The following is a 72,089-nucleotide window of genomic DNA, read 5'->3' as shown; positions in this document are numbered from 1 at the left end:
GGCATAATGACCATTGTTACGTTTGGAGGAAAAAGGGAGATGCTTGGAAGCCTAAGAGCACCAAGCTCTAGGACCCTGTTGCAATTAAAATCCACAACATGCTGGAGGCCAGAGTGCCAAATGACAAAAGACTGCTATAGCAGCAATACTGCTTCTGGATACTATTCATATTTCATATAATTAATACTGACATACTTTAGCACTACAGAGTGCAACTTTTTTTTGTTTATTGTATATGGCGAGAGAAGGCTTCTCCTAATATGCACCTGTTCACATTAGTTTGGAAGTGATAGTCAGTCTTTTGTCATTTGTATATTAGCTCTCTGACCGTGCACTCCGCCCTCCAGCATGTGGAGGCTTTTAATTCCAACAGGGTCCTACCTAGACATAAAATTCAGGCTTTGAAGAGAGGTATTCACATCTACCAAGAAATTCAGACTTCAGTCTTAAGGGCCTTTTACACTAAGCAATATCGCTAGCAATATCGCTATAACGTCACTGGTTTTTGTGACGTTATAGCGATATTGCTAGCGATATCGCTATGTCTGATACTTACCTCCGACCGGCTCCCCGCTGGTTATCGCTGATCACGCAAGAACGTCCTGGACCGTTTCTCGTTGCCAGCTTCCTGCTGGGCTTCCTGTGGCGCCGACAAGCGACGCACGGACGCGGGCGGGAGGACATCAGGATCGCCTCGTCTGACAGGTAAGTAGCGACCCCCGACCCCTGCTATGTCACTGGTGAGATCTGCCTATGTGGCAGCTCACTAGCGACCACTTAGCGATGCACCAGCGATCCTGACCGCGTCATATCGCTGGTTGGGATCGCTGGTGCATCGCTAAGTGTGACACTACCTTTAGAGAGGTATTCACACTAGACATGTAGAACCTAGCAGATCTGAGACTGCCTTGTCGTTGGCTGCTGGGCATGCATGAATTGGCCAATTTATGTGCTAAGCGTCTCAGTTTTTCCTAGTATGTTGCTATTCATATTTCATATTTTTTCATATTACCACGCTTTACCACTACAGAGGGCAACTTTTTTTTTACTGATTTCACAAGAACCACAAGACGCATTTCTTCACCTCAGGTATCATTTTAATCAGTATAACATAGGCAACATGACAATGTCTGTAGTTTACTTAGCAAAATCCTACTGACAGGTTTGCTTTAAGGAAAAATGCTCGGGAATCCAAACACGAATCCAAATGTGCAATGTACGTGCTGAACTTGAGACTACTCTCATCCAGCTTCTCTCAATAGAAAGAAATTGAGAAAAGTCAAATACGTCCATTTGGCACATGACCAGATGTATGCAAATTGCAAACATGAGGTCATATGACAGGAGAATCATAACAGCGTGCAAAGTTCAGTCACTCTATGTGACAGACTTTGCTCTCAAACCTGAACTACCCCCTCAACAGTATATTGAGGCAGTGTAAACAATCTGTGTTTTCTTAGCCATTAAAATGCAGAAAAAATATTTTTCAGGGCAGTCGTAAGTATTTCATGGCCCTGTGCTTTTCTATAAATAGAAAGAAAAATCAAATTTTAACACAATAAAGAAAAAGAATGTTGATCCACTTTCTTGTGTCAATATCCAATTCTGCTTATAATTTAAAGAGAAGTATGGCGGAGCAGATCCACCAAATGTATTGTGAAAAAGGATAACAATGTGAGGTGTACTGAGTTACCAGACCTGCTGCAATGACTACACATAAAAAAAAAACAGACGTACGTGACATTTGACATTGTCGTCATGTAATGAATGCTTGAAAGTGACATAAAATACATTTTACCTCTGATAAAGAGCCTGAGTTTTTTTACTCTGAGTCAACCAGTGGGCAAGCAAAGAAATCTTAGAAAACAAGAAAGAAATATCTGCAAAATTGTTTGTATAACAATGCAATAGAAAAATGGGAATGGTGACAGTTTTTTTGCGTAGGGTGTCTTGCATTGAAATCTGCTGCAATTACCCGGGTACTGCGTTCACCAGACATCAACACAATTTCAATCGGCTCCTCACGTGTTAACCTCTGAGACATGTCAATGGCTGTAAACAAAGATAAACTTGTAAATAACTCATGAAAGAATAAAGTTATGTTAAACCGAGCACACCATTGTTTTTCTTGCGAAATTCTCAATAAGTTTGATGTGTCACATGACCCCCTTCCCATTGAAAAAAATAATGTTGGATCCAAAATGGCCGACTTCAAAATAGCCGCCATGGTCACCACCCATCTTGAAAAGTTTCCCCCCTCCCACATACTAATGTGCCACAAACAGGAAATTGATATCACCAACCATTCCCATTTTATTTAGGTGTATCCATATAAATGGCTCACCCTGTATGTATGTATATATATATGTATATATATATATATTGTAAGGCAGTGACCCCTGTTACAACTAGGGGGCACTGTATGTGCTCCTCAGAATACACATTGAGGCATATTGAGGCCATAGGACTGGCATAGCAGTCGCAGGCATATCTCTGCTGATGGTGAAACAGTGTCCGTCAGGACTGTAAATGGCCGGTATTTGTCACAGAGGGCCTCTGCGCTGTAAGTCCGAAATAATATTGTTATGCTGGGACTTGTAGTTCCATGAGTTTTTGCTTATTTATAAAAGGCGGGCTACTAGGGTTAGTCAGAGAGCTGGGCAGGGATGACTAACCACACATGCGCCTCCCACCTATGGGGGTGGCTACAGTATATAGTGTGACTGAGGTCTGGTCACATGGTCTGAGTATATGAACCTGAATGGTCTGTGTGTAAGGTCCTGAAGGTCTCTGTGTTGGAAGATCCTGTGTATATGTGGACCTGGATTACTGGAAGCACAGGGGGAGGCCATGGGGCTGCAGAGCATGTGACGGTTACTGCGTTGAGGAAGCTACCGATCTGCTGAGGATCTGGACTGTCGGGTGGCCTGGTGAGCAAGGCACTGTCCGGGATGGTAATCCCAGTCAGGCAGCTTGCTCGGGGACCTGTGACTGACGAGGAGTCAGCATGTGGAGGAGCTCCTGGAAGGTAACCCAGAGTATGGGGGAACTGGGTGCTCTCACAAAGGTCAGTTAGTGAACTGTTCGGCGTGCGGTCTCTCAAGGTAACTGGGCAAAGTAGTCTGGCGTGTTTAGAGACTGCATATTAAATTCAGGTGCTAAGAAGTTTTATGGACTATGTGGTAAGCCTGTGAAGTGTAACATGGACCACAGCGGTTTATGAGGCTTGAATAAACCAAAATAGACTGTTTATGTGCAAAACCGTGCCTGTCTACGTTTATCCTGCTGCCAAGCAATTGTCCCCCAATACACTAAGTAAGCGCTGTCTTACTATATATATATATATATATATATATATATATATATATATATATATATATATATATAATTTTATTTTTTTATGATGTGTGTATATATTTTCTTTCTTTGACATTTTAGTGGTTCTTGCATACAAATTTTTGAAACTTGTTTACCTTGTCTGTGGTTTAGTAATGTTTATATGGTGTAAGGTATTTGCTGATGACCAAGAATGGAGACAAGTCCATTTGCATAATTGGATTATCACCTGTTGTGTCTAGCATTTGATTTGTTAGCCAATAATCACTTCATTGTATATAATGGTTGTAACAATCACACATACTATATGTTTGCCTGAAGAAGGAGCAGGAACTGCTCCAACATACATAGCAAATAAAGTTTTTAAACCCTACTTTTCTGGGTCTGGACTGGACCTTCATGGGTAGCGCTGGAAGATCACCTCAACCTGAAACCTCTCTCTCCTGTAGAGTGTCAGCGGGGTCCTCTCAGTTTCTCTTTTTAGCTCTTCTGCAGTGTGTAAGCGTAAATGATCAACAGGGTCCTATCATTTGTAGTGTGAAAGCTCTTATGATCAGTAGGGTTCTCTATCTCTGTACCGGTGGTGGGTGTGTACCCACTGCACCATGGGCGAGGCTTACCTTGGAGGGGCGTAGATAAGTGACTATCGAATATTCAATAAAGCCTCTGATAGTGAGGAAAGGATTTCAGTTGGTAGTCACCAAATACTGCTCCAAGACAGTCCCCTGGTCTGCAGCAGCTGACCGTAAAGTCAGAGGTACGGGTACATGGTAAAGAGGTGTGAGACAAAGGCAGACGGTCCGAGGTCAGAGCAGGCAGTACAGGATCAGTGGACATTGCTGAGGTCAAGAGCAGAGAGATCAGGCAGGATGGGTAAACAGGCCAGGTTGTTAAGGGGAATCGGAATACCGAAGAATGCATACACGATAGCTACCAAAGCAGGAACCGACATTTGGGAAGGGAATGGTAGACGGAGCTACCTAAAAAAGTCCTTGTTAGCACGAAATAGGGTGGGGAACCTAATCTCTGCAGGACCCAGCAGCATTAAATTCCTGCAAAGACCAGCCATGTCCCCCCCTAAGGCTAAATGAATGCCATATGCAGATGAAGCAGTGCTGCAAGAATCAGAATAGTGGAACGGCCTGACATGGGGAGTAGATGGGCACTGAGGAGGCATGTAAGTTACTCTTCTGTAGAGGGTAAGTTCTTATGGTCGATAGGGTTCTCTTTCTCTCCAATAGTATATAGTCTCTTATGGTAAGCGGGTTTCTCTCTTTCCTTTAGAGTTTAAGCTCTTATGCTCAGCAGTGTTCTCCCTCTCTGGCTCCTATGGAGTGTAAGTTTTTGTGGTCAGCTGAGCTCTCTTTCTCCCTCTCTCCTCTCCCCCACATGTATTTTTCAAGCAATGAAAAGCTTTCTAGCACTGAGATTGACATGAATTTATTCATATTTACTGGGTAGCTGGTGAATTTGAATTGCAATGATTCACCTGTCTCTACCTCTGATTTTAAAAGATTTTTTTTTCCAATCTTGTATTTCAGCATCTTCTTTACATTACTGCCTTATTCTGTATATCTTTTAATTGCCTGTGTCTGATCTGCTCTCTGATTATTACCAGACATTTTCTTTATAACCTCATTAACACCAATAAAACGTCTGTATTCGGTACCTTGTAAAAAATGGTCTTGACCTTGAACTCATAAAATGTCTACAAAATACATTAGGTAACATTGCATTGCTTTCATTACTGCAGCTCCAAATTACTAGATGGAAAGCAAACATTATGTATTCTGAATTCTACTTTTTACCATATAATTGATGTATCTTTCAATAATGTGAGGAAGGACATACGTTGCATACCCTTTATGTGCAGTAGTGTGTTTTGCAATCTTTTCCAGCTTTTCAAATGAGTGGTAGGATATACTCTGCTGGGTATGTTGTATGGGTATCCCAGCAAATTAATAATGGGTTAGAAATCTGCAACAATTCCCTAGCACACTGTTTTATTTAACATACAGTGCCTTGCGAAAGTATTCGGCCCCCTGGAACTTTTCAACCTTTTCCCACATATCATGCTTCAAACATAAAGATACCAAATGAAAATTTTTGGTGAAGAATTAACAAGTGGGACACAATTGTGAAGTTGAACGAAATTTATTAGTTATTTAAAAATTTGTTGGAAATTCAAAAACTGAAAAGTGGGGCGTGCAGTATTATTCGGCCCCTTTACTTTCAGTGCAGCAAACTCGCTCCAGAAGTTCATTGTGGATCTCTGAATGATCCAATGTTGTCCTAAATGACTAATGATGATAAATGTAATCCACCTGTGTGTAATCAAGTCTCTGTATAAATACACCTGCTCTGTGATAGTCTCAGGGTTCTGTTTGAAGCACAAAGAGCAGCATGAAGACCAAGGAACACAATAGGCAGATCTGTGATACTGTTATGGAGAAGTTTAAAGCCGGATTTGGATACAAAATGATTTCCAAAACTTTACATATCCCAAGGAGCACTGTGCAAACGATCATATTGAAATGGAAGGAGTATCATACCACTGCAAATCTATCAAGACTCGACCGTCTCTCTAAACTTTCATATCAAACAAGGAGAAGACTGATCAGAGATGCAGCCAAGAGGCCCATGATCACTCTGGATGAACTGCAGAGATCTACAGCTGAGGTGGGACAGTCTGTCCATAGGACAACAATCAGTCGTACACTGCACAAATCTGGCCTTTATGGAAGAGTGGCAAGAAGAAAGCCATTTCTCAAAGATATCCATAAAAAGTGTCCTTTAAAGGTTGCAACAAGCTACCTGGGAGACACACCAAACATGTGGAAGAAGGTGCTCTAGTCAGAGGAAACCAACATTGAACTTTTTGGCAGCAATGCCAAACTATATGTTTGGCGTAAAGGCAACACAGCTCATCACCCTGAACATACCATCCCCAATGTCAAACATGGTGATGGCAGCATCATGGTTTGGGCCTGCTTTTCTTTAGCAGGGACAGGGAAGATGGTTAAAATTGATGGGAAGATGGATGAGCCAAATACAGGACCATTCTTGAAGAAAACCTGATGGAGTCTGCAAAAGACCCAAGACTGGGACGGAGATTTGTCTTCCAACAAGACAATGAACCCAAACATAAAGCAAAATCTACAATGGAATGGTTCATAAATAAATGTATCCAGGTGTTAGAATGGCCAGTCAAAGTCCAGACCTGAATCCAATCGAGAATCTGTAAAAAGAGCTAAAAACTGCTGTTCACAAACGATCTCCATCAAACCTCACTGAGCTTGAGCTGTTTGCCAAGGTAGAATGGGCAAGAATTTCAGTCTCTCGATGTACAAAACTGATAGAGACATACCCCAAGCTACTTGCAGCTGTAATCGCAGCAAAAGGTTGTGCAACAAAGTATTAAGTTAAAGGGGCCAAATAATATTGCATGCCCCACTTTTCAGTTTTTGAATTTCCACAAAAATGTAAACTAACCAATAAATTTTGTTCTACTTCACAATTGTGTCCCACTTGTTGTTGATTCTTCACCAAAAATTTACATTTGATATCTTTATGTTTGAAGCATGATATGTGGGAAAAGCTTGAAAAGTTACAGGGGGCAGAATACTTTCGCAAGGCACTGTAAGCCTCTCATCCTCCCTAAAAAAAACCAACAAATTCTCAGTTTACCTTTCCCTCATAGACATCTAATGAAGCTTCTATGGACTTTAGGGATATATTCACACTGCATTAGTGTACTCTTGCTGTATGCACAGGGAATACCATCAGATAGAATCATAGCATCATAGAATCGTAGAGTTGGAAGGGACCTCCTGGGCCATCTGGTCCAACCCCCTGCTCAAAGCAGGATTCGCTAAATCATCCCAGTCAGATGTCTGTCCAGCCTCTGTTTGAAGAATTCCATTGAAGGAGAACTCACCACTTCTCGTGGCAGCCTGTTCCACTCATTGATCACTCTAACTGTCAAAAAGTTTTTTCTAATATCTAATCTGTCTCCTCCCATTCAGTTTCATCCCATTGCTTCTAGTCTTTCCTTGCGCAAATGAGAATAAAGTTGATCCTTCTACAATGTGACAGCCCTTGAGATATTTGTAGACAGCTATTAAGTCTCCTCTCAGTCTTCTCTTTTGCAAACTAAACATTCCCAAATCCTGCAACCTTTCCTCATAAGACAGGGTTTGCAGACCGGTCACCATTCTGGTTGCTCTTTTCTGAACTTGCTCCAGTTTGTTGATGTCTTTTTTAAAATGTGGTGCCCAAAACTGGACACAATATTCCAGATGAGGTCTGACCAGAGAGGAGTAGAGGGAAATAATGACTTCACGTGATCTAGACTGTATGCTTCTGTTAATACATCCTAGAATTTCATTTGCCTTTTTTGCTGCTGCATCACACTGTTGACTCATATTCAGTCTGTGATCTATTAGTATACCCAAGTCTTTTTCACATGTGCTGTTGCTTAGCCCTATTCCTCCCATTCTGTATATGCTTTTTTCATTTTTAATGCCCAAATGTAGTACTTTGCATTTTTCCCTGTTAAAAACCATTCTGTTAGTTGCTGTCCACTTCTCCAGTTTATTTATATCTTTTTGAATCCTCTCTCTCTCTCCTCTAGTATTAGCTATCCCTCCTAGCTTTGTGTCATCAGCAAATTTAATCAGTTTACCCTCAATTCTTTCATCTAAATCATTGATAAAGATGTTCAACAATACAGGGCTCAGGACAGAGCCCTGTGGTACCCCACTTGAGACATTCTTCCAACTGGATGTACAGCCATTTACGACCACTCTTTGGGTCCGATCACTAAGCCAGTTATGAATCCACCTAACAGTTGCCTTGTCCATTCCATACCTAGTCATTTTTTCAATAAGGATTGTATGAGATACTTTGTCAAATGCTTTGCTGAAGTCAAGATATACTATATCTACAGCATTTCCTTGATCCACCCAATCAGTGATTCAGTCATAGAAGGAAATTAAGTTAGTCTGACATGACTTATTAGTTACAAACCCATGCTGACTCTGTTTAATCATTTCATTCTTATCCAGGTACTGACATACATGTTGTTTAATAATTTGTTCAAAGATCTTTCCTGGTATAGAAGTCAGACTCACCGGCCTATAGTTGCCTGGGTCCACCTTCTTCCCCTTTTTGAAGATAGGAACAACATTTGCTCTTCTCCAGTCTTCTGGGACTTCTCCTGTTCTCCAAGAATTTTCAAAGATTATGGAGAGGGGTTCAAAAATTTCTTCTGCTATCTCCTTCAGTACTCTGGGTTGTAATTCATCTGGACCTGGAGACTTGAATTCATTTAGGTTAGCTAAGTGTTTCCTCACTATCTTTCTGTTTATAGATATCCTGGATTCTTCTATTCCCTTAATAGGACAGTGAAGAACAGTTGATGTTACATTTCCTTTCTGAGAGAAAAGAGATGCAAAATAGGAATTTAAAAGTTCGGCCTTCTCAACATCCTGTCTTACCATTTCATCATTTTCATCCTGTAAAAATCCTATAGCATCTTTGACTTTTCTTTTACTTTTGACATACCCCCAAAATCCTTTATTATTGCTTTTGACATCTCTTGCAAGCCTCAATTCATTGTCAGCTTTAGATAATTTGATTTGTGCCCTGCAGGTTCTGCAGACAGCATTATATTCTTCTTTAGATATGCCTCCCTCTTTCCATTTTATAAACATTTTTTTCTTCCTTTTTAGCATGTGCTTAAGTTCTGTGTTCATCCATCCAGGTTTCCTTAAATGCTTCCTATTCTTCCCTCTTTTCGGAATTGTTAACATTTGTGCTTTGAGAATTACATTTTTCAAGATTTCCCATCCTTCCTGGACATTTTTGTCTTTAAGGATATCCAGCCATTGGATCGCTCCAATCAATTCTCTTTCTGAATCCCTTATAATCTGCCTTTCTGAAATCTAACCTTGACGTCTGAGTCTTCACAGGTCTTCCTCCTCTAGTTATCCAAAATTCTAAAATAGCATGGTCGCTACCTCCTAGGGTCCCAGACACTTTTACCTCCTCAACCATTTCCTCCCTGTTTATAAGGATTAGATCCAAGGTAGCAGTTCCCCTTGTTTTCTCCCCTACCTTTTGGAAGATAAAGTTGTCAGCAAGAGAATATAAGAATTTCCTTGACCTGTTAGTTTTGCCTGAGAGAGATTCCCAACAAATGTCTAGATTGTTGAAATCTCCCATGACAACTATGTCATATTTTTTGGAGAACTTGACCATTTGATGCATAAAGAGTTCATCCCTATCTTCAGCTTGCACAGGCGGCCTGTAGTAAATGCCTACAATGGTGTCCTTTCCATTGTTCTGTCCTTGTATTCTTACCCAAACAGTTTCCACAGAACTCCCGGCCTTTGAAGCTTCAATCTCTGTGCAGATATACGCGTTTCTAACATATAATGCGACACCTCCTCCTCGTTAATGAAGTCTGTTTCTTGCAAATAAGTTGTATCCTTCTAGCCTAGTATTCCAATCATGTGTATCATCCCACCAAGTTTCAGTGATTCCAATGTTGGCTCCAAATTTATTTTGCAGCAGAACAATGACCCAAAACATATAGTCATTGTCATTAAGAACTATTTTCCTGACAAAAACAAGGACTAATGGAAGTGATGATATGGCCTCCACAAAGCCCTGATCACAACATCATCCAGTCAGTCTGCAATCATAAGATAGGAATTGTGTAAGCCTACGTCCACAGAAGATTTCTGGTTAGTTCTCTAAGATGTTTGGAACATTACTGCTGAGTTCCTTCAAAAATTGCATACAAGTATGCTGTACCTGCAAGAATTTATGCCGTTTTCAAGGCAAAGGGTGGGTCACACCAAATCTTGATTTGATTTAGATTTCTCTTTTGTTATTTCACTTTGCATTTTGCTAATTGATAAAAATAAACTATTAATATTTCTATTTTCATAACGCCGAACTGCTGCCACCAAAGCCACCAAAAGTAATAATGCCATCAATCCCTAACACATCAAAAAAAAGTGATAATCACCTAATCCAAGCGACTGAGTCTTCTTATCTTCTTCCCTGAACACAGAGGAGTCTGACACAGACAGCATAATGCATTATCATTACCGGGCTACCTGCATGGGATGCTGACATCTCGTAGGTCATAGGTCTACAGGAAGGAGACCTCCATGCTTCACCACAGAATCCAACTGTATCAACATCAAGTAGACGGACTGCAGCCAAAAGTATTGACATGGGTAGTGTTTACAAAATTTGGACACTTTTATATCAATTTTTTGTTTAGCCAATATGCTTAAAAAGACTAACTTTTTTTTAACAGTCTCTATTCAAAAAATCAATTGCTATGGGAATACAGGTTTTATGCAGACATATGAGGCCCCAATGGTTAAAAATTGCAAGTAAGGCCTGTTTAATTTGGTCCAGCAGTCCTTTTATTTCTACATTCCACCTCCCACATGGATCTCCACTTATTTCTTTGTTTGTTTGCCTATAATTGTAGAGATACGTAAATCTCTTTGGAGCTGTAGACAAAGCAAAAGGATATTTTTAATTTACACTCTTTAAAAAACTGTCTGTTTGATTTTTCAATCTAAGCATTAATTACATACATGTACCTACCATTCATGTGCGCACGTGATGTATTCCTGCTTCTGTTAACCAATGAAGCTCTCCTTTCTTAATATAGGGAAGGAAGTACATCATCATTCTTATGCTATAATTGTGCTTGACCTATGCAAACTTAAATCCTAATAAAGGCTTATTTCCTTGCTACAGTTTATTTACTTGTTTTCTTAAATTATCTTCCATTGCCATCTAAACAGGCTATCAAGCTTTCCGCATTTCTCCAGTCATGTTTACTCAGTACACAGAAGTGTCATGCAAGGACAGTAAAAGAAATACCTATAAATTACTCCTTAACCAGAAAGAAAATACTTGCCAGTAAACATATGCAAATATATACATTTTATTGATTAAAAAAATATGCAACTACTAAAGAAAAATATTAAATATACCCTATAAAACCCTTCAAAAAGGCAGTGTGACAAATGGTGAGTCCCATTTTGGCGTAATGCCATCACTCAAAGTATAGACCACACCAATTAGGCACTGAATGCACAAAGCAAAAAGTTAATACTAGAAGCAGACATGATATGGCAATAGGACCATGATTAAAATCATTTAACAATAAAACATATTATGCCCATTTATAAATCCATGATTTTAATATAAATAAATACCTTAACCCCTTCAAGACATAGAGATTTTCCATTTTTTTTGTTTTTTTCTCTCCTTCCAAGAGCCATAACCTTTTTATTTTTCCATCAACATAGTCATATGTGGGCTTGATTTTTGCCTGACAAGTTGTACTTTTGAATTTCATCATTGATTTTTGTTGGAATATGTTTGGTGTAACAACTCCATTCCTGTCTGAGTGTTTAATTGCCAGATTTGCATGCTATTTATAAAGTTAGAAAAGAAAAATCTCCCAGAGGCTCACACAGGGAGAGCATGTGACTGTATTTCCTGTTTTACCTGTGTCTGTGCATGAGAGAAGCAGCCTGCTGTAGATGCTGCACAGATAGAGACACACAAGTGATTTATTCCTGATCTATCAAGCTTATCATATATTGTTCCTGTATGTTCCTGAATAAAGAAGTTCTGTAGTCACATGCTTGGAGAGTATCATGAGTAATCTGCTGCCAACAATTTTACTACATATTGTACTGGAAAACAGGAAAAAAATTCCAAGTGTATTGAAATACCAAAAAAAAAATGCAATTCCACAATTGTTTTTTGCATTTTTTTCTTTACCGTTTCTTATACCGTAAAATTGACCTTGCATTATGATTCTCCTGGTCAGTCCGATTACACAGATACCAAACAAGTATAGTTTTTTCTTAATTTAAGTGGTGAAAAAAATGGGAAAAAATTGAAAGGTTGTAAAAAAAATTATTTGCTTTTGTCGTCTTTTCCAAGATCCATAGCGTTTTCATTTTTCAGGATATGGGGCTTTGTGAGGAGTATTATTTGCGCCCTAAGATTGTGTTTTTCATTGATACCTGTGGTGAACTCATTTTCTGTTTTACCTCTGGCTTCTGGTGAGGGTGGTGGAGCTGGCTGTGTTGACAGAGGAGTCGTGAGTTCTCCACCCGGGCTCCCTCTAGTGGTGACAGTAGGTAATGAAGATGATCTAAATGGCAGAGACCTGCCACCTGAGAAGGAGGACTGTGAGTGGACATCAGGAGTCTCTGACTGAATTTAAGTCAGTCGACTCCCTAATTTGTGCTGGTGATTTTTTCCTGCCCTGAGGCTCTGGTTTCCAGTTCTGTTCCTGCCTTCTCAAGCTAAGTGTGCTCTGCTGTTTTTTCACATGAGATTTGGTCTGGTTTACTCAGTTTTTGTGGTCAGCCAGCCCCTGCTGGGGCTGTGCTGAATTTCCATTCTTATGTCTCTGTTTATGCCAGTTTGCTTTTTGTCCCTGATCAGATTGGTCTCTTTTAGCTCTGTCTTCAGAATATACCAGAGGGCTGATATAGGGAATTGAAGTCTAGCGACTTCAGGGTTTTAGTTATCAGAAAATGTTGGACATTTTTTGGCAGGGTTTTGTGCGTGATTGCCGACAGCATCTTTCCTTTCCTGTCCTTTCTAGTTAGTGTGGGCCCCATCATTTGCTCAGCCTATTTTTCTATCTGTGTTTGTGTTTTCATCTTGTCTCACCGACAATACATGTTTGGGGGCTGTCTATTGCTTTGGGGTCTGCTCTGGGGCAGTTTAAATTTCCCCTTTTCTTGCTTTAGGCTTATTTAGTTCTCCGGCTGTGACGAGGCATCTAGGATCATCGTAGGTATGCTCCACGGCTACTGCTAGTTGTGTGGATAGGATCAGGGGTCTGCAATCCGCTTAGTTACCAACCTCTCTGGTTTTCTGTGGCTTAGCTTGTTTTTGTTTTTTCCTCCTCGGTGAATCATTCATAACAGATACCATTTTGGAGAAGTTACAATGTGTTGGTAGCCTCTTATTGAATTTTACTGCAATGTTCCATTGACCAAAAAAATCAGAATTTTGGTGTTTTGATTTATTTTCTAATTATGCTGTTTCCCGAATGGATCAATTTACTTTATATTTGGATAGTTCAAAGTTTTATGAACTCAGCAAATATGTGTATTCTCTTTTTATTGTTTTCATGGAGCAAAAGGGGGTGAACAGAGTATTTTTCTATGCACATCAATTTTGTTTTTTCACAGTTAGGTAGTAGGCCAAGTTAACAGTCTTCTCTGTACTTTGGATTCCATTTTGGCAGTGCTCACCTTCGTGAGATGAGCAAAAGGGTTTAGTCAACTGTAATTGTCAGACAATGGACCTGTCGGGAGGTCCGTTCAAATCTCCTTTTTCAGGGCTTTAGGCTACGTTTACACTTACCGCAAATTTTGCAGTCCGTTTTTGCAGGCCGTATCACCACATTTTTTGTGGTCTGCTGCACTGCAAAAAAGTTTGCAGATCACCATTTTTTTTTCCAATACTATGGAAATAGTATTGGGAATAAAACGGCGTTCCGCAAAACCGGAAGTCATGGTTACAATGGGGGCCATGTCCGTACACCATATATAATATCGAGCAAGCTCGATCTTTTATCACGGCTGCAAAAACGGCCCTCATGGCTGTACGGCCCATGGCGCATCATGGAATTTTTGCTGGCCGATTTTGCGGCCCCATAGAAATCTATTGGGGCTGCAAAATTGGCCCGCAAAAACACGGTAAGTGTAAAAGCAGCCTTAGACGAAAGTTCTTACCATAATGTTTGGTCTGAAAGCAATGGAAAATCCAGCCTAAATGTAATACTTCATTTTTGTAAGAGGGTGAAGAACTCATTTTTAACCCTTTTACACACCTGTTAAACATATTTCACTTATTGCACCACCTCATAGCTGGAATGCATTTATACAAATATGCTGTACCAAAAATGATTTTGAAAAAGTTTGGCCCTTTTTTTAGACAATTTCATAACTGTCAAAAACATGCAATATACAGTACAGACCAAAAGTTTGGACACACATTCTCATTCAAAGAGTTTTCTTTATTTTCATGAAAATGAAAATTGTAGATTCACTTTGAAGGCATCAAAACTATGAATTAACACATGTGGAATTGAATAATTAACAAAGAAGTGTGAAACAACTGAAAATATGTCTTATATTCTAGGTTCTTCAAAGTAGCCACCTTTTGCTTTGATTACTGCTTTGCACTCTCTTGGCATTCTCTTGATGAGCTTCAAGAGGTAGTCACCGGAAATAGTTTTCACTTCCCAGGTGTGCCCTGTCAGGTTTAATAAGTGGGATTTCTTGCCTTATAAATGGGGTTGGGACCATCAGTTGTGTTGTGCAGAAGTCTGGTGGATACACAGCTGATAGTCCTACTGAATAGACTGTTAGAATTTGTATTATGGCAAGAAAAAAGCAGCGAAGTAAAGAAAAACGAGTGGCCATCATTACTTTAAGAAATGAAAGTCAGTTAGTCTGAAAAATTGTGATAACTTTGAAAGTGTCCCCAAGTGCAGTGGCAAAAACCATCAAGTGCTACAAAGAAACTGGCTCACATGAGGACCGCCCCAGGAAAGGAAGACCGAGTCACCTCTGCTGCGGAGGATAAATTCATCCGAGTCACCAGCCTCAGAAATCGCAGGTAACAGCAGTATAGATTAGAGACCAGGTCAATGCCACACAGAGTTCTAGCAGCAGACACATCTCTACAACAACTGTTAAGAGGAGACTTTGTGCAGCAGGCCTTCATAGTAAAATAGTTGCTAGGAAACCACTGCTAAGGACAGGCAACAAGCAGAAGAGACTTGTTTGGGCTAAAGAACACAGGGAATGGACATTAGACCAATGGAAATCTGTGCTTTGGTCTGATGAGTCCAAATTTGAGATCTTTGGTTCCAACCACCGTGTCTTTGTGCGATGCAGAAAAGGTGAACGGATGGACTTTACATGCCTGGTTCCCACCGAGAAGCATGGAGGAGGAGGTGTGATGGTGTGGGGGTGCTTTGCTGGTGACACTGTTTGGGATTTATTCAAAATTGAAGGCATACTGAACCAGCATGGCTACCAGAGCATCTTGCAGCGGCATGCTGTTCCATCCGGTTTGCGTTTAGTTGGACCATCATTTATTTTTCAACAGGACAATGACCCCAAACACACCTCCAGGCTGTGTAAGGGCTATTTGACCAAGAAGGAGAGTGATGGGGTGCTACGCCAGATGACCTGACCTCCACAATCACCAAACCTGAACCCAATCGAGATGGTTTGGGGTGAGCTGGACCGCAGAGTGAAGGCAAAAGGGCCAACAAGTGCTAAGCATATCTGGGAACTCTGTTGTGAGTTCATTTTCCCCTTCATTACTGAGGCCCGAGGAACTCCTTCTTCTGGTAAAGAAAGGTAGTGAGCCTGATTGTCAAACACCTGAGGCTGATGATTGTGACTGGCTGAGTGGAGTTATGGACTGGATATAATGCTGCCGACGCCCTTCTGCCCTGCGGGTGATTTCTCTGTGGGATCCTTGGAGACCAGTCTGAATTCCTGCTCCTCCAAAGCTAAGTTTGCTGCTCGGCCTTTTGCTTTTGTGCTTTGACTTTGTTTTTGCTTTGTTTTTCTGGATTTCTGCCATTCCCTGCTGGGGTGTGCTGAATTCATTTAGCTCTGTCTTCTGAAAATACCTGAGTGCTGATTCAGTTGTTGAAGCCTAGCTGCTTCAGGGCCTTTTTCATATCAGCTGGTTGGCTTATGTCTTTGATAGGGTTTTGGCAGATTGCAGACAGCAGCCTTCCTGTCCTTTCCTATCTAGGTAGTTTTGGGGCCCCGTCTTTGCTCAGTCTATCTTTCTGCCTGTGTTAGTATTTTCATCTTGCTTCACCATCATTATATGTTGGGGGCTGCCTATTGCTTTGGGGCCTGCTCTGGGGCAGTTTAGATTTCCCCTTTCTTTCTTTAGGCCTATGTATTTCTCCGGCTGTGTTCGAGGGGTCTAGGGCATCGTAGGAACCCCCCACGGCTACTGCTAGTTGTTGTTGATAGGTTCAGGGGTCTGCAATCTGATAGTTGCCAACTTCTCTGGTTTTCTGGACTTAGCTTGTATTTCTGCTTTTGCCTCCTACGGTGACTCTTTCATAACAGAATCACCCGCCGTACCGCAGATTCTAGGGTACTCAATAGCAGGAAAGAATTGTAAAAAAAAAAAAAAAAGTGTATATTTTTTCCTCTATATCTCTGAGGCCGTAGGGGGAATTTTTTTTTTCTCTCAATGGAGATAAAGCAATTGTCTGATCGTGTGGAGCAGCTCGCTGCGGAAGTGCGGGGAATTTCCGCCTACCTTGCTCATTCACATGCTGCTGAACCAAAGATTCCTACACCTGATGTATTTTTTGGGGATCGGTCTAAATTTTTGAATTTCAAAAATAATTGTAAATTATTTTTTGCCTTGAAGCCTAACTCGTCAGGGAGCTCCGCGCAGCAGGTTAAAATTGTCATCTCTTTGCTGCGTGGCGATCCCCAGGATTGGGCGTTTTCTTTGAAACCAGATGATCCTATTCTGACTAATGTGAACGCATTCTTTCAAGCTTTGGGGTTGTTGTATGACGAACCTAATGCCATTGATCAGGCTGAAAAGACCCTGCTGGCATTGAGCCAGGGTCGTGATTCTGCAGAATTGTACTGTCAAAAATTCCGAAAGTGGGCAGTACTTACTACCTGGAATGATAATGCCTTGGCTGCTCTCTTTCGGAAGGGGTTGTCAGAAGCCGTAAAAGATACTATGGTGGGATTTCCTGTTCCCTATGGTCTTGACGATTCTATGTCATTAGCCATTCAGGTTGATTGGCGTTTGCGCGAACGCAAAGCTGCACGAGAGGTGTTGCCACCTGTTGAACAAATGTCTGAACCTATGTAATGTGATAGAGTTTTTTCCAGAGAGCAGCGTCAGGAGTTCAGAAGGTGTAATAAGTTGTGTTTTTACTGTGGAGATGCCTCGCATATTATTTCTGTCTGTCCCAAACGAGAGAAACGCTTTGCACACACGTTTTCTGTTGGGGGTGTTCAACCTAAGTTTCTTCTGGCTATTACTCTGATCTGCTCCCTGTCCACATTTTCCGCCAAGGCGTTTGTGGATTCGGGAGCAGCCCTAAACCTAATGGACTTGGATTTTGCTAAACGTTGTGGATTTCCGATGACACCTCTGCAGACGCCTATCCCTTTGAGGGGAATTGATGCTACTCCTTTGGCTAAAAATAAACCCCAGTTTTGGACCCAGGTGGTAATGCGGGTCGCCCCAGACCATCAAGAAAATTGCAGATTTCTGGTGTTGCATAATCTGCATGATACTGTTGTTCTTGGGTTTCCCTGGTTACAGATTCATAATCCAGTTTTGGATTGGAAATTTGTGTCTGTGGTGAGTTGGGGTTGTCGGTGTGCCTTTAGTGAGGCTCCGGTGTTTTCCACCTCTCCTCAGTCGCATGATGTTCCTGATTATTTGGCGGACTTTTATGATGTATTTAGTGAGAATGAGTCTGCGTCTCTGCCTCCTCATAGGAGTTATGACTGTGCAATTGAACTGAGCCCGGGGTGTAAATTTCCCAAGGGTCGGCTCTTCAATTTATCTGTACCCGAGCACGAGGTTATGCGATCCTATATTAAGGAGGCGTTGGAGAAGGGTCATATTAGACCATCCTCGTCACCCTTGGGTGCCGGTTTTTTTTTTATAGCCAAAAAGGATGGATCATTAAGACCTTGCATTGATTATCGTGCCCTCAACAAAATTACTGTTAAATATCAGTATCCGTTACCCCTGATTTCTGATCTATTCTCCAGAGTTAAAGGTGCTTGCTGGTTTACCAAGCTTGACCTCAGGGGGGCGTATAATCTTATTCGCATTAAGCATGGGGATGAATGGAAGATGGCGTTTAATACTCCGGAGGGACATTTTGAGTACCTGGTGATGCCTTTTGGGCTCACTAATGCCCCTTCTGTCTTCCAGTGCTTCATGAACGATATTTTCTGAGATTTTGTCGATAAATTTTTGATTATCTATCTGGATGATATTTTGATCTTCTCCAAGGATTGGGATTCTCATGTGGAACATATTCGGACTGTGTTCCGGATCTTGAGGGAGAATTCACTGTATGTCAAGGGATCTAAATGCCTTTTTGGAGTACAGAGGATTTCTTTTTTGGGATTTATTTTGTCCCCGTCAACTATTGAAATGGACCCGGCCAAGGTACAGGCCATTCACGATTGGGTTCAGCTCACTTCTTTGAAGGCCCTCCAGAAGTTTTTGGGTTTTGCTAATTTTTATCGGAAATATATAGCAAAATTTTCTAGTATTGCCAAGCCATTGACTGATTTGACTAAAAAGGGTGCTGATGTGTTAAATTGGTCTCCGGAGGCTGTTTCTTCCTTTCAGGAGTTGAAGCGAAGATTCACCTCCGCCCCGGTTTTGCGGCAACCTGATGTCTCACTTCCATTCCAGGTAGAGGTGGATGCTTCTGAGATTGGTGCAGGAGCTGTTTTGTCCCAAAAGGATCCTGTAACATCTAAAATGAATCCCTGTGCTTTCTTTTCCCAAAAGTTCTCCCCATCTGAACGTAACTATGATGTGGGGAATAGGGAACTGTTGGCCATGAAATGGGCATTTGAGGAGTGGAGACATTGGTTGGAGGGAGCTAAGCATCAAGTCGTGGTCCTCACTGACCACAAGAATTTGATTTACCTAGAGTCGGCTAAGCGCTTGAACCCTAGACAGGCTAGGTGGGCCTTGTTTTTTACACGTTTTGATTTTGTGGTTTCTTTTCTTCCTGGAACAAAGAATGTCAAGGCAGATGCCCTCTCTAGGAGCTTCCTTGCTGATTCTCCTGTGGTGACCAAGCCTGGTACCATCTTAGGCGAAGGGGTAGTTCTTTCTGCCATCTCGCCCGATTTGAGACGTGCTCTGGAAGAGTTCCAGGAGGACAAACCTGAGCGTTGTCCCAGTGGAAAGTTGTATGTTTTTGACCAGTGGAAGAAGAGAGTGATGTCTGAAGTTCATTGCTCTGCTTTGGCTGGTCATCCAGGTATTTTTGGTACTAGAGATCTGGTGAGTCGTTTTTTTTGGTGGCCCTCCTTGTCTCGTGATGTCAGGAATTTTGTGCAGTCCTGTGGGACGTGCTCCCGGTCTAAATCGTGTTCTCGCTCTAGTGCGTTGTTGATGCCTTTGCCTGTCCCCAAGAGGCCATGGACCCATATTTCAATGGATTTCATCTCTGATATGCCTGTCTCTCAGAGGATGACTGTTATTTGGGTGATTTGTGATAGGTTCTCCAAGATGGTTCATCTTGTACCACTCCCTAAGTTGCCGTCTTCCTCTGAGTTGGTGCCCCTGTTTTTACAACAGGTGGTTCGTTTGCACGGGATTCCTGAGAACATTGTATCTGACAGAGGAGTGCAGTTTGTGTGTAGATTTTGGAGAACTTTCTGTTCCAGGCTGGGAATTCAGTTGTCCTTCTCCTCTGCTTTTCACCCTCAGACCAATGGGCAGACAGAGAGAACAAACCAGACCTTGGAGTCATATTTGAGATGTTTTATTTCTGCTGATCAGGATGATTTTGTTTCATTTTTGCCCTTGGCCGAATTTGCTTTGAATAATAAAGCTAGTTCTGCCACTTTGATGTCACCTTTTTTTTGTAACTTTGGGTTTCATCCTCGATTTTCTTCAGGGCAGGTGGAGCCCTCTGCCTGCCCAGGTGTTGACACTGTGGTGGAGAGAATGCACCAGATCTGGGACCAAGTGGTGGATAAGTTATCTCTCTCCCAGGAGAAGGCCCAGCGGTTTTCCAACCGACATAGGACCATTGATCCCCAGTTTAAGGTTGGTGATATGGTGTGGTTGTCATCAAAAAATATTGCTATGAAGGTGGCTTCTCCTAAGTTTAAGCCTAGATTTATTGGACCTTACAAGATTGTGGAGATTATTAATCCGGTCTCTTTTTGTTTGGCTCTTACTGTCACATTTAAAATCCATAATGTGTTCCATAAATCTTTGTTGAAGAGGTTTGTTGAACCTGTTGTTCCGGGGGTGGCACCTCCAGACCCTGTATTGGTTGAAGTTAACATGGAGTATGAGGTAGAGAAAGTACTGGATTCCCGTCTGGCTAGACGGAGACTCCAGTATTTGGTTAAGTGGAAGGGTTATGGTCAGGAGGATAATTCCTGGGTCTCCGCCTCTGATATTCATGCCAAACGATTGGTGCGTGCCTTTCATCGGGCTCACCCTGATCGCCCTGGTGGCATAGTTGAGGGTTCGGTGACCCCTCCTCAAGGGGGAGGTACTGTTGTGAGTTCATTTTCCCCTTCATTACTGAGGCCCGAGGAACTCCCTCTTCTGGTAAAGAAAGGTAGTGAGCCTGATTGTCAAACACCTGAGGCTGATGATTGTGACTGGCTGAGTGGAGTTATGGACTGGATATAATGCTGCCGACGCCCTTCTGCCTGCGGGTGATTTCTCTGTGGGATCCTTGGAGACCAGTCTGAATTCCTGCTCCTCCAAAGCTAAGTTTGCTGCTCGGCCTTTTGCTTTTGTGCTTTGACTTTGTTTTTGCTTTGTTTTTCTGGATTTCTGCCATTCCCTGCTGGGGTGTGCTGAATTCATTTAGCTCTGTCTTCTGAAAATACCTGAGTGCTGATTCAGTTGTTGAAGCCTAGCTGCTTCAGGGCCTTTTTCATATCAGCTGGTTGGCTTATGTCTTTGATAGGGTTTTGGCAGATTGCAGACAGCAGCCTTCCTGTCCTTTCCTATCTAGGTAGTTTTGGGGCCCCGTCTTTGCTCAGTCTATCTTTCTGTCTGTGTTAGTATTTTCATCTTGCTTCACCATCATTATATGTTGGGGGCTGCCTATTGCTTTGGGGTCTGCTCTGGGGCAGTTTAGATTTCCCCTTTCTTTCTTTAGGCCTATGTATTTCTCCGGCTGTGATCGAAGGGTCTAGGGCATCGTAGGAACCCCCCACGGCTACTGCTAGTTGTTGTTGATAGGTTCAGGGGTCTGCAATCTGATAGTTGCCAACTTCTCTGGTTTTCTGGACTTAGCTTGTATTTCTGCTTTTGCCTCCTACGGTGACTCTTTCATAACAGAACTCCTTCAAGACTGTTGGAAGACCATTTTCGGTGACTACCTCTTGAAGCTCATCAAGAGAATGCCAAGAGAGTGCAAAGGTCCAAAGGTGGCTACTTTGAAGAACCTAGAATATAAGACATATTTTCAGTTGTTTCACACTTTTTTGTTAATTATATAATTCCACATGTGTTAATTCATAGTTTTGATGCCTTCAGAATGAATCTACAATTTTCATAGTCATGAAAATAAAGAAAACTCTTTGAATTAGAAGGTGTGTCCAAACTTTTGGTCTGTACTGTATGTCCAGGTTTTTGGACATACAGAGTGTAAACCAAGGATATCAAACCCAAATACACTGAGGCCCAAAATTAAAAGCTTGGACAAAGTCGTGGGCCAAACTTGATATTTATTAAAAGCATGTCTACTAGGTTTTTCTTAATCATCAAATATAACCATGAACTTTTTAATTTGAAACAAACTTAATGGGTTTGTCTCTCGAACAAAGTACATTTTAATTAATAGATCTTAGAATAAAATATTGAAAAAATATAATATGTTATGTAAGAGCAGTAGAAAGCATATGGCTGAAAGGCCTAATTTAAATACTTAATAGCAAAGGATAGAAAACCTTGAATAATACTGTTTTTTCTTCATACACGTTGATACAGTATGCAGTCTTACTGCATAAATAATTCTATCTTTCAAATAAGCAGACCTTTCTCTGTCGTCTAACTTGTTTATTGGTCAACAGGTATAGAACACGCGGTAAAATTATAAGAATACAAACATAAGTAAGTATTGGGCAAATGATCACACAGCTGACACTCTACAATTAACAGGAAAGTATAGTGTGATGCAAACTTGAATATGGAAATACACGATCTCTAATAATCACACCTCCCTTGTACTGGCTGTTATACAGTTAATCACATTTCTGTACAATACTGTATTGCAAGAACAGAGATATTAATCTTACCAGATACGCTTTACCAGGATAGCAACTCAAGTTGGAGCAGTTACAGGAGGGCAAATAAACGCGTGTGTCCCAGGAAGTACACAGAAGAAAATTGAGCTTCTTCTTCCCACATACCTTGCTTTAATCCCACAATGCAACACTCTATTTGCCGCTAAAGACACAGGTTATAAATTCAGCCACCATTAGATGGTGCTATACCACTACAAACCAGCACATAAATGCAAACCATATTGCCCTCTATTCAGATGGGCAGAACAAATACAGATAGTAAAGTATGATGCCAACAAAAGTTCCCCCAAAAACAGTGTCTGTTCCAGAGCTTTCCAGCAGGGCCACCTGTGCTGTGCTGCTGAGTGGACTACAAGTTCCAGACTCTCTAAGCAAGGGCTGCTGAGCAGAGAGAGGGCTGTTAAATCCGAGGCTGCGATAAGGCTGGTTTCACACTAGCGTTCGACAGAGCTGCAGAGGGCTGCGTAATTCTTCCGTGAAGCTCCATCCACTGCTGCACCTCCTTCGTTCATCTCCACATACGTCTGCATGTGGCCTGCGTGCCTATCTTTAACATTGGGTATGCAGGCCATGCAGATGTATGCGGATGCATCCGCATGCGTTATTTTGATGCTGCAGTGACCGCAACAAAATGCAACATGTTGCGTTCGATGCAGGTCGTCGCAGCATCAAAACGACTCATGTGGATGCATCCGCCTACATCCGCATGGCCTGTGTACCCAATGTTAAAGATAGGTACGCAGGCCGCATGCAGACGTAGGCCGAGCTTCACGGAGGAGGTGCAGCAGTGGGCGGAGCTTCACGGAGGAACTACGCAGCCCTCCATAGCTCTGCTGAACGCTAGTGTGAAACCAGCCTAAGTCCATAGCTAAAAGCAATTTCATAGTTTAACACAAGAGCATAGTTTGGTGTTTTCCTTACTAGCTTCAATTGTTTATTTTTTTCTGCTTTTATCTGTACAGTTATCCCCAATGAATATTTGCTTCATGGAAAATGATTTTGATCTGTGTTCAATGCTGAGGAAGATAAATGTAACCAGAAAGCCAGATGTTTTCAATCAGATTGTTTCCATCCGCTAGTTGAATCATCTCTGTGATCGGTATAGTAAGTCTTTTGTTAAACCCTTTATATTTTATACAATTGTATATGCTGTATTGTTTTGATTTGTAAAATCTTTTGAAATTTTTTTCATAAACACTGCCTTTCGTTTGGCTTAAATATAAAATGCAATCGTTCTGCTCCTTTTGTTCTGTAAACTGTGCCTTGAAGCCATAGAATAGCAAAAACCAGGTCTTCAGTCAGCCTGTAAAAATATCTGTGGTTAAGATGGATTTTGCAGTGATTGGATAGGGGTATATATGTGTATTCCATGAGTTGGAATGGGAGGTGTCTATACCGAATGCTCATGGTTAGTTTCCCGATACTGAACCTATAAGTTGAAACAGCTTACGGCGCCCTCCATTAATCATTGTCCAATCATGTAATTGTCCCAACGATAGGGGGCAGTAGAGTGCTGTCCGACTCAAAGATCACAGCCGGTGGTTCTGCGTGACCTTCCCGGGCTGTGATATATAGACAACACCCCTTTTCAACCCTGCAACATGGTAGCTCAGTGGTTAGCTTTGTTGATTTTGGAGCACTGGGGTCCTGGCTTCAAATTGCACCAAGAGCAACATCTACAAAGAGTTTGTATGTTCTCACTGTGATAGTTCCTCTAGGAATTCTTGGCTCTTCTCACAATCCAAAGATAAGGGGGATGTTGGAATCAGACACTCCTGATTGAGAGGTGCATTGCATGCCTCTTCATATTCATGAATATGGAGAGTCTGATGAGACTCCAGTAAAGTGAGTTTTCTGGCATAGGGAATGCAACATCTCATGATGAATTAAATGAGCTGGAAAGCCCTGCCTCTACTGTGCCGCTGGCCCACCCCAATGCCACCCATTTTGGCAGAACTGGGAGAAACTAGCATGAAAATGACAAAATGCTGTCACAACTCTGAGTTGTGCCTAAATTTTGCAACTTTCAAAGCTTTTACAAAAAAATTCTGGTGTAAAGGCTCTGATGAATATGACCCAGGGTATTTAGATTGTGCCGACAGAGCCATACAAAGGAGTATAATAAATAGGATAAATAAAAAGTGCAGATAGAATTGTCATGGTGACCAGAAGTCCTACTGAAGAACTCTGCCATGCTTGTACTGTACACCTATGGAGGTGGTAGGAAATTGGTAATAAAGACAACCAGTAGAATGGGGTTTTATGCAAGTATAATGCAGATTAGTTTGTGAGGTCACAAAACAATAATAGTAACCATGGGCTGCTCCAATGCTCCTTTCGTTATTCTTATTCCTCAGAAACTGTATCTTATGTATCTCTGAACAAAAATGGACCTGAAGTTGCTGCGTCCATAGCTCCTGTCTGCCAACTTAGTAGTTCTGATAGTTACAGTTCAAGTGAGAGGTCAAATTTATCTCTCTTTTGTCCAAAACCTTTCTTTAGAAATCAGACATAAAAACAAATAAGTCTTTTTTTTCAGGACAGCTTATAAAAAATCACAGATAGCCAACATTTCTTTTTTATATTGGAAAACTATAAAAAAAAGCCTTAATATTTTAATGATATATGTTTATAGCCCATAATTCTGATGTAAAGACAGAAAAACTGTAAAATCATGATAATTGCAATCATACAAATTTTTGCAAGTTTCTGAAACTTCAAAAAAATTCACAGACGCGAGAAATATTTTTTTAAACTGGGGAAAAAGTGTTATTTTTACAGATTATCCAGGAATTTTTGGACAGTTGGCAGCCCTGAAGATGATCTGCTGATGTGCTGCGTGGATTGAAGAGCTAAGTTATGATTGTCCAGATTGTAGGTGGGTCACCGGAGCTCACCGTGACCTTACGGTCGTGACATGCAAACAACCTCACTGCCAAGTATACAATTATTAGGTACTGAGATATAACCATGTGTTATGCGAGGGATTGAGTTAATTGAACGGCTGCCACAGCCTGGCTCTGAGCCCAAACTTAGATTATGCTATAAAATGTCTCTATTATTGGCTAATACTTCCACGTTATGACAAATCACATGATATCACCTTTGTTGTGTTATTTATGGGACATACATTAATATGTGACTTTCATCATTATACATATTTTTGGCTTAACCCTGAAGGGAACGTAGGATAAGTCCTATCAAACTGCTGCAACAAACAGATTCTCTAGAAATGAAAGTAATCATTCAGGCATTTTTACATTTTATCTGATTTGGAATAAAGCTTTTGCATATTTTGCATATTTTTTTATCAGAAAAAGAGCTGGATTATCCTTATACTTCAGATTTTTACTTGTTCACCAACATTGAAAAAACCAAAAGCAAAACACAAAACAAATATCCTGGAATAAAAAAGTAAAAAAATTATATTGCAAAAATTGCATGAAGGTAGTAATAATAGTAATAATAAGGGTATTTAGTTAACATAATTTTGATCAAAATAATGTAGAAGCCATCCCGCCACGTCACGGCAACCCTTGTGGGACAGTCCTAACTCTTGTATTTAAAACCTTTCCACTTGTCAAGTGACGTAAATGTGAACGAGGGCAGAGGGACTGAACCACCAGTAATAGTATAGGCCAGACAGGATGGATTTTCCAACTCAGAAACAGGGCGGTCACACCCTTATATGCACAGAATGCACAATGAAACAAATGAGAAACTGGGTCTGAGCAGAAAAAGTAAATTAATGTGCATGCAAAATGTAATTGCATATGAACATATGACCTTTACACAGAGAAAACCAAAAGCAAAACACAAAACAAATATCCTGGAATAAAAAAGTAAAAAAATTATATTGCAAAAATTGCATGAAGGTAGTAATAATAGTAATAATAAGGGTATTTAGTTAACATAATTTTGATCAAAATAATGTAGAAGCCATCCCGCCACGTCACGGCAACCCTTGTGGGACAGTCTGTTTTAAATACAAGGTTTTAAATACAAGAGTTAGGACTGTCCCACAAGGGTTGCCGTGACGTGGCGGGATGGCTTCTACATTATTTTGATCAAAATTATGTTAACTAAATACCCTTATTATTACTATTATTACTACCTTCATGCAATTTTTGCAATATAATTTTTTTACTTTTTTATTCCAGGATATTTGTTTTGTGTTTTGCTTTTGGTTTTCTCTGTGTAAAGGTCATGTGTTCATATGCAATTACATTTTGCATGCACATTAATTTACTTTTTCTGCTCAGACCCAGTTTCTCATTTGTTCACCAACATTGTAGTATTAGGAAATAGTGAGCTTTTTATTGATCGTTTGACAATTAATCTGACTCAGGATACCAGACAGACAAATAGACCTTACGTCACAAATGCTAAGCATTGAGACAGGGTAAATATTTGTACACATGGTCAGTTTTCATCTAAAGTTCTAATCCTATTTGAAAAATGCAATAAAAAATGGTGACAAATGCTGTCACAATTCACATTAAAATGATTCTCCAGTTTTTAGCAACCGCTAATTATAACACTTCAAAAGATGTTTTCCGGGATTAAATAAACAGCTGCATTTATACAGAAACAGTTCAACACTTCTCTTGATAATAGGGCATGATAATGCAGGTCAGCTGAAGTAATTTGGATTGAGATGCAAAACAACTTACAAACTGTGGAAAGGTGTGACAAAGTAGATTTTTTTTATAACACTACACAATTATTTTACTATATCTAAATGAAGAGAGAAGGTTTAGATAGTAATTGAAGCTCCATTTTCTGATGCTTGGCTCCAAAAACCAGGGGAAGAGTCTTGAGGAGATCATTTGCATATTCCCAGTGCCTTCTGGGATAAGTGAAGAGTCTCCGCGAGCTCTACGATCACTGGGTTTTGGCCGTTGCAGCTGAAAAGAGGAAATCGGAAAAACCGCGCGCCTATCTTTCATCGTTTTTAAGAAATCTCAAGATGGAAGAGGCCAGGAGCCATTTGGTGAGCTGCATTTCTTGCTACATGTTCACAGACTTACCAGTGGAAAAGCCAAATTTCACATGCCACAAATGCAAGCTTGTGTCCCTGTTGGAGGAAAAGTTGCAAAATCTCGAAGAGAGGTTGGCTACGTTGAAGATCATTAAGGAAGGTGAAGAGTTCTTGGACAGAGCAGAATTATCTCTTCATGTTACAGAAAGAGAAGAAATTCGAAGTGCACCTGAAGAAACAGAGGAATGGAGACATGTGACCCAGAGAAGCAGGAGGATCAGGAGGCAGTCAGCACCCATACTGCTCAGAAACCAGTACCAGGCTCTCACGCAGGAAAATGATGAAGAAATACATCAGGATAAGACTTTGCCAACAAACAGCAACCTTGTACGCCTTCAGAGTCCTCCTGGATGGAGAAAGAAAAATGTTGTGAAGAAGAAACGGAGAGTGGTGGTCATGGGGGATTCCCTGTTGAGAGGAACAGAGGCCGCTATCTGCAGACCGGATATAACTTCAAGAGAAATGTGCTGTCTTCCAGGTGCAAAAATTAAAGATGTGTCTGACAGGATATCAGGACTCTTCAGACCTACAGATGACTACCCATTCCTGCTACTACATGTGGGGACAAATGACACCGCAAGAAACGACCTGGAAACCATCTGCAGAGACTTTGAAGACTTAGGCAAGAAAGTGAAAGAACTGGGAGCGCAGGTGGTCTTCTCTTCCATCCTCCCAGTGGATGGCCATGGAACAAGGAGGTGGAATAAGATTCTGCAGGTGAACAACTGGCTACGTCGATGGTGCCGTCAGCAACGATTTGGATTTCTGGATCACGGAGTGAACTACTTATACGATGGACTACTTGCTAGAGATGGGGTGCACCTTACGAAGACTGGAAAGCATGTATTTGGAAGTCGCCTTGCTACATTTGTAAGGAGAGCTTTAAACTAGAACAACATGGGAAGGGAAGCAAAAGACCAGAAAAAGCCATACACCTGACAAATGCTATTGAGAACTCTGCTAATAGAAGTGGAAAGGAAGAACAAAGACGAAAGAATCTAATTAATAAAAATATTGGAGAAAGAGAAACCAATCACAAACTAAAATGTTTCTATACTAATGCACAAAGCATGGGCAACAAACAAGGAGAATTGGAACTACTAACACAGGAAAAGAAATATGATGTCATTGGAATCACTGAAACTTGGTGGGACAATACACATGATTGGAATACAAGACTAGAAGGATACAACTTATTTGCAAGAAACAGACTTGATAAACGAGGAGGAGGTGTTGCATTGTATGTTAGAAACGCGTATATCTGCACAGAGATTGAAGCTTCAGAGACTGGGAGTTCTGTGGAAACTGTTTGGGTAAGAATACAAGGACAGAACAATGGAAAGGACACCATTGTAGGCATTTACTACAGGCCGCCTGTGCAAGCTGAAGATATGGATGAACTCTTTATGCATCAAATGGCCAAGTTCTCCAAAAAATATGACATAGTTGTCATGGGAGATTTCAACTATCCAGACATTTGTTGGGAATCTCTCTCAGGCAAAACTAACAGGTCAAGGAAATTCTTATCCTCTCTTGCTGACAACTTTATCTTCCAAAAGGTAGGGGAGAAAACAAGGGGAACTGCTACCTTGGATCTAATCCTTATAAACAGGGAGGAAATGGTTGAGGAGGTAAAAGTGGCTGGAACCCTAGGAGGTAGCGACCATGCTATTTTAGAATTTTGGATAACTAGAGGCGGAAGACCTGTGAAGACTCAGACGTCAAGGTTAGATTTCAGAAAGGCAGATTTTAAGGGATTCAGAAAGATAATTGGAGGGATCCAATGGCTGGATATCCTTAAAGACAAAAATGTCCAGGAAGGATGGGAAATCTTGAAAAATGAAATTCTCAAAGCACAGTTGTTAACAATTCCGAAAAGAGGGAAGAACAGGAAGCATTTAAGGAAACCAGGATGGGTGAACACAGAACTTAAGCACATGCTAAAAAGGAAGAAAAAAATGTTTATAAAATGGAAAGAGGGAGGCATATCTAAAGAAGAATATAATGCTGTCTGCAGAATCTGCAGGGCACAAATCAGATTAGCTAAAGCTGAAAATGAATTGAGGCTTGCAAGAGATGTCAAAAGCAATAATAAAGGATTTTGGGGATATGTCAAAAGTAAAAGAAAAGTCAAAGATGCTATAGGATTTTTACAGGATGAAAATAATGAAATGGTAAGACAGGATGTTGAGAAGGCTGAACTTTTAAATTCCTATTTTGCATCTGTTTTCTCTCAGAAAGGAAATGTAACACCAACTGTTATTCACTGTCCTATTAAGGGAATAGAAGAATCCAGGATATCTATAAACAGAAAGATAGTGAGGAAACACTTAGCTAACCTAAATGAATTCAAGTCTCCAGGTCCAGATGAATTACACCCCAGAGTACTGAAGGAGATAGCAGAAGAAATTTCTGAACCACTCTCCATAATCTTTGAAAATTCTTGGAGAACAGGAGAAGTGCCAGAAGACTGGAGAAGAGCAAATGTTGTTCCTATCTTCAAAAAGGGGAAGAAGGTGGACCCAGGCAACTATAGGCCGGTGAGTCTGACTTCTATACCAGGAAAGATCTTTGAACAAATTATTAAACAACATGTAAGTCAATACCTGGATAAGAATGAAGTGATCAAACAGAGTCAGCATGGGTTTGTAACTAATAGGTCATGTCAGACTAACTTAATTTCCTTCTATGACGGTATCACTGATTGGGTGGATCAAGGAAATGCTGTAGATATAGTATATCTTGACTTCAGCAAAGCATTTGACAAAGTCTCTCATACAATCCTTATTGAAAAAATGACTAAGTATGGAATGGACAAGGCAACTGTTAGGTGGATTCATAGCTGGCTTAGTGATCGGACCCAAAGAGTGGTCGTAAATGGCTGCACATCCAGTTGGAAGAATGTCTCAAGTGGAGTACCACAGGGCTCTGTCCTGGGCCCTGTATTGTTCAACATCTTTATCAACGATTTAGATGAAGGAATTGAGGGTAAACTGATTAAATTTGCTGATGACACAAAGCTAGGAGGGATAGCTAATACTAGAGAAGAGAGAGAGAGGATTCAAAAAGATTTAAATAAACTGGAGAAGTGGGCAGTAACTAACAGAATGGTTTTTAACAGGGAGAAATGCAAAGTACTACATCTGGGCAATAAAAATGAAAAAAGCATATATAGAATGGGAGGAATAGGGCTAAGTGACAGCACATGTGAAAAAGACTTGGGTATACTAATAGATCACAGACTGAATATGAGTCAACAGTGTGATGCAGCAGCAAAAAAGGCAAATGCAGTTCTAGGATGTATTAACAGAAGCATACAGTCTAGATCACGTGAAGTCATTATTTCCCTCTACTCCTCTTTGGTCAGACCTCATCTGGAATATTGTGTCCAGTTTTGGGCACCACATTTTAAAAAAGACATCAACAAACTGGAGCAAGTTCAGAAAAGAGCGACCAGAATGGTGACCGGTCTGCAAACCCTGTCTTATGAGGAAAGGTTGCAGGATTTGGGAATGTTTAGTTTGCAAAAGAGAAGACTGAGAGGAGACTTAATTGCTGTCTACATATATCTAAAGGGCTGTCACATTGTAGAAGGATCAACTTTATTCTCATTTGCACAAGGAAAGACTAGAAGCAATGGGATGAAACTGAATGGGAGGAGACACAGATTAGATATTAGAAAAAACTTTTTGACAGTTAGAGTGATCAATGAGTGGAACAGGCTGCCACGAGAAGTGGTGAGTTCTCCTTCAATGGAAGTCTTCAAACAGAGGCTGGACAGACATCTGACTGGGATGATTTAGCGAATCCTGCTTTGAGCAGGGGGTTGGACCAGATGGCCCAGGAGGTCCCTTCCAACTCTACGATTCTATGATTCTATGATTCTATGATTCTATGAAATCCCATGAGAAGTCATAAGGAATGATTCATCAAGTTTGGCGTAGCACACACTTAGGGCCCTGTCACACATAGCGACTCACCAGCGATCCCGACAACGATATGAACTTGTCAGGATCGCTGGTGTGTCACTACATGATCGCCGGTGAGCTGTCAAAAATGTACTGGCCATTCCAGGATGATCAGCGATACCCGGCAGGGGGGCTGGTCGCTGGTAAGTGTCACACACAGTGATCTCGCTGGTGAGATCGCTGTTGCGTCACAAAACTTGTGACTCAGTAGCCATCTCGCTAGCTAGATCGCTGTGTGTGATGGGGGCTTTAGTCTATGCCAGTCTTGCTAGAGTAGAAGGAGACTAAATTCATTAAGAGGCACATGCCACTTAATAAATATTGTGTCTCTTCTAAGTGGCTCGTGCCTCCATATTACAGATTAACAAAACGCTGGCACATTTGATGAATTTGAGGGGTGGCATATCCAAGTTCCATTCCATCCTGGATCATCCCCAGCTCTTCCCATTTTGGTGGATCTGATTAAAACTGGCACGAAAAAGTCAAAAAACACCAATATTGTGTCCAATTCCCTATTCCGCAAATTTTATACAACTTTTTAAAAGCTGTTACGCCACTTTTCTGTTAAGCTTTGATGAAACAACCTCATTTTGCAAGAGGTCTCAAATCTGGTGATTCTGAAAACTGGAAGAACTGTCCAAGGTAAGAAAGACTGATTTCAGCCATCTGCCACTGAGTAAGCCACATGTGATGTTATTCACTACTCACTATGACGCTAGTCACTACTCATGAACTTATCGTGAGGCAGGATAGTCAAGAGGTCCAGATGAGTACAAAGAGGGCTCATAATAGAAAAGGTAGTAGACATAGGGATAAAACAAAAGTGTAGTCAGGTTCTGAGGTCAGAGTATCAAGAAGGTAGCGGATCAAGATAAAGGGGTAAGTAAAATGGATGTTCAAAAAGGTAAATCCAAGGCCAGCCACAGACATTAGAATACAACTCAGAGTACAGAGCAAACACACATACCACTTGAGCAAAGCTACAATTGCCAAAGGTCTGACAATTGTCAGACTGCTAAATAGTCCTGTAGTCACCCAAAATAGATGACACTTAGAGGAGATCCCACAGACCCAGACATATAGGACAATGTCAATCACAATAATCACACATCTGCCTTGGACTGGGCTGTTGAGCTGTCACTTACAATCCTGACAGCTCAACAAGCTCTCGATCCCATAGGCAGCAGAGCTGTAATTCCCAGCATCCCTAGGACATAAGTGGTGGAATCATTACAACACATATGTTGAAATGTCAAGCCTTGGCCAAGAATGGTTGAAGACAAATTTTTGAATGGTTTTAAGGACTGATGAAAACAGAAAATTTCAAATCACCCCATTTTGCTCCATTAATAATAAAACAATTAAAAAAACACATATTTTGGAATCTGTTGTTATTCTGTGAAAAGTAACGAGAAAAAAAATCAAGACACCAGAAATATTTTTTTGGACCGCCGCAACATTGCAATAAAATGCAAAGAAAGATCAAAAGATTATTTCAACCCCAAAATGGTATCAGTAAAAACATCAGCTCAGGATGCAAAAAAATAAGCTATTACATAGCACTGTATCCTGAATATGAAGTGTCACTGGTCTTGGAAAATAGCGACACACACAAAGTTGTTGGTTTTTGCAAATTTATGATTTTTTTTTACACCACTTAAATAAACTATACATATTTGATATCTGCATATAATATCTAAGAACAATAAAAACAATTTCCAAAAAGTTCTAAACAAAAGGTCAAAGCTACATGTGCAGATAAGTGACAAATCTACAGACATAAAAATTTTGGTGCATTGACTCATGAGCTTCATTTTTCACTGAATTTGACCTAAACAACAATCTATTTTGCTGAAGGAAGGAGACAAAAATACAGAAGGTTTTGAACAAGAAATACTCATGTGCTTCTGTAAAATAAATAGAAATTATCCATACCAGTAAAAGAATTGAATTAATCAAATTTCTCCAAAGTGTCCCCGGAGCTGTTTTTCAACATAGCAACAGCTCTTCATAATGTAGATTGCAGCCTATGTGGATTTCTGCAGTGATTTTGGACTTATCTCCCATGAAGCACATCTGGGATGTAATTGATTGGCAATTACAAAGGAGCTGCCAGGAGCAGATTTTGATGATTTGCATGCCCAAGTGTATTCAAAATAGCAGAACATTCCTCAGGCAACCATTAGTAGTAACCTCATTGAAAGCAGCCAAGATACGTATGTACGTGCATTTCTATACATGGCACAGATGTGGGTAAACTAAGGCCCACGAGCAACATTTGGCCCTTAGGCAGTTGCTATGCAGCTTGCGGACCAGAACAGCATATGGGCTGGGAGCAGTGGCCTGCAGACCATGCATCCATCCCGATTACACCGGTAATGCAGATGTTGGTGAATATAATGTTGGAGGAGGGAGCCGTCGGTTCTGTCTTCCATCATTCAGCACAGCAGGTGTGATGACATCATTAGATCCCAACTTCCATGGAGCCTTGGTGTGCAAAGCAAAGAGAGGGCAGTAAACCAGGAAAATGGGGGCAAGGTGATTAGTGTGTTTGGGAGTTTTTATGACACTCATTTGTATAGAGCTATAGGGAATCATATTGTGTGGGTGTCATCATTCTCTGTGTGGGCTCAGTGGGCTATCATACTGTGTGGGGAACTGTAGGGGCCATCATACTGTACTGGGGGGTTTTTTCACCAAAAGCAGAAAGCACTGGGAACGTCTAATAAAAGGTCCCAGTAAAAATGTAATAATACCATTCAATATATTATCAAAAAAGAAATACAACCACAAAAAGGGGGTATTATAAGAATAACAATAAATTTTACTATAGCAAAAATACAAAAAATAGACAAGGTATCAAGGAGATAAATAAGTGCAAATGCTAGCTAAATGAATAAACACTGCATATGATGAAAAAAGCAGTGTGTAGAGAAACACACGTCCCCTAGCAAAGCTGCATATGAATAATCAGTGGCAATAATCCATAATTAATATAAGGTATATCCATAAGCGGTCAAAACAGATAAGTACCTATGCAATACTTGACCCGCTTACAAGTAAGATAGAACAGCAGTGATGATCTGGACATTACCTTGTGACATGTTCGGGCCGCATGCAGAGGTGCAAGGAAGACGCACCAGAGCCCCGACGCGCATCAGGGGGAATAACACATTACAACATTAACACATAACAACATTATTTCCCCTGATGAAGGCACGCCGAAACGCGCGTTGGGGTTGGTAGGTTGGTCCGGGAGGGTTGCCTTTTGCCTACAAGGTACCTGTATATTTCTATACTTTGCTTAATATTGGTGGCATTCATCTCTTGTATGAACATGTGATTCTGTTCTTGATATGGCATATTTGCCTGCATGGGTACCCGGTATTTATTACCTGTTGGCATAACATTATGAGTGATTGATGTATTCACAGTACCCTGTTGTTTATTGCTACTCCCCTGTGACACACCTACCTGGGCTCTTTTGTATGTGGTTGATATAGCCTTTTTCCATCCTTCAGCCCTTTTCCATGCATGTTTGTCTGTATATATGTGTATACATATTTTTATACATACCAATAAAATTGTTTTTACTTGGTGTTTGACCTTTTGACTGTATTTGCCTTTTGTCTGTGTATATCATTAACATGTCTATCGATTCCATAATTTCCAGAATTCCACGACTTTTCCTTTTTGGAGTTGCAATTTCAATGTTAAAAGTGTAGCTACACTGTCAACTTACATAATGAAAAACAAGAGCAGCATTTTGGATACATTCAAAAACTACGCAAAAAAGACAAATAACAAGTGTCAGTAGCACAAGCCATTCAACCTTCGAAGAGAGTTGACTTTAAGTACACCAAATTGAAGAATATCAAAAAGAAACAACATATAGGACATCAAAAGGCAATTTCATTAAGACTTTGAGACTTTTCCTTCTTGGAGTTGCAATTTCAGTTTTGCGTAGATACATCATCAGTTTACGCAATGAAAAACAATAGTGGAATTTTGGATAAATTAAAAGACTGTGCAGCAAAGACAAGTAACAATTGTTAACCTTCAAGTGTCGACCTTTGAATGGAGGTGAATTTAAAGGACACAATATTGATAAGTATCTAAACGAAACATAATATAGAGCATCAAAAGACAATTCGACACAGGCCTGAGCCAAAAAGGGGTAACTGCTGATAGAATTTTGACTGCCAGAAAAATTTGGGGGAGAAGCTGCAGTGAACAGCAACTTATTTAAAAAACACACTTTTTTCCAGAACAATGGAGAAAAACCAATGTGAACTATTTCACTATGAGATCCTACCAAGGACAACATCTGCAATGTGTTTGAATGTTCTCCCTGTGTTTGGATGGGTTTCCTCTGGGTACTCCTGCTTCCTCCCACAATCCAAAGACATACTGATAGGGAATCTAGATTGTGAGACCCAATGGGGATAGCGATGATAATGTATGTAAAGAGCTGTGGAATTAATGGCGCTATATAAGAAATGCATAATAAATAAATGTCACATGTAAAAAACATTTCTCCATGTTACAGAAGAATAATCTATAAAAAAAAATTGATAATCTATAAACAGAACAATCTATAAACAGTTGAACAAATCTATGTCAGATACAGTGATAATAGCAAAATGCAGAATGATAAACCCCAAAATAGAAACAGTTACTATTAGAAACAGCATAATGTAATGACATCACTGGAAAGAAAAACTGCCTGTGACTATACTACTTCTGAAAACATGGCTGAAGCCAGCACAAGCCCAAACACTAAGTGAGCATATAATAACAATAATAATAATAATAATATTTTTTATTTCTGTAGTGACAACATATGGTTTCCCTGCATCTCAAGTAAAACAGTTTATTTTCCCACAATGACAGAGTAATAAATGATTCTGCTGAAAACTGAAATCTGAAACACAAAATTAGTACAGCAATGACCAAAAAGTTTATACATCTCGTAACTCCGTTAATAGCACTTACCAGTAGAAAAAAAAAATGACATGTCATGTACCCAAAAATACTGCTAATAACAATGAATTAAATACACCTTCCACAAAAAACAAGCACTCATATAGCTGCATAGACTAAAAAAATTTCTTGGGGTGAAAAAAATAATAAAAATTGTTCTGGAGGCCAATATAGAAATCATCTTCCTGCTGAGGTCTATAATTGGCCACTGAATTCAGAAAACAGAAATTGGACATCATTAGATTTGTGTTGGATGACTCACCATTTAAGTCGTCTGCCATGGCAGCCAATCATGGACCCCAGCCATCAGAAGACTGAAGAATGGGATATCAATACCATCGCTTCCTGTCTAACCAGAGACTATTAAGGTAAGAGTGAGCGAGTATACCTTCTGTTGAATAACTGTATCTATCCTTGGCGTCTGAATCTTTTTTTAATCGCACAACCATTTTAAAGAGTAAGATATATGAAGAAATTATTCAGCACAAGATTATGAATAGAAACCAAACTAGTGTTCAATAGTGGACATTTCACAAGCATTTGTAACTGAATTACTGACATGTGACAGAATTCTAAATATCAAAGGCATTCCTAAGACTATTTCATTGAGCAGAAAGGAATCTACGAAGGTCAAGATGTCATCTAAATGGTACATGTGGGTAGAGCCTGAGATTGGATGCTTGTTCTCAGTAGAATATGATATTATGAACATTCACAATAACAGATGACAGAGATGAGTTGAGATTAATGGTGTTCCAGATGCACTGAAAAATGAGACTGCTAAAGAATTACAGTAGAAAGCTTAAAGGTTGTGCACAGAAAGTTTTCTAGAGGTGCTCAAAAACAAAGTCTGTGATTCATCAAGACCAGCGATTTTCACATCAGTCTTGAAGAGGACGCATAATGGAGTCAGACACTCTTGCTTCATTAAGAGTTGCATCCCTCTTAATGAATCAGGCATTTCTGAGAGTGTGTGTGTGTGTATGAGTGTGTGTGTGCTTCACCAATAATCCTACTCCAGTCAGAGAATGTGGTGTAAGGAACACCACAGCTTGTCATGAATTAGACGAGCTATGGAGTCAAATCCTTGTCCCCAACTGTGCCCATTTTCATAGAGCTGGGCAAAAACTGTGTGAAACTGTGTTGCACAAATATTTTGTGACTTTTCTAAGCTTTTTTAGACAGTTTCCTAGTGTAAAAGCTTTAATGAATCAGCACCACTGAGTTTTCTAGTGGAAACCACTATGGGAAATGCTCAATCTTTGAGGTATGTGCCTAAAAAAGAGCCACAAAAATGCGGCAATAAAATGAACATAATGCAAAGCAAAAATGCAAAAACGACATTGCTGTACACATGCTCAGTCTTTTGATACTTCTTTTGACTGCTTGAGGGTTTGGAAACCATGAAGTGGTTAACAGAAGTGACATAGTCTTCAGGTGGTTTTGTTTTAAAAAAGGATGCTAAACCCACCAGTGAAGCCAAAGTATGATAAACATTATATGCAAAACATAAAAAAAATTATTATGCTCACTTTTCACCTCTCTGTGTTATCTGCTTCTCAATGTCATCCGTCCGATTATCGTCGCATCTTCAAAATGCCCCCACTCATTTTAGGCCCAGACTTCCGTGTTTGACTAGGCTGATGGGGTTCTGCGCATGCGCCCACAAGGCGCACAGTGAGATGTCATGATGCAGTGACCGTTCACATCATGGCATTGTGACCTTTACAATCAGGGCTGTGGAGTTGGTAAGCCATACCTCTGACTCAATTTCTCAATTTCCCTGACTTCCGACTTCAATTCCAACTCCATCTCCCCGACTCAGACTCCAACTCCATAGCTCTGTCTCACTTCTGACCATGTACATAAAGTGCATTGCAGATTCATCTCAACTAAAAGCCGAGACCCTTAGATCAGGATTAGATCAGACATTTATAGGACACTTCATAACTTTCCCAAATTCCCATGGAAAAATTTACATCACATACTGCATAGGATTACTGAGAGTTGGTCCATTTTATACTGACTCCGACTCCACCAAAATGGGCACTGACTCCATAACTCCGACTCCACAGCTCTGTTTGCAATAGCATGAGCAGAACCCTTGTCTAGTCAAACCCAGAAGGCCCTGTATGGGGAGCCCTAGGATTTCAGCTCGAACATTGACAATCTGATGCCCGGACAAGTGACATATGGCGCGGAGGGGCTTGAGAAATTTGAGGTAGAGCATATGGATGGGATTTTTTTTTGCTTTTTTAACATTTAGATGGCCTTTAATGGTTTAATTTATGGCTTTTGTTGAATCTGGTTTAAGAAATTTGCTTAATCTGCTTAAGAGCAAATTACAAAAACATCTGCATTTTTCCAAATACTAATTTTTGAGAAATTCAAGTAGATTTCAATTCCATTCAAATGTATTTTCTCATCTCTAATGTGTATGCATATCCTTTTTGTATATGTGTGTATGTGATCTGTGCATACATATATATGTATGTGTTCTGTGCGTACATGTGTATGTGTTTGGTATATGCATGTCTGTGTGTGTATGTATGTGCTGTGTGTATAAATGTGTATACTGTATATATTTTGTGTATACACATGTGTAAATGTGCTCTGCTTAAACATGTGTTTGTGCTATGTATATATACATATGTGTGTAACATGCAGTGTGTGTGTATGTGTTACATACAGTGTTTTAGGCTGGCTTCACACTTGCGTTGTGTAGCGCTGCGGATGGCAGCCTAATTCCTTCTTTCTTCCTCCGTTAAGCCCACACCTCTTCCTTCAGCTCTGCCTATGTCTGCATGCATCCTGCGTATCCTATCTTTAACATTGGGTACGCAGGCCATGCGGATGTATGCTGATGCATCCACATGTGTCGTTTTGACGCTGTGTAGAATGCAACAAGTTGCATTTTGTTGTGGTCGGCGGGCGCGTCAAAACGATGCGTCAGCATACATCTGCATGGCCTGCGTACCCAATGTTAAAGATAGGTACGCAGGATGCATGCAGACGTAGGCCGAGCTGAAGGAAGAGGTGCGGCAGTGGGCGGGGCTTAACAGAGGAAGAAAGAAGGAAGTAGGCTGCCATCCACAGCGCTACACAACGCAAGTGTGAAGCTAGCCTTAGTCACATACAGTGTATGTATATACTGTATAGCATCCATGCTTATAAATAACGGCAGCGCAGAGCGTTCAGAAGGATAAACAACTAAACATGTCAGCAATCGCCCAACGAACAAGCAAAATGACGCTCATTCATCGTGTGAATGGATTGTTTATGTCGGAACAAAAATCATTATTCTCAGCAACACTTCCCTCGGTATAAACTGAGGATGTGCTGCTGATAAAACTAAACTGTATGAGGACAGATTGATCCACTAGTTCTGTGCCTATCATTTTTCATCAGTCATTAACATGAATTTTGTTGATCACGCTCATTTAATGGCTTAAACTCAGCTCATGGAAATGCAGCCTAAATGTTTGTGTGTGATAGTGTTGTATGTTAGCGTTATTGTCCCCACTTTTAACTTTTGCCCAGTGCACCACTTTGTCTAAAACTGGCCCTGAGTAGACGCACTTCAACAATTATTCAAAAAACTCAATCTGCCTAAATGCTAAGATATTAAAAATTACTGAATACAACACTAATGAATGACCTTCTTACAAAAGTAACAAAGGAAACAAGCTCAAGAACACTCAAGCGTAAGTAGTCTTTAAACTGAATGGTATGTCCAACTTATGCTTGGAACTCAAAATACCAGCATGCCCTCAGCATGATAATATTAGCCTAGTCAAAATAACCAAATAATACATTGTCATACAGAAGCATGCACTTTTAATCTCAATTCCTGGTGTTTAGAATTTGTAGCAATATATAGAGCACAATGTCTGGTCACTTGTTGCAAGAACAATTATTGGTCATATTGTAAATTTCCGTCAAATCAAGCCATTTTTTATTTACTTTAGAGAGTATATACTTTTTAAGATAGTATTTTTAAAGTTGGGTTAGAAATACTTTTAGACCCCATGTACAACTTTGCGCTCTGATTTCCATACATAATACAGCATGAAAACCATAGGGTCCAATTTTACCTCCCTTTCCCTCTGATTTCAAACCGACACATGGAGGTTGTAGGGGTTTGTGCATCCAACATCTTTTTCAGGCGCTCTGCAAGCCCTGAAAAAGTACTAAATAATTTTTTAGAAAAATGAACATATGCACAGCAACCGTCTTGCTGTGCATATGTCTATTTTTTTTTAGCTTCTTTTAACCATTTCAGGTTTCCAAAGACGCTGAGTAGTTAAATGAAGTGACATGACCATTCTTCAGATGGCTTCCATTTGGAAAGTACTCACAACTTTATTCAATATCATGTTAAAAAACAACCAAAAATGTTGTTATATACGTCCAAACAATGCCAAAACAACATTCCGGAACGAACATGCTGGTATACCCTGACGCATCTTCCTCCTTAAAAGCTCGATTGCTTTGCGCACTTCTAAAAGATATTGTGTGCCCTTACTCTCATGCAGGAATATTAGTTATTACAGGGGTTGGCCCAATTTATCTATACTTGGGGACATGATTTTGCATACGTTTAATACTTTAGAGCTATGACAGGTTCTCCTCTTGTCATACTTATTAGTGCAGACTGCACAGATTTCAAGTCCATAAAATGGCTGTAGGTGGAGAAGCATGTGGCCACATGAGTCCATCAAACTCATCCAATTGAAAAAGACTTCACATGAGCAAGCTGCTTTTCTATTGGACGAGGATGATGGACAGGTCTCGTCAAATGCTCCTCCACCAGCAGTCATTTTATGGAGAAAGGGGCTGTGAAGTCTGTGAGGAAAGTTGTACTAACAAGTACAGGAGAAAAAAACAGTCATACCTACATGACAGTAAATGTACACAAAATCAAGTCCTTAAAGGGAATCTGTCACCTCATTTTTGGCCTATAAGCTGCGCCCACCGCTATCAGGGGCTTATCTACAGCATTCTGTAATGCTTTAGATAAGCCCCCGATGTAACCTGAAAGATAAGAAAAATAAGTTATATTATACTCAGAAGTAAGAAGGAGGACGTCATCTCTAGAAGATGGGAGGCGTCAGACCGGACCGCAACACCACCGCACCGGACCACGCCCCCCGGTGAGTATAACTCATTTTTCTTATCTTTCAGGTTACATCGGGGGCTTATCTACAGCATTACAGAATGCAGTAGATAAACCCCTGATGGCGGTGGCCGCAGTTTATAGGCCGAAAATGAGGTGACAGATTCCCTTTAACACATCTTTTAAAGTAAAGTAACCAATCTCTTTAAGGCTTTAAAGTAGCATGAAAAGAAAAGGTATTTCCTAGTTGAAAGTGTGACTGTGGTTTCAGGAGAATTTCCATGTTTCTCGAGCTCCTCACTCTCCTCCCTGCCCCATAGAACTTTTAGCATGAACTGTCATCTCCTTTCACAGTAATGTGAGAAATCTGCATATACTGAACATAGATTTTACCAAAATACGCATATTGAGAACAAAAAAAGTTCATTTCAGGAGGAGAAAGAAGCAGGTTTTGTGTTAAGATATATTACAAAATGTCTTATTTTCACATGTACTATTCATTTATGGGGGGGGGGGAATAAGATGCCAATTACTCTTATAGTTCCAATTTACCATGTATTGTTACACTCAGAACATGGATTATTCTTTGTTTTATTTCTGAGAAAGATGGCTGACATCTAAAGGGCCACCAATACAATTTTATATGGATCATAGCTCAATTTCCTCTGGTGTTAAAACATAAAATTTACTGTCCTATAATAATGTGTCCCTGAAATCTGCCATTTGAGCATTTTTACTGTTTAACCGGAAATGGTTCTAATGCCTTTTTCACATAGGCCGATACAGGCCATTAAAGCACCACTCCAGCTTTTTTTCAATGCTGGTGTGGCGCTTTAAATGTAAGTCCTCTGACCCTGGTCATATACTCACCCAACAGTTTTTTGGGCGCTGCTCTGGTGGGTGGGTATGAGGCAGGGAGCAGGGGAATTACATTTAAAGCACCACTCCATTAGTGCAGTAAACAAAAAAATACTGGAGTGGTGCTTTTAACGACCACTATTCAGTTACATGCAAGCTGATCAATGGTCGTCTCTTGACCTGTTTAGACAACCCAATGACCTAATCAACTTTCTAAATGCATTAAATGATTGTTAAATGGTTATACCCACAATAATAATTGTAGGTCAGTGGTTTAAGATCCTAAAATAAAAAAAGAGTTGTCAAATGCAATCAGAGGCATAGCTCGGGGGTCAGCTTGGGGTCGGTTGAAACATCTGAGTGGGTCCCTAACCAGTAACGCTGATTACAACTATGGTGGCACACTGGCATTACGGCCATATGGTGACATATAGTGATAGATATCAGTGCTGCAGTACATAGAAGTGATTACACTACAGTTACAGTATAGATGTTGACTTACAGCTAATATTCTTTCTGATGGAGTCTCTCACTTTTCCCTTCTCTTCCATCTTGCCCAGACCAACATGGAGATTTCTTCCAGCTGCGACTCGTCTACACAGATTACAACAAAGACACCTCTGACTTCTCACATTTCCATCCATGGTCGGACTGGAGTGCGTAGGGCCCTCAGGAGAAATTTATTCCACAGGCCCCACTAGAGTTGAGCGAAACGGGTCGAAAAATTTCAAAAGTCGCCGACTTTTGGTAAAGTCGGGTTTCATGAAACGAAACCCGACCCTAGGGTGAGGTCGGCCACGAGCTCGGCGACTTTAGCGCCAAAGTCGTGTTTCAAAAGTTTGCTTTCCGCCCCTTTTCAACCAATCAGGATCCACGGACACTGTGGGCAACGTGATGACATAGGCAGGGGTCACCACCATCTTTGAGAATGGCATGCAAGTGATTGGCTTGTTTTGGGGGGCGTCACAGGGGGTATAAAAGGGCGTGCACGCCGACCGCCATGTTACTCATGCTGATCTCAGAATAGGGAGAGCTGCTGCTGCTGATGATTCTGTAGGGAGAACGTTAGGCAGGGAAGAAGACACCAAAATCTGCTTCTGCTGCTAGCGATTTTGCCTGTACAACACACCAGTCACTGTGTGTGCAGTGCAAGTGGAGGCTATATTTTGCTGGATCAGCTGTGTTGGTTGTTAGGCTGCCTTATAAGGCTTCCTGATAGCTGCATTGCTGTTTTCCTACTGCTCTGCAAACTGCTTTTTTAAAAGCAATCCAATTTTTTTTTTCTTGTCCTGGTGAGGTACTGAGCGTGCATTTTTTCACACCATACAGCGGTGCACACTCCTCACACAGTACCGTGTAACGGCTGTTATCATGGCCACAGTGAAGCTATCTGTGTGTGACTCTGTAAGAATAAGTCGAGGACATGTTCCGTTCTTACAGACCTCCACCTTCTAGATTTGTCTGTTTTTCAAACAGTTAGGTATATTTGCTGTTTGATCACATTCAAAACTATAGAGAGACAGCGTGTGTCAGTCTGTATACTTAAAAAACACGGAGCTTGACAATTTTACGGACACCGGACAGCGGTGTACGTGCACGCTCCTCTCTCAGTACCGTGTAACAGCTGTTATCACGGCCACATGAAGCTATCTGTGTGTGACTCTGTAAGAATAAGTCGAGGACATGTTCCGTTCTTACAGACCTACACTCTAGGGAGATTCCTATTCTGCCCAATTCTATATACACCTTGTAGTTTGTCATACACTAGCCAATTTCTGCCTGTGACATAGCGGTGTGATATTCACTGGGCCTCACACAATCCAACAGTGTCCACAAGTGTGTTCAGAAATTCTACATCTCCCCTGTCCTGTAGTGACATTTTTCGCACCTGCAACATTGAGCCTGTGACATAGCGGTGTGATATTCACTGGGCCTCACACAGTCCAACAGTGTCCACAAGTGTGTTCAGAAATTTTACATCTCCCCTGTCCTATAGTGACATTTTTCACACCTGCAACATTGAGAATGTGACATAGCGGTGTGATATTCACTGGGCCTCACACAATCCAACAGTGTCCACAAGTGTGTTCAGAAATTCTACATCTCCCCAGTCCTATAGTGACATTTTTCACACCTGCGACATTGAGCCTGTGACATAGCGGTGCGATATTCACTGGGCCTCACACAATCCAACAGTGTCCACAAGTGTGTTCAGAAATTCTACATCTCCCCTGTCCTATAGTGACATTTTTCACACCTGCGACATTGAGCCTGTGACATAGCGGTGTGATATTCACTGGGCCTCACACAATCCAACAGTGTCCACAAGTGTGTTCAGAAATTCTACATCTCCCCAGTCCTATAGTGACATTTTTCACACCTGCGACATTGAGCCTGTGACATAGCGGTGTGATATTCACTGGGCCTCACACAATCCAACAGTGTCCACAAGTGTGTTCAGAAATTCTACATCTCCCCAGTCCTATAGTGACATTTTTCGCACCTGCGACATTGAGCCTGTGACATAGCGGTGTGATATTCACTGGGCCTCACACAATCCAACAGTGTCCACAAGTGTGTTCAGAAATTCTACATCTTCCCTGTCCTATAGTGACATTTTTCACACCTGCGACATTGAGCCTGTGACATAGCGGTGTGATATTCACTGGGCCTCACACAATCCAACAGCGTCCACAAGTGTGTTCAGAAATTCTGCATCTCCCTAGTCCTATAGTGACATTTTTCACACCTGCGACATTGAGCCTGTGACATAGCGGTGTGATATTCACTGGGCCTCACACAATCCAACAGTGTACACAAGTGTGTTCAGAAATTCTACAACTCCCCTGTCCTATAGTGACATTTTGCACACCTGCGACATAGAGCCTGTGACATAGCGGTGTGATATTCACTGGGCCTCACACAATCCAACAGTGTCCACAAGTGTGTTCAGAAATTCTACATCTCCCCTGTACTATAGTGACATTTTTCACACCAGCGACATTGAACTTGTGACATAGCGGTGTGATATTCACTGGACCTCACACAATCCAACAGTGTCCACGAGTGTGTTCAGAAATTCTACATCTCCCCTGTCCTATATACACCTTGTACCTTGTTTTACATTACTATATAGTATGTGGGATTTTGTGTACATTTTTACCAAAAATGAGGAAGGCTGGTGGAAGAGGCCGTGGAATTGGGCGGGGGTTGCCAGCTGGTAATGATGGTGTTGGTGGTGGATCTGATGGTAGTGGCAAAAGCAAAATAGGACCAAATGCAGGAGGTGTTGAGCCTGCGTCATCGTCTCGCTACACAAGGCCTCGAAGGCTTAGTTTTCTAGGAGTTGGCAAACCGCTTTTAAAGCCAGAGCTTCAGGAAAAAATTTTGGCTTACATTGCTGACTCATCCTCCAGCTCTATCGCCTCCTCTTCTGAAGTTGTAAAAAATAAAAGCACTGAGTCGTCATTGGAGGCTCATGTTCATGAACCACATCTTTCCTTGTGTCCTTCACCCCAACCAAGATTGAAGCATGACGCAGGCCATACAACTGATTACTCCATGGAGCTGTTTTCACATACCATGCCTGGGTTATCAAGTGAAATGGTGAATTACCCAGGCCAAGATGAATCTGACATGGCGTGCACTGATGCCTCCTCCTCCTCCTGTTCCTCCTCCACTGCAAGCGCCAGATCCTTAATGTGCATCAAGCTTTGCATGAACAGACGCATAAGTGGGATGCTCATGCTTATGATGGCGTCATCTGCGATTACCAGCCATGTGCATTCCTCAAAACACTGAAGGACTTTACAGAGGTCTTTCAGCTTTGACCACTGCACACCCGAAAATTCCATGTCTTCCCTCAAACTGCCTGCCCGTATATCCTCCAACAAATGCATTACAGCCTGCCTCTATTCGCATGGCCTCTCAACCATGTGCAGGGTGGAGTTCCACCTTGTTGCAATGTCTATGATTAGTCGGTGCTTGGGGAGATGGAGCAATCGCTGCAGCTTCTGCATACGACTGGAGTGTACGGACGAGCGACGGATGTGTGAGCACAGTCTTCGCACCTTATGGAGAAGGGATGTTAACTCCAGATAATTATTAAGGAAGCACTGCACCACCAGGTTCAAAGTGTGAGCCAGGCAAGGTATGTGTCTGAGTTTTGAAAGGGCTATGGCTGCCACAAAATTACGGCCGTTATCACTGACTACCTTGCCTGCCTCAAGATGTAGACTGCCTAGCCATGACTCAGTTTGTCGCTGCAAGTAGTCGGCCAGTACCTCCGCGGTGTGTCTGTTGTCGCCCAAAGAGATCATCTTTAACACAGCCTGCTGACGCTTACCACTAGCTGTTCGATAGTGGGACACCTCGTGTGCAACACTGCCAGCTGTGGATTGAGTGCTCGTGCGACTGCGCTATGTGGAAGATCTTTTGCTTATGGAGGAGGAAGAGGAGGGTCAAAAGCCTACAGCGAACTGTTTCCTATACCGTGGGTGTCAGGACTCTGAACATTTTTACCTTTTTGCATTACTGCCCTTTTCCAAGATGGTGTCCTTGGTCTCATGTGCATTGTGTCCTCCTGCTATAAAACTCCACCCCAGCCTTCAGTCTGTGCTTGAGTAATCTGCCTTGCATCCAGCTCCTGACCTCTGATTATTCCCTGGCAATATACCGTCTCCTGTGAACCTGTGTGGTCATCCTGCTACTCTGCTCTGAGTTCCTGCTGCATACTCCAGTTTCCAGAACTCTTCTTCCTCTGCTGCTCGTGTTTCACTTCCATCTGCATTAGCTGGACATGTAAGCTGTTCCTGCTCTGCAAGAGCCTGAGACTATTTTCCAGGCCTCCCTGGTCAAGCTAAGATAAGATTTGAACTGCCTTTTAAGCTTACCTATCTGTGTCTGGACTAAGACAAGGATTTATTCATGCCAAGTATCCTCAAGAATAACTGTGCTTCATAGACTTTTTGCTTGATTGAATTTTCCTCTGAAGTTCCTATAGACTGCTAAGCTGCTTCTTAGATTTACTCCAAGTGTTGTGGACTTGAGATTCTTTCTGCATCTGTTGTATCACTGTGTGTTAATATAGACTTTACCACTTATAAGGCTGTGTCCTGTAGTCATCTTGTTCCATGCACAGAGTCTCCTGAGTTATCCCCTATAATTATTACAGTGGGCTAGGCAGCACTGTTCCACCGTCGCTGTCCCCTGTGGAGCCTGCATCCACCACATTAACCCAGTGTGCAATGATGGACACGTAATGGCCCTGGCCATGCCTAATGGACCATGCATCTGTTGTGAGGTGCACTTTTCCACTCACTGATTGCTTGAGTGCAAGGACAATGCGGTCTTTCACATGCAGGTGGAGGGCTGGGATGGCTTTTCGAGAAAAGAAGTGCCGACTGGGTAGGTTATAGCATGGGACTGCGTAGGCCATGAGCTCGTGGAAAGCTTTGCTATCAACCAAATGGTAGGGCATCATCTCTAATGAGATTAGTTTGGCAATGTAGGCATTCAAACACAATGTACGCGGATGAGAGGATGAGTACTTTCTTGTCCTACTCAGAGAGTCTGGTAGGGTGAGCTGCACTGGAGAGCTGCATATGGGGGAAGTAGAGGAGGACCGGACGGAGTGATAGGGGGTTGGTGATGGTATTGGTGGTGATGGCCTAGATTCAGTGTTGTGTTGCAAAACCATTGTGATTCCCTGAGTGCTTTGGCCTTGCGACGACACCTCAACATTTAGTGCTGGTGGTGTGCTTAACGGTGCCGGTGGTCTTACAGTGGGGGGAAGCGATGGAGTGTTGCTGGCTACCTTCAGTCAGAGCAGGTGCACATGTGCTACCTGAGGTTTTGTAGTCCGTCCACGCTTGCAAGTGCATGTTGATTAAATGTCTAAGCATGCAACTGGTATTCAAATTTCTGAGTTGTTTACCTCGGCTAAAGGTCCTTCCGCACTTCTTACAGGTAACCTTTGCCTCAGCAGTAGGATTGTGGACAATGAAGTGCCACACTGCACTCTTCCTACTATGGTATACATTTTCTGGCCTTGCACGCTGTGCTAAGATGACCGTCTGGACAAGCTGTCCTGCAACTCTTTTAGTTTTTGGTCCATGTTTTTGGACAGCTACGAGCCTGCCAGATAACCGCTGCTGCGATATCAATGCCTGCTGCGGATCCTTCTCCTTATCTGAACTATTGCCAGCACCACCCTCCTCCCCCAATGGATGCCAATCCGGGTCAAGAACTGGGTAATCCTTCACCTCCTCTTCAAAGTCATCTGCACCTTCCTCTTTACCTTCCTCTGTGTCACCGTGTAAGGTGGTATAGTATGCGGAAAGGGGCACCTGAGTTTCATCAGGGTCAGATTCTGGCTCAGTAGACTGCCAGGGCAATGTAGTGCTCTGGGTCAATGTACCAGCAGAATCATCTAGCAGTGGCTGTGCATCAGTGCACTCCATGTCAGATTCATCTTGGACTGGGGAATTCAGGATTTGACTGGATAGCCCAGGCATGGTATGTGAATAGAGCTCCATAGAGTAATCTGAAGTGTGGGCTGCCGCATCCTTAACTTTTCGTTGGGGTGAAGGACACAAGGAAAGGTGTTTTTCCTGACCAGAACCCTGCACTGACGACTCCGTGCTTGCAGGTATCGAACATTCAGAAGAGGAGGCAATAGAGCTGGTGGCTGTTTCGGCAATGTACGCCAAAACCTGTTCCTGATGCTCCGGCTTTAAAAGCGATTTTCCTACTCCAAGAAAAGGGAACCTTACAGGCCTTCTTGGGCCAGACGATGACGCAGGCTCAACACCTCCTGCCTTAGCTGCTATTGTGTTTTTGCCAGAACCAGCCGATGCACAACCAACATCAGTACCAGCCGCGCCCCCCTGCCCACGTCCGCAGCCTCTTCCACCATACTTCCTCTTGTTTGGGAAAATGTACCAAAAATACCAGCAGAGAGATGGTACTGTATGAGGAGCGTCCAGCTGTGTAAGGTGTATTAAAAAAATTAAATCTACATATATATTTTGTTAGTCACAGACGCTCTCCCAGTAAGTATTTGACCGTAATCCAACAAGCAGATATACAGTACTGTAACAGAAGTGTACAGCTGTATACATTTTTTGTGTAACTAACAATCTCCGTATATGTATTTACGGAGTGTAACACACACGCTAACTCTGTATAGATGTGACTGTAATGCGAACAGCAGATATACAATACTGTTTGAGAATCAGACAGCTCAATACGGTGTATGGAGAAATGGAAATGTCCGTATATGTGTTTACGGAGTGTCACACACACGCTGACTCTGCATAGATGTGACCATAATGCGAACAGCAGATATACAATACTGTTTGAGAATCGGACAGCTCTATATGGTGTCTGTATGGAAAATTGTAAATCTCCGTCTATTTTTATACGGAGTGACAAATGCTGTCTCTGTATAGTTTTGACCATAATCAAACAGCAGATATATGAAACTGTTTGAAAAGCGGAGAGCTCTATACGGTGTAGGTCTGGAAAAATGAAAAATCTCCTCGGTTTGTTTTTCCAGAGTCACACACAGATAGCTTGTATTTGTCCGTGATACCAGCCGGTACATGGTAGTGTGTGAGGAGCGTACACCGCTATACGGTGTCTGTATGGAAAATGTTAAATCTCCGTCTATTTTTATACGGAGTGACACACACTGTCTCTGTATAGTTTTGACCGTGACCAAACAGCAGATATACGAAACTTTTTGAAAAGCGGACAGCTCTATATGGTGTAGGTCTGGAAAAATGGAAAATCTCCTCGGCTTGTTTTTCCAGAGTCACACACAGATAGCTTGTATTTGTCCATGATACCAGCCGGTGCACGGTAGTGTGTGAGGAGCGTACACCGCTATACGGTGTGTGAAAAAATGAACGCTCAGTAACTGACCAAAACAAAATAATAAAAGTTGGAGTGCTTTGAAAAAAGCAGTTTGAACAGCAGTGTGCACACAGCAATGCAGCTATTACGTAGCCTTAAAAGGCAGCCTAATCACCACCAGCGCTGCTGCACACAACAAAAATCCTCCCCTTTCACTGCACACTAACTATACAGTGAAAAGCGCTACCAGCAGAAGTTATTTTTTTTTCTTCTTCCCTGCCTAATGCTCTCCCTATTCAGAATCAGCAGCAGCACCTCTCCCTATTCTAAGATCGGCAGAAGTAAGATGGCGGTCGGCTGTCACGGCCTTCTATAGCCACTGTGACGCCACACAAAGCCAGCCAATCACTTCAATGCCCTTGTCTAAGATGGTGGTGGCCACTGCCCATGTCATCGCGTTGCCCACAGTGTGCGTCCTCCATCATTGGCTGAGAAAAGGCACTGGAAGCATTATTTGAAACGTGACTTTGGCGCGCGGATCGGCGACCTCATGGCCGACCTCACGCTATTGTCGGGTTTCGATCGGCGAAACCCGACTTTAGCTAAAGTTGGCGACTTTTGAATTTGACAGACCCGTTTCGCTCAACTCTACTCAAAACTTCTAGAACAAGGTAATTTGGAGTGATGAGACCAAAACTGAACTTTTTGGCCACAACCATAACCATTACATTTGGAGAGAGGTCAACAAGTCCTATGATGAAAGGAGCACCATTTGTACCGTAAAGCATGGAGGTGGATCGCTGATGTTTTGGGGATGTGTGAGCTACAAAGGCACAGTAAATTTGGTCAAGGTTGAAGGAAAGATGAATGTAACATGTTATCAGCAAATACTGGAGGAAATTTGCAATCATCAGCCTGGAAGCTGCGCATGGGATGTACTTGAATGTTCCTGTTAGGGTCGGCGGAACGCACCAGATATAAATAATGGAAGGCGCGTTCGCCGCCCGGGGTCCACCGTGCGGTAGATGACAAGACCGCTGCTGGACAATGGCAGATACGCTAGAAGTGCGATACAGCGCTCGGGTTAACGTCACCCGAGAGCCTGAGAGCGGACTCTGTTTAGTCACAGAGACGCCAAAGTATGAACTAGACGTAAAGGCTGAACCTGTTAGCTGCACAGGTCAGCCGGCGTGTGGCGTCGCAGCCGCGAACACCAAAAGCTGCTACTACTGCAGCGCGGCCGTAACTGAAGCCGCTAAGCGACGATGCCGGAGGAGCCGGGCACCGACGGACGCTAGTGTAGGTGAGGAAGGCTCAGTGGCGTGTAGCCTGCCACAATCTGGAGCTGACTAACCCAACATACTGTCACCATTCGTAATATCCGAGGGAAGGGGTTTCATAATAAGTCAGACACCAGTCCATGCATCCATCACCATACACACACAGCATAATATGCTACACTAGCGCATGGCCGAGCCGCCATGCAGGCTTTTTATAGCCATGCGCTTCCGGGACCTACCAGTACTATAGGAAGGACCAATCAGATCCGACATAGGACCTTCACATGTGACCCCTGCTCTCCACTGAGAGGACAAGTTGCGGGCATGCCCAGTCGCACGGCGCGAGGACTTAGCCTCTAGAGCAGTTCCCTGCAAAGCAGGTTGCGTTATCATTGCTGCACCAGAGGTGGCAGCAACATCCAGGCTCACAGAACGAGTCTGCGGGGAATGCCTGGTTCGCCTAGATTGCTGAGCAGGAGTCCGAGCGGTCGGAGGAGAATGGGAGACCGCAGGATGTCTGGCTCTGGATTCCCGCTGTGCAGTGCCAGGAATCCGACGCCTAACATTACCCCCCCTCCTAGGGCCCCCCCCTCTCTGAGCCTCACTGCGCTCAAAGGCCGCGATCAGGAGCGGTGCGTGAATATTTTCCACCGGCTCCCAGGTCCGAGCCTCGGGCCCATGACCCTTCCAGTCCACCAAATAAAATTTTTTGCCACGGACAAACCTGCGCCCCACGATGGCGTTAACCTCAAACTCATCAGACGATAAGTCTGATGACCCGGCAGATGACTCAGAAAACCGGACCATGTGAACTGGTTTGAGGAGGGACACATGGAACACGTCCGAAATGGCCAAATGTGGAGGTAGAGCCAGGCGGTAGACCACCGAGCTAAGTCGCTCGAGGACCTTGAATGGTCCAATGTATCGCGGTGCGAACTTGGGAGACTCAACCCGCAGTTTAATGTTTCGGGTGGAGAGCCATACCATGTCGCCAGGGGAGAAGCTTGGCGCAGGCCGCCGATGCATGTCGGCGGACGCCCTCATCCTTTCTTTAGATGCCCGGATAGCATCCTGAGTGCGATCCCAAATGTCCCAGGCCTCCACTGCCCAGTCTGCCACCCTGGAGTCAGTGGAGGACACTGGCATCGGGACAGGGACACGTGGATGTTGGCCATAGTTTAGGAGAAAGGGCGTCTGACCAGTGGAATCAGCCACCGCATTGTTTAGGGCAAATTCTGCCCAAGGTAGCAAGGATGCCCAGTCATCCTGCCTGGCAGAGACAAAATGTCGTAAATAGGTGACCAAGGTCTGATTGGCTCTCTCGACCAAGCCATTCGTCTCGGGATGGTAAGCGGAGGATAGATTTAGCTCGATGCTGAGTAAACTGCAGAGCTCCCTCCAAAACCGAGACGCAAACTGGGGACCACGGTCACTCACGATTTTGTCCGGCATGCCATGTAGACGGAATACGTGTTTAATGAACAAGGTGGCCAGACCTCGAGCGGAAGGCAGGCGTGCGAGTGGCACCAGATGCACCATTTTGGAAAAATGGTCGGTGACCACCCAGATGACCGTACTGCCACCAGACTTGGGCAGGCCAACTATGAAGTCCATGCCAACCATCTCCCATGGTCTATCCGCCACTGGCAGGGGAAACAACAGCCCCGCCGGCCTCTGTCTAGAGGGTCTGTTCCGAGCACACGAAACACATGCCTGCACGTACTCCTTGACATCTCGAGCCATATGTGGCCACCAATATGACCTTGCCAGGAGTTCGGCGGTCTGTTTTTTACCAAAATGGCCACCCACTCTGGAGGCATGTGCCCAGGCGAGGACCTCCGGCCGTAGCTGAGGAGGCACCAAGGTCTTGCCCGGTGGTACCGACTCGAGCGCAACTGGAGCCACGGTCGCAAAACTCTCCGGCGGGAGAATTAACCGAGGCTCAGCTTCTCCCTCCTCCGCTGAGACCACTGAACGTGAGAGAGCATCCGCACGGACGTTCTTCTCTCCAGAGAGGTAGTGGAGGGTGAAGCGGAATCGTGAGAAGAAGAGCGACCACCTGGCCTGACGGGAATTCAGGCGTTGGGCCGTCTGTAGATAGACCAGGTTTTTATGGTCCGTATATACCAGAAAGGGAAACCGGGCTCCCTCCAGGAGATGTCTCCATTCAGAAAAAGCCAACTTCATGGCTAGCAGCTCCCTGTCGCCGATGGAGTAATTTTTCTCCGCCGGTGAGAAGGTCTTGGAATAGAAGAAGCAGGGGTGCTTCCGACCTTGAGCATCCTTTTGATAAAGGACTGCTCCTGCACCGACGGAAGAAGCGTCTACCTCAAGGATAAACGGCTTATCCACATCGGGACGATGTAATATGGGAGCGCCAGCAAAATGTGATTTTATAGCCGAGAAGGCCTTGGAGACATGTTCTGACCAAGCATTGGGGTTAGCTCCTTTCTTGGTGAGAGCAACCAAAGGAGCCACCAGTGTGGAAAAGTGTGGTATGAACTGGCGGTAGTAATTCACGAACCCCAAAAAGCGCTGCACCGCTTTGAGGGAATGGGGTTCCTGCCAGTCCATTACCGCTTGTAGTTTGGCCGGATCCATGGCCAGCCCCTGGGCCGAGATGATATAGCCCAGGAACGGCAAGGACTCCTGCTCAAACTGGCACTTCTCCAGCTTGGCAAATAACGAGTTCGCCCGCAGACGGTCAAAGACCCTGCAGACGTCTCTCCGGTGGGTGGTCAAATCTGGCGAAAAGATGAGTATGTCATCCAGATAGACCACCACCGAGGTAGAGAGCATGTCGCGGAAGACGTCGTTGACAAAATCTTGGAAGACAGCTGGGGCATTACAAAGGCCAAAGGGCATAACCAGGTATTCGTAATGGCCATCCCTGGTATTAAAAGCTGTCTTCCATTCGTCTCCTTCGCGAATGCGGATCAGGTTGTATGCACCCCGCAGATCTAGTTTAGTAAAGATCCGGGCCCCCGCAACCTGTCAAATAACTCCGAGATCAACGGTAGGGGGTATTTGTTTTTAACCGTGATAGCATTGAGACCTCGGTAGTCGATGCAGGGGCGTAGCTCTCCGTTCTTCTTCTGTACGAAGAAGAATCCGGCACCAGCCGGTGACACCGATTTTCTGATGAAACCCCTAGCCAGGTTCTCCCGGATATACTGGGACATAGCCTCCGTCTCAGGGAGTGATAAAGGGTAAACACAGCCTCGGGGAGGCTCTGTGCCTGGCAGGAGATCAATCGGGCAATCATAGGAACGGTGCGGTGGGAGCGTCTCCGCAGACTTCTTAGAGAAGACGTCCGCGTAATGGTGGTAGGGTTTGGGGAGCGAGGAGAGATCCGCAGGCACTTCTGTGGAAGCCACCTGAACGCTGCCCCTCAGGCACCTTCCCTCACAGTCCTTGCCCCAGCCCAGTATCCTCCCTGAAGCCCAGTCAATATGCGGGGAGTGGCAACGAAGCCAGGGAACTCCGAGGAGCACCTGATCGATGCCATTGGGCATAACTAGCAGGGACAGAGTCTCCCGATGTGAGGGTGAAATAGAGAGTCCGAGTGGGGCTGTCTGATGGGTCACCTGAGATGGTAACGGTGCCCCATTTACCACCCTGATGGTCAGAGGTTGGGGGAGTATCACCAGAGGGATAGCGTGTCTCTGGGCAAAAGTCGAGGACATAAAGTTCCCCTCGGCCCCGGAATCCAGGGTGACCTCTGCCTCCCAGGAGGAGGACCCACTATCTAATGTACCCTGGAACACCGGTTTGGGTGAAAAGGGTCCCACCTTGGATTGACCACCACCTACGGCCACTGAACGTGGTCGTCTTTTCGGCCGCTGAGGGCATGTGCCAGCCGAGTGGCCCAACTGTCGGCACTGATAACAGCGCACAGAGGTTCGCATCGGACGCAACTTAGTGCCGGTGCGAGACACCTCCATAGGCTCAGAGGAGAGGTGCTCCTGTGCGGGAAATTTCAGCGGCTCAGTAAAGGTGGGAGCCAAATTAACCCTACGTTTGGATTGCGCTCGTTCCAACCCGCGCTCCGTGTAGCGGAGATCAATGCGGGTGGAAACGGCGATCAACTCCTCCAAACTGGTGGGAATCTCCCTAGTAGCTAGAGCATCTTTTACGTGCTCAGCCAGGCCTCTCCAAAACACCGGGACCAACACTTTGTCCGGCCACTCTAACTCGGAAGCCAGTGTCCGAAACTGGACAGCATGATGGCTAACCGAAAGTGACCCTTGTGTTAAAGATAACAGTTGGAGAGCCGTATCGTGGGTGACCCGTGGTCCCAAGAAGACTTGCTTCAGAGCCACGAGGAACTGAGCAGCCCCCTGTACCACGGGATCACCACGTTCCCACAATGGCGTGGCCCACTGTAATGCCCGGCCAGACAACAGAGAGACAATAAATCCCACCTTAGCCCGCTCCGTAGGGAACCGTGCAGCCAGCAACTCCAGCTGGATGGAGCACTGACTAACGAATCCCCTACAGGAGGCACTATCACCCGAAAACTTATCGGGGAGCGGGAGGCGAGACATTGTCGGCAGGGGCAAAAGTGTGGGCGCACGTGAGACAGCCTCAGCGACTGTCTGAGCAGCAGCTAGCGCAGCATTCGCAGCTGAGTTGGTGCTCTCAATAGCCGCCAACCTGCTCTCCAGCTGCCGAATGTAGCGCTGCAGCTGCTGCACGTCTGCCATTGCCAGCCAGACCCTGGCGCTAGTGTAATGTTAGGGTCGGCGGAACGCACCAGATATAAATAATGGAAGGCGCGTTCGCCGCCCGGGGTCCACCGTGCGGTAGATGACAAGACCGCTGCTGGACAATGGCAGATACGCTAGAAGTGCGATACAGCGCTCGGGTTAACGTCACCCGAGAGCCTGAGAGCGGACTCTGTTTAGTCACAGAGACGCCAAAGTATGAACTAGACGTAAAGGCTGAACCTGTTAGCTGCACAGGTCAGCCGGCGTGTGGCGTCGCAGCCGCGAACACCAAAAGCTGCTACTACTGCAGCGCGGCCGTAACTGAAGCCGCTAAGCGACGATGCCGGAGGAGCCAGGCACCGACGGACGCTAGTGTAGGTGAGGAAGGCTCAGTGGCGTGTAGCCTGCCACAATCTGGAGCTGACTAACCCAACATACTGTCACCATTCGTAATATCCGAGGGAAGGGGTTTCATAATAAGTCAGACACCAGTCCATGCATCCATCACCATACACACACAGCATAATATGCTACACTAGCGCATGGCCGAGCCGCCATGCAGGCTTTTTATAGCCATGCACTTCCGGGACCTACCAGTACTATAGGAAGGACCAATCAGATCCGACATAGGACCTTCACATGTGACCCCTGCTCTCCACTGAGAGGACAAGTTGCGGGCATGCCCAGTCGCACGGCGCGAGGACTTAGCCTCTAGAGCAGTTCCCTGCAAAGCAGGTTGCGTTATCATTGCTGCACCAGAGGTGGCAGCAACATCCAGGCTCACAGAACGAGTCTGCGGGGAATGCCTGGTTCGCCTAGATTGCTGAGCAGGAGTCCGAGCGGTCGGAGGAGAATGGGAGACCGCAGGATGTCTGGCTCTGGATTCCCGCTGTGCAGTGCCAGGAATCCGACGCCTAACAGTTCCAACATGACGATTCAAAACACAAGGCCAAATCGACCTGTCTTTGGCTACAGCAGAACAAAGTGAAGGTTCTGGAGTGACCATCTCAGTCTCCTGACCTCAATATCATTGAGCCACTCTGGGGAGATCTCAAGCGCGCAGTTCATGCTAGACAGCCCAGGAATTTACAGGATCTGGAGCCTTTTGCCAAGGAGAGTGGACAGCTTTATCATCTGAGAAAATAAAGAACCTCATCCACAACTACCTGATGGTAGAGGGAGCAATACACAGAATTAAGAAATGGGGTATGTAAAATTTTGATCAGAGTCATTTGGATGTTTTGGGTTGTCATCTCTATATATATAAAAGTGAATCTATGTACGTATGTGTGTGTATATCACCAACAAATCACGAAGCTTCTTTCATTTTACCAGAGCTGGTTAAAAGTAGCTGAGCTGTGATTGGTTGCTATGAGCAAGTTCTCCCACTTTACAACACCTCAGCAGACACTGACATGGTGGGAGAAATCTAGCATCCCTGGGAACATAAGCTCCCAGCCATTGTCTGCCCCCCTGAAAGGAGCAGAGAGCACATGACAGAAATGAATCCCCCTCTCCCTGCCCATATCCCTATCACACATCCTCCATCCCGTAGGCACATCATCCCTCTTAAAGGGATCATTGGTATGGAAGTCAGAGCAAATCCATCCAGGGCTTTGGTTTTGACCCCGGGCCTCTCTTAAAGGGATCCCTGGTATGGAAATTAGAACCGTTCCACTCAGCTCTGGAGTTCTGACCCCAGGGTCTCTTAAAGGGATCATTGGTATGGAAATTAGAGCAAATCCACTCTGCGCTTTGGTAATGACCCCAGGCCTTTCTTAAAGGGATCTCCAGTATGGAAGTTAGGGCAAATCCATCCAATGCTTTGGTTCTGACCCCAGGCTCGCTTAAAGGGATCTCCTGTATGGAAGTTAGGCCAAATCCCTCAACGCTCTGATTCTGACCACTGGGTTCTATTAAAGGGATCATTGGTTTGCAAGTCACGGCAAATCCACTCAGTGCTCTGGTTCTGATCCCAGTCTCTCTTAAAGGGATCTCCGGTAAGGAAGTGAGGGCAAATTCACTCTGCGCTTTGGTACTGACCCCAGGCCACTCTTAAAGGGATCTCCGGTATGGAAGTTAGGGTAAATCCCTCAGCGCTCTGATTTTCACCCCAGGCTTCTATTAAAGGGATCATTTTTATGGAAGTCAGGACAAATCCACTTAGCGCTCTGGTTCTGACCCCAGAATGGCTGATGGGATGATGTGGGATATTAGTTGTAGTAGTTCGGTGGCTCTGGCTGACGGGATGATGTGGGATATTAGGGGGAGTAGTCCGGCATCTGTGACAGGATGATGTGGGATAGTAGTGGCAGTTTTCTGGTGGCCCTGGCTGACGGGATGATGCGGGTTATTAGGGGTAGTAGTACAGTGACTTTGACAGGATGATGAGGGATATTAGAGGTAGTAGTCCGGTGGCTCTGGCTGATGGGACGATGTGGGATATTAGGGGTAGTAGTCCGGTAGCTCTGGCTAATGGAATGATGTGGGATATTAGGGGTAGTAGTCCGGTGGCTCTGATGGGATGATGTGGGATATTAGGGGTAGTTGTTATGAATGGGTCACCGAGGAGAAAAAAGCAAAACAAGCTAAGTCACAGAAAACCAGAAAGGTTGGCATCTATGCAGATTGCAGATCCCTGATCCTGCCGCACAACTAGCAGCAGCCGTGCAGCGTACCTACAATGATCCTAGACGCCTCGGCACGGCCGTATAAGCCTAAAGCAAGAAAAGGGGAAAACTAACTGCCCCAGAGCAGACCCCAAAGGAAAGACAGCCCCCACACATGTATTGACGGTGAAACAAGATGAAAGCACAAACACAGGCAGGAAAATAGGCTGAGCAAACGATGGGGCCCAAACTAACTAGAAAGGAAAGGAAAGGGAAAGACACTGTCTGCAACCTGCAAAAAACCCTACAAAAATAATGTCCAACACTTCTGATAGCAAAATTAACCCTGAAGTCACTAGACTTCTCCCACTATATCAGCACTCTGAAATATTCTGCGACAGAGCAAAAAGAGGCCAAACTAGTAAGGGACAAAAAAGCAACTTGGCAAAATAAGAGTGGAAATTCAGCACAGCCCCCAGCCGGGGCTGGCTGACCACACAAAAACTGAATAGACCAACAAAATCAAGTGTGAACATTAGCAGAAAAACTTAGCTTTAGATGACTGGAACAGAGCTGAAAACCAAGAGCTGACAAGCCAGAAGGAATCACCAGCAACTGAATAGGGCGTCGGCTGTCTTAAATCCAATCTGAGATTCCTGAGGTCCAATCGTCATCCTCATTCTCAGGTGGCAGATCTTCACCGATCAAATCAGCCTCACTACCTCCTGTTACCACCAGAGGGAGTCCGGAAGGAGAACTCACAACTGGTGAACCAGAGAATGAACTCACAACAGGTCGTCCGGTAGTCCGGTGGCTCTGGCTGATGGGACGATGTGGGATATTAGGGGTAGTAGTCCGGTGGCCCTGGCTGACGGGATGATGTGGGATATTAGGGGTAGTAGTCTGGTGGCTCTGGCTGACAGGATGATGTGGGATATTATAGTGAATGTAGCTATGCGGAGTGGGTGGGGCTTTACACTCTGCTTTATATATAAATATAATCATTATAATTTGTTATAACTAACCGTAGTTAGTTACTATGCCCGGGCAGCGCCGGGCTCTTCAGCTAGTTATTATTTAAAAAGAGAAAGCACAGTAGTTTGACAATAAATGGCTTCACAGAACCACTAACCATGAGTGGTGAAATAGTTTTGGTGTAATCATTCATAATCTCTGATAAAGGGTCAAGAAAGCAAAAGTTCTGCCTGGCTATGTAAACTTTTGAGCACAACTGTATATATTTACTCTATATATAAAAATCAATGTGTGTGTGTGTCTGTAGCACCAACCAATCACGAAGCATCTTTCATTTCACCAGAACTGTTAAAAAGAATCTAAGCAGTGATTGGTTGCTATGACCAACAGTTTTCCTTGCAACCAATCACTAAGCATCTCTCATTTCACCAGAGCTGGTTAAAAGTAGCTGAGCGGTGATTGGTTGCTATGCGCAAGTTTTCCCACTTGATAACACCTCAGCAGACACTGACATGGCGGGAGAAATCTAGCATCCCCAGGAACATAAGCTCCAGCCATCGTCTGTCCCCCAGAAAGGAGCAGTGAGTACATGACAGAAATGAATCCCCCTCCCGTGTGGTATCATTAAGTGACACACATGAATGTAGGAAAGTGCACATATTAAATGTCATGTGGATTTAATATTTTCTCACAGACACTTTTATGCATTATTGATGTGTTACTGTGCTCTGATGCTGTGAGATTTTTTAAAGTGCTACTTTCCCCAAAATTCACCTGAATATACCCATAGAACACGTAATGCTTTTCCCAAAACAACCCATTAAATATGATATTATACTGCATACAGATGCTTTACATCCATGAGCAACACAGCCAGACAAATTACAAGTTGACCTGGGATTTTAGTGAACCATGTTTCTGTGCAATTTCACTATTCTACTTTTACTGGCTTTGATGGGATAACAGGGCTGCCACTAGGAATTTCGGGGCCCCATACTGGCAAAATTTTCGGGGCCCCCTTGAGACTTCACCCAGGCTCGAACTGTCCACAGTCAAAAGAATTTTTAGCTGCCACCATGACAAGGTAGACTCTTTTGGCTGGGCCCTTCTCTACTCTAACCTATTAAACATTTTTTAAAATATGCAATACAATTTAGGTACATTTTTATTTATTTCTCAATTTTTATGACCAATATCACATACAGGGGACAAGTACCACCACACCATGACCAGACACCATACTACCACCACATAGTGACCAATAATACCACATATGAGGAACAAATACTGCCACATGTCCCGACTACATATTACCTCCTTATGATGACCTATAATACCACATACAAGGAACAAGTACCACCACACCATGACCAGACCACAATTACCACCAAAGTGACTGAATAATACCACATACAAGGAACAAATACCACCACACAATGTCCAGACCACATATTACCACCATATGATGACCAATAATACCTCATACAAGGAACAAATACCACCATATCATGACCAGATCACATATTACCACCACATAGTGACCAAATAATAGAACATACTGTACAAGGAACAAATACCACCACACCATGGCCGGACAACATATTACTACCATATATTGACTGAATACTACAATACTGATTAGTAATAAAAAAAAATACTAATGTCACCATAAGTGTCATTATACACAGGAGATTTGTACTTACTATGCAGTGTCTGTGTACAGGTAATACAATGATCACGGTGACATTATACACAGGAGCTCTGTATATAGTGTTTAATGTAAAGGTAATACAGTGATCACTGGGACATTGTACCGCTGTAAATAGTATACAGTGTATAGTGTCAGTGTACAGGTAACACACTGACACACCAGTGATGTCTCTAGGTGAAGTCCCTCATCTTCGCTTTTAATCTTCATCCAGCACAGACCGCTGTCACTTCTTCCAGCCAGGGCTCGTCTCTGCAGGAAATAGCACAGTTATCTAGAGCACCGCTTGCAGAACACATTAATTATTTTTTTCCCAAATTCTAAACTACACCAGATGAAGAAAAACAGGTGACAGTGTTGCTCTGCACAGTAACAGGACCGCCCCAACATTTAAAACAGTATCATCAAAAAATAAAATAAATACATCACTGCAGTAATAATATCCCTTAATTAGCCCCTATGGAAATATCATCCCCCATCCTGGCCCCCGTGTGTCTCATTCCTGGCTCCAGCCATATGTTCTCCTAGCCTGCCTGTTGTGAATTCCCTTGCTCGGACTTTTGAACCGGAGCTACCTCTGGTGGTTACTGGGAGTAGTGGAGCTGGCCAGTTGGGTGGAAGTTTGCCACCTGACGACGATGATTGAGAATCTGGGATTACTGGCAGGGAGCATATAAGTGAGCAGGTTTACCTTAGTGGATGCTGGTGATTTCCTCCTTGTGCATTTTGAGTTCTTCTGTCTCCTGCCTGATCTGCATGGTTCAGTTAAGTGATTCTTTTGCTAATCCTTTGCATCTAATCTGGTTGTACCTTATTTTTGCTTGCTGCTTTGTTGTGAGGATTCACCATGCTTCCTGCTGGGGGCAGTGCTTGGCCCCGCTCCATATGTTACAGCTTGTGTCAGTTTGTTCAGTCCCCTGTTATATTAGTATCTTTTGCTTTGCTTCCAGTTCACACCAGAGTGCTGATCTAGTGAGGGTGAGGTCGTGTGGCCTCAGGTTTTTTGTATATCAGATGTTTTGGATTTTTTAGGGTTTTTGCGTGTCCTATCTAGACAGCTTGGGCCCCATCATTTGCCTAGTCTATTTTCTGCTTATGTTTGTGTCTCATCTTGTCTCATCGACAATATATGTTTTTGGGCTGTCTATTCCTTTGGGGATCTGCTCCGGGGCAGTTTAGATTTCACCTTTCTGGCTTTAGGCTTAGTTAGTTCTCTGGCTGAGCCGAGGCATCTAGGGCATCGTAGAAAAGCTCCACGGCTACTGCTAGTTGTGTTGTTAGGATCAGGGGTCTGCAATCTGCTGAGTTGCCAACCTCTCTGATTTCCTGGTGGCTTAACCTGTTCCTGCCATCCTCTTCGGTGACCCGTTCATAACACCTGCCCCCATGTGAGGACCCATCTTGCCCCATATGATCTCCCTATCCTGCCCCATCTGCCCCATGATCCTGCCCCATCTGCCCAATGATTCTGCCCCATCTGCCCCATGATCCTGACCCATCTGCTCCATGATCCTGCCCCATCTGTCTCCATCCTGCCCCATGATCCTGCCCCATCTGTCTCCATCCTGCCCCATGATCCTGCATCATCTGTCTCCATCCTGCCCCATATTGCTGCCCCATCTGTCTCCATCCTGCACCATGTCTCCATCCTGCCCCATCTCCATTCTGCCCCCTGTCTCCATTCTGCCCCCTTGTCTCCATTCTGACCCTTGTCTCCATTCTTCCCCATGTCTCCATTCTGCCCCGTGTCTCCATTCTGCCCCTTGTCTCTATTCTGCCTCCATGTCTCCCATTCTGCCCCCATGTCTCCCATTCTGCCCCCTTATCTCCATTCTACCCGTGTCTCCATTCTGCCCCCTTGTCTCCATTCTGCCCCCATGTTTCCATTCTGCCCCCTTGTCTCCATTCTGCATCCATGTCTCCATTCTGCCCCCTTGTCTCCATTCTGCCCCCTTGTCTCCAATCCTGCCCCGTGTCTCCATTCTGCCCCTTGTCTCTAATCCTGCCCCGTGTCTCCATTCTGCCCTTTGTCTCCATTCTGCCCCGTGTCTCCATTCTGCCCCCTTGCTTCCATTCTGCCCCAGTGTCCCCATTCTGCCCCCTTGTCTTCATTCTGCCTTGTGTCTCCATTCTGCCCCCATGTCTCCAATCTGGCCCGTTTCTCCATTCTGCCCGTGTCTTTGTTCTGCCCAGGGCATACGCCGGCAACTTGCACGCTGACGTCACTGCCAGCCTCTGATTGGCTGGTGGCTTTAACTATTGCCTTCAGTTACTGCACCGGAGAATCCTGCTTCTGGGGCCTGATCAGCAGAATAGATGGGGCTCAAAGCGGGCCCCCTCTGCTGCCTGGGCCCCATAGGCTAGTCAGGGCAGTTATGCCCTGATGGCGGCCCTGTGGGATGATGTGGAATATTAGGGATAGTAGTCCGGTGGCTCTGGCTGGTGGGATGATGTGGGATATTAGGGGTAGCAACCCAGTGGCTCTGGCTGACGGGATGATGTGGGATATTATAGTGACTACACTCAGCTTTATATATATAACAATGTGGGATATTAGGGGTAGTAGTCCGGTGGCTCTGGCTGACGGGATGATGTGGGATATTAGGGGTAGTAGTCCAGCGGCTGTGATGGGATGATGTGGGATATTAGGGGTAGTTGTCCGGTGGCTCTGGCTGACGGGACTATGTGGGATATTAGGGGTAGTAGTCCGGTGGCTATGGCTGATGGGATGATGTGAGATATTAGTAGTCCGGTGGCTCTGGCTGACGGGACGTATGGGATATTAGGGGTAGTAGTCCGGTAGCTCTGGCTGACGGGATGATGTGGGATATAATAGTGAATGTGGTTATGCAGAGTGGGCGGGGCTATACACCCAGCTTTGCACACTAACTAACCGTAACCGTAGTTAGTTACTATGCCTGGGCAGCGCCGTTCTCTTCAGCTAGTATTTACAATAAAGCTGCTTCCATAAAATCAATTTATTGAGGATACAACTGCCCCACACTTACCATATATAGCCAAGTGCCCATTCCCCATACATAGTATATACAGTCAAGTCCCCCTCCCAACATATAGCATAGAGAGCCAAGTCCCCCTCCCCCTCATGTAGCATGCAGTATATAGAAAAGTCCACCTTCCCACATATAGCATATATAGCTAAGTCTCCCTCCCCCACATGTAGCACACAGTACGTATATACCCATGTCCCCTTCCCCCACATATAGCATACAATATCTAGCCTAGTCTCCCTCTACTACTATTGTATTACACATATCAAATGCACATAAAATAATATTTAAAAAAGTAAACTGCTTCCACTCAAAGGAGTTTTCTTAATAATTTTAGCAGCAGAAGGGGAAGGAGGTGCGGTCAACTGCTGCACCCTGGGTAATGACGCAGCACCAATGGCAGCACAGCCTCATGAAACTCCTACTCTGATGTGAGAAAGAGGAGTAAGGGGCAGGCAGCTGTGGTTACCTCTCCCCAACCCCACCCCACAAGATCTCATTATCCTGGGTGGGGGAGGGGTACTTGAAACTTGTCAGATTGACACTTCTGCAGGACTAATTAGCTATGCACTGCTCTGCTAATCCACATTCAAAGTAGCACACTCCCTTCTTCCCTTGCTGTGTTATGGTACACCTGTCAGTCTGACTCAGACACATCACAGCAGGTAAAGGAAAGTTTATGCTGCTATGGATTTGAATTATCAGAGCGGTGCATAGCTGTGCTAGGGTAGGAGGGGAGGAGTCCTCCCTCTCTTGCAGCAGGGCCCACCAGAGGATTCACTGAATAAGAGAATAGCAGCACTGATTGGGCCCCTCAGCACGGGGCCTGGGGCGACCGCACCCTCTTTACCCTGGCAGCTACGCTACTGAATACAATAACATTTCCTAAAGTTCTCACTGATACACGGTATCCTCTTCTCGTGGTGCAATGAGATAGCTCATCCTTTATAGCACCATTTTTGATGCAGAGGGTGGACAAGGGCACTGTGAGACCACTCCTCACAAGAGAGGAACAGTTTCCTCTTCTCCAAATGTGCATCTTGGCTATGTGACAGAAACAGCAATGCAAAAGGAGAAATACCAATCACTTAACCACCAATGTTTTTTTGTCATTAAAAGCATGAATATTTATGTCCATATTTATTATAAATATTTATGGGCAAACCCCTGGATGTTCAGGTCTGTCGGGTTTGGCTAAACAATTAAAAAAAACTTTGGTTCGGGTACCAGAAAACTACCCGAACCCAGACACCATTTATTTGAATGGGGGGCCTGAACACCAAATGTTTGTCATGTTGTCATGTGCATGACAGCGCGGCAAACACTGCCTTTGATTGGCGCTAAGATCGCTAGGGACAGTCAGAGAGCTGCGGTTCCCACCCTGCCAGATGATAGTGTGACAAGAGGTAAAAAGTTTACCTCCAATCACAGGCATCTGATGATGGGACTACTACTCCCATCACCCTATACCTGCTGCTGCTAATAACAGCGAGGGCAGGTGACAACTGGAGCCTACAATAAATAAATAAATAACAATGGCATGGGTTCTCCTGTATTTTTGGCAACCAGCCAGGCAAAACTGACAGCTGCAGGCTGCAATCCTCAGCTTTCAGCTTTAGTAAAACTGGTTATCAAAAACACAGGGGTCTCCATGCTATTTTCTTTAATATTTTAATAAATAATCTTAAAAATGGAGTGGGGGGGTTCCTCAACCAGCCAAGCTAAAGCAGACAGCTGGGCGGTTGGTATTCTCAGGATGGTAAGGGGACTAGGATATTGCCCCCTACCAAACCTAAAAATAGCAAACCGCATCCACCCCAGAAAATGCACATCTATTAGATGCTCCAATTCTGAGGCTTTTCCCAGCTCTACTCACTTGCCCTGTGGCAGTGGGAAGTGGGTTTCATATTTGTATTGTTGATGCCAATTTTGTATTGTCCGGTGACATTAATCCCACAGCATGGTAATGGAGAGGCATCCATAAAATGCCTCTCCAATCCAAATCCTCTAGTTATATTGTAAATAAACACAAAGCCAGAATAAAGTCCTTTATTTTAAATAAAAAACACACTTATCCTTTTTTATTTAAAAATAACAAACACAGTTATACTCACCTAACACCCATTCCATTAAAGCCATCGTCTCCTGTAAAAAAAACAAAAATAAAAAACAACCATATCCCTCACCTGTCTGATGTTCTGTCCCACACCGTAATCCATGTCTGGGATTATTAAATTTCTACCTTGACAGTGCCAAGATGCAACTGTCCAGACTGAAAACCACTGGAGAATGAGCTGCTGCTCAGCCTCAGTGACTAGCAGTGACACCACTCAGGCTACCGCAGGTCACTGAGGCTATGTTCCCAGCCGGGCCAATGAACTGTCCCCATTGTTCTCATGCACAGAACCAGGACAGACAGCCATAAAGGGGCGGCACGCACCGGCTTGCCATTCAAGCAGAGCCAGTAAACTTTCAGGGCACCAATGACCCTATTATCCTCACTCCTGTGCTTATCCACTGTGCCCACCCCTGATTGACGTTACCATTACAACGTCCTTGAGGCTGGCCACCGAAGCCGAGCCTGTTCACCACCATGAGGTTTTACATCCTCTATTAGTTAAAATGAGTCCACCTTAACTTGCCTGCAACTTCCACCTAACTCCTAAACCACCACCAGAGAGGCCATTTCACACCTTAAATGGACTCGACCCCTATCAACCATGCCTAATAAAGCCATCAACCTTTTCTACATGCTATGGAAAGACTGTGCACACAAGTAATAGAAATTAAAATTCCTAAGCTCCGACAGATTAATTTTATCAATGCCATGCTACCAAGTTATGATCGATAATACGGTAACTACAGCAAATTAACAGTTGTTAAACATCCTGCAATGAGGATCCCATAATGGGGAAAGTGGAAAGTAAACCATAATTAAGGTCGCAGCCACAATCTGAATACCTGTATAATGACATCTGTCATGCCTCGAAAAACTATTAAACCGCATGTATTGTAGCCAGCTCTAATAATTCACCAATTCTCGGATTTTAGTTCTAGAAACCACCATTATTTACAATAGCTGTGCAGTAACATTTCTTAAACCCACTTACTATCACTACCCGAAAAGTGATGAACATATCAATAGAAAGATATGATAAATAGGGAGTAATTAAAAACTATACACAGTATAACATCAACATTATAACCGACCATAAAATAACGTTCAGAATATCTGGAAGTAGTAATTTAAATAAACCTAAAGCAGAAAAAGTCTACAAAGGCATTATTAATAACCCTGCCACGCCATTGTTAATTTTTTTTCATGCACTTGATAACATTTACTGTTGACCTCTCCTACTGGGTTAAAGGCATTGGAAATAGGCATATTGCCCTTCGTGTTAATGCACTTGATTACTTTACCCTTAGCCGCTCCCATTGGCTCAAGGGCATCAGGAATAGGCATACTGCCCTTTGTGTTAATGCACTAGATTATACCCTTAGCCACTCCCACCAGCTCAAGGGCATTGGGAATAGGCATATTGCCCTTCATGTTAATGCACTTGATTACTTTACCCTTAGTCACTCCCACTGACTCAAGGGCACACAGATTAGGTACATTGCTCTTCAGTTTCATGCACTAGATAACTGCATTGTCCAGACGACAACCTTGTTCTCTTCTCCCCTCCAGCCGCTGTTCCTGGCTCAGAGGAGCCAATTTATTCTGTAGGCATAAATATGATTGCCATGACCCCAGGGACGTTACCCTAACAGGGTCCTATAAAATATAAATGCTTCTGGAGACCAGGGGGCCATACCGTGATGGTCACCTCTCCATACCAGGGGGCCATACCCGAGATGGTTACTCCCTCCACACCAGGGGGCCATACACAAGATGGTTACCCTCCACACCAGGGGGCCATACCGGAGATGATTACCCCTCAAAACCAGGGTGCCATACCTGAAGTGGTTACCCTTCCAAACCCAGGGGGGTCAGCGGCCAGTTTATTAACAAATAACATAAACATTTACAATAAGTATTAAATACACAATCTTATACGACATGAGGGGGGGTTCTTGGAGCCCCCAAAATTCTGGCTAAATATTTGGCAAAAACACAAGAACTTAAAACTCAACGTTACCCTCAGCCGTAAACCTACAGCTCGAGGGCACCAAACACCCCATTCCGGGAAGTCCAACCACCAAAAGCTCCTGGGTAAAACCCCGTCCAGAGCCATAACCAAAAGCCAGATCCACCGAAACAATTTATAACTGTCCCAAATTTTAACTTCCAACTCCTTTTCGCTGATTCAGCGTCAACTCCAAGAACCCCACCTAAGAGGTCCATACTTAATATGGTTACCCCTACTGACCAATTTATAAATAACTTCAAGGACCCACTAAAAGGAAAACAAATAACTGTTTTTTTTGTTTTTTTTTAATTTTTAATTCATGTTCTTATTAAAATAAACATAAAATAAACATCAAAGCATAAATAACATTAACACGCTGGGGGAGACCTTGAAGCTCCCAAATCTGGTGATTACCAAACATAAAATGTACCAACAATTACTCCCAGCCGTTACCCCACTAGCTCGGGAGCACCATAGCCACAAGGGTTCCAATGTTCACTTGAATTTCCTGGGGATCCGACAAACTCTTGCCGAAACTCCCCTCCACCTTTCACCAGGTCCAGAACCATATTAACTTCCAAAAAGAGGAATCCATATCCCAATGGATCCCCCAGACCAATTTCTAACCAACTTCAAGGACCCCCCCATCCACCAGGCTCCAGGTAATCCACTCAGGCCTGTGCTATCCGCCATCTTAAGTAATATAAAATAAGAACTTGGTGGGTATACACCGATCCCTTTTTTTTTAAATTATTATTCATGCCTATTAAAACAAACATACAATAAAACATCAAAGCATAAATAATGTTAACACGCTGGTAGGAGTCCTTGAAGCTCCCAAAATCCGGTGATTACCAAGCATGAAGTGAACATAAAATGTACCAACAATTACTCCCAGCCGTTACCCCACTAGCTCGGGAGCACCATAACCACAAGGGTTCCAATGTTCACTTGAATTTCGTGGGGATCCGACAAACCATTGCCGAAACTCCCCTCCACCTTTCACCAGATCCAGAACCATATTAAATTCCAAAAGGAGGAAACCATATCCCATTGGATCCCCCAGACCATATTTAACCAACTTCAAGGACCCCTTCAACCGCACAAGATGTGAGATAAGTGAGGGTGAAAACCATGCAGGTTTACAACCAAGGACTAAGGAATACAACAGGTTAATAATGGAAAATATCCCATCGTAAGGTCCAGAAATGGACAGAGATGGGCAATGCTGTGTTATATGCTGTAACAATAAATGAGAAGCCGCGTGCTCCTCTACAGCAGTTACAGACAGACTCTAATCACCAGCTGCGCATAAATGGTAAGAAATATAATATGTAGGTCTAAGATAAGCTGCCTGCAGCCATATGTGTGTGAGCAGAAAACTGCAAGCTCTGTATCCCAGTCAGTCACTCTACTACATACAATTACAATAGACGAGAGACAGGGCTGAAAACTGGGCCCATGATGTGTTTTCCAAAGCAATGTGCAGCATCACACTAGGAGTGCCCACTCACTGCCCGCCATGTGCTGAGTTATTAGTGCACACTCAAATGTGCCGAGTTACTCCACGATTATTTATTTTACACATGATAAAACATAATCCATTCAGACATGTTCTATCCACCATTGTTATGATAGAGTCACCATAGGAGGCAGACACAAAAATAGAAGCTACGTCCAGAAAACCAGAGAAGTTGGCAACTATCAGATTGCAGACCCCTGAACCTATCAACACAGCTAGCAGTAGCCATGGGGGGTTCCTACGGAGCCCTAGACCCCTTGATCACAGCCGGAGAATTAAATAACCTAAAGACAGAAAAGGAAATCTAAACTGCCCCAGAGCAGACCCCAAAGTAAAAGGCAGCCCCCAACATATAATGACGGTGAAGCAAGATGAAAAAACACTCACACAGATAGAAAGATAGGCTGAGCAAACGATGGGGCCCAAGCTAACTAAACAGAACAGGAAAGGAAGGTTGCTGTCTGCAATCTGCCAAAACCCTATCAAAGACATAAGCCAACAGGCTGATATGGAAAAAGACCCTGAAGCAGCTAGGCTTCAAAAACTATATCAGCACTCAGGTATTTTCTGAAGACAGAGCTAAAGAAATTCAGCTCACCCCAGCAGGGAATGGCAGAAATCCAGAAAAACAAAGCAAAACAAAGTCAAAGCACAAATGCAAAAAGCTGAGCAGAAAACTTAGCTTTAGAAGAGCAGGAATTCAGACTGGTCTCCAAGGATCCCTCAGAGAAATCACCCGCAGGGCAGAAGGGCGTAGGCGGCCTTATATCCAGTCAGTAACTCCACTCAGCCAGTCATCATCATTAGTCTCAGGTGCATGATAATCAGGCTCACTACCTTTCTTTACCAGAAGAGGGAGTTCATCGGGCCTCAGTGGTGGAGGGGAAAATGAACTCACAACAGTACCTCCCCCCTGAGGAGGGGTCACCAAACCCTCAACCACGCCACCAGGGCGATCAGGGTGAGCCCGATGAAAGGCACGCACCAATCTTTTGGCATGAATATCAGAGGCAGAGACCCAGGAATTATCCTCCTGACCATAACCCTTCCACTTTACCAAATACTGGAGTCTCCGTCTAGCCAGATGAGAATCCAGTATCTTCTCTACCTCATATTCCATGTTACCTTCAACCAATACAGGGTCTGGAGGTGCCACCCCCGGAACAACAGGTTCAACAAACCTCTTCAACAAAGACTTATGGAACACATTATGGATTTTAAATGTGACAGGAAGAGCCAAACGAAAAGAGACTGGATTAATAATCTCCAAAATCTTGTAAGGTCCAATAAATCTAGGCTTAAACTTAGGAGAAGCCACCTTCATAGCAATATTTTTTGATGATAACCACACCATATCACCAACCTTAAACTGGGGACCAATGGTCCTATGTCGGTTGGAAAACCGCTGGGCCTTTTCCTGGGAGAGAGATAACTTATCCACCACTTGGTCCCAGATCTGGTGCATTCTCTCCACCACAGTGTCAACACCTGGGCAGGCAGAGGGCTCCACCTGAAACAGACCTCAGAACTAATCAATGGGATTATATAATCAGTAGTAACACCAGAAACACCAAAAATAACCCCTAAAATTTAGCTTTTAATTCAATAACTAAAAACATTAGTGAAAATGACTAAAAGAAGGAATAATAGAGGACAAAAATGAAGGGTAAAAAATATTTAGTTCTCTTCAGTTATCACATAATGGGCCACCAGCTAAATTGCCCTAGTCAGCCCTAGTTTAACCCTTCCTAGCCGCGGAGGTTGGCACCCTAGTTGTAGACGATATGGCGACCCCGCTCAACGTCGGTATCCCTAATGGCCCCTACGTCTCCCTACATATACAAAAAGGGACACAAAAA

The sequence above is a fragment of the Dendrobates tinctorius genome, unplaced genomic scaffold (genome assembly GCF_039654945.1).
Source record: "Dendrobates tinctorius isolate UK_male_01 unplaced genomic scaffold, ASM3965494v1 ptg000246l, whole genome shotgun sequence".
NCBI classification, from domain to species: Eukaryota; Metazoa; Chordata; class Amphibia; order Anura; family Dendrobatidae; genus Dendrobates; species Dendrobates tinctorius.
This window is presented reverse-complemented; position numbering follows the sequence as displayed.